At 36.3% G+C, this 72,089-nt stretch overlaps 3 protein-coding genes and 2 pseudogenes across 3 annotated transcripts; 4 read left to right on the top strand and 1 right to left on the bottom strand.

Annotated features, from left to right (window-relative positions):
- Positions 1-6,340: 6,340 nt before the first annotated feature.
- On the top strand, positions 6,341-8,665 carry LOC144845875 (uncharacterized). Its single transcript, XM_078703355.1, has 3 exons — positions 6,341-7,379; positions 7,590-7,732; positions 7,946-8,665. The coding sequence occupies exons 1-3, from the start codon at positions 6,399-6,401 to the stop codon at positions 8,241-8,243; spliced, it is 1,422 nt and encodes a 473-aa protein (XP_078559481.1). The 5' UTR covers positions 6,341-6,398; the 3' UTR covers positions 8,244-8,665.
- A 7,124-nt stretch (positions 8,666-15,789) lies between these two features.
- Positions 15,790-17,503, bottom strand: LOC144845648 (uncharacterized). The gene is made up of 3 exons (XM_078703083.1): positions 16,465-17,503; positions 16,112-16,254; positions 15,790-15,898 (listed from the first exon to the last, which is right to left on the bottom strand). Exons 1-3 carry the CDS (start codon positions 17,443-17,445, stop codon positions 15,790-15,792), a joined length of 1,233 nt encoding a protein of 410 aa, XP_078559209.1. The 5' UTR covers positions 17,446-17,503.
- A 35,367-nt stretch (positions 17,504-52,870) lies between these two features.
- LOC144845649 (protein wntless homolog pseudogene) lies at positions 52,871-54,616 on the top strand (annotated as a pseudogene).
- Positions 54,617-62,302: 7,686 nt separating this feature from the next.
- On the top strand, positions 62,303-64,000 carry LOC144845650 (protein wntless homolog). The gene has a single exon (XM_078703085.1). It carries the CDS (start codon positions 62,378-62,380, stop codon positions 63,998-64,000), a length of 1,623 nt encoding a protein of 540 aa, XP_078559211.1. The 5' UTR covers positions 62,303-62,377.
- A 586-nt stretch (positions 64,001-64,586) lies between these two features.
- LOC144845651 (protein wntless homolog pseudogene) lies at positions 64,587-66,332 on the top strand (annotated as a pseudogene).
- Positions 66,333-72,089: the final 5,757 nt, after the last annotated feature.

A 72,089-nucleotide genomic window follows, 5' to 3' on the forward strand; every position in this document is an offset into this window, starting at 1 on the left:
CGGTGTACGAGTGAGTAGCCAATCGCATGCAGCTGAAACTAGTCAACCGGATAATCGTATGCACCAAGAATTCTTGGTGTCAAACCACGTGACTTGTGCGTGTTTCCCCAGACGGAATATTCAAAATCAAGTAGTATACGTATGAAACGCCATATGTGCCAAAATATTTATCTTTTTAGTCGCGTGGAAGCGACTCTATAGTTCACTATGTCGGTCGGTCTGTCTGTCGGTCTGTTTGTCTGTCTGTCGGTCCGGTATCACTATGCGTTTTATCGCTTTCTGACCTTATCTTGATATCAGTTTAATCTAGCTAGGTCAATTTTTCACAGTATATTCCTTATGGCCAGGAATCAATGTGGTTATGTTTTCACGGTGCGCAATAAAAAATTACGCGGTCTACGCACGATTTAACGAAATCACGTTTGTAATCATATCTTCACAACCATGAATCACAATTAAATAAAATTTGGTACTCATAAATTTCAGGGCATAAATCATCATATGGCAATACAATTACGTGCGTAGCGCATGTAACGCATGCGTACGCGCGCTTAAAATTTTCAAAATTTATTTTCGATGAAATAAGAGTACATTTCAGGCAATTTTAAGCGTTTACAAAATTGCCATGAGTGCGCATATTTTTGCGCGCGCACTGCGCGTTAAATGTTATTGCGCACTCTTTTTGCCTGATTTCTGTTTTCTTGACTTCTTACTTTTCAACTCGAAATTACGTTATACGAGCACGTCAAAAGTGACAGGCTACGCACGTGTAAATTAAAAAAATATAAATGTTTTTAAACATTTCAACATTTTTAAACATGTTCAGTAATTTCGGTCAGTATAGTTCACTATGTCGGTCGGTCTGTCTGTCTGTCGGTCTGTCTGTCGGTCCGGTATCACTATGCATTGTAGCACGCGACTTAATGGCTGTTGGCCTTGTTACTAATATTAAGACAAAACTCCGTCTGGAACCCAGACTATGTCAGGAGTTTCAATACGCCATACTGCGCTCACCCCAGTCCGTCGGTTTATAACTGAACTACAGTGAGTAATATGAGCACCCGGGTATGAGCATCATGGTTCTACCAATTCTTATAAATGGCCAGGCTTATACAGTTAGAGGTGCGACCAATGCACACTGCGCCCCACGATAAATAAGCTCTAAACAATCACTCCTATACCCCTTTTACACTATCACCGTAACAGCGGTGTAACCCCGCAGTTGTTAGTACACCGGGCCGTTAAACGCCGGTGTTGTGGTTTTTATTGACTGGTGTAAATGGGAAAATCCAACCACCCCGGTGTGCTCTCCCCGGGGTGAAACGAAGCTGAATGTCGTGTGGCGCAGTGTGCTGGACGTTGGACTACCGATCGTCAGACCTAGGTTCGAATCCAACTCTCGCCGCATTGCTTGTATCCGTAGGCAAGATACTTTACTTACGTTGCCTCTCTCCACCCAGGTGTATAAATGGGTACCCAGTTAGATCTACACACAACTTTGCGCTGGTTACCGGCTGCATTATGGGAGTATGTTTCCATACGTGTTTGATCCCAAAAAAAAAATACTGGGGTAATAATGCTTGTAAAGCGCCTTTGAGCATGATTACTCATGAAAAGGGCGCTATATAAATGTGGTATTATTATTATTATATTTTCCGGTGTACCTTCTCCGGTGTAGTCGAATCTACACCGGAGACACGAAGTGTAAACGGTTTTTGTGGTTCAACACCGAGCTGTTAAAGGTCAATGACGTGAAAATGTAACATGTTGTCACAGAAATACAATATATTATGCAAACAAAATAGGTTTTTTGCTTAAAATACACCTTTTTTGCTTAAAATAATAATTGTACGATATTGTCCTGTTCTTTATTTTCTTTTAAAGGCACAAACAAATTTGTGATTTTTTTTTTCTGCTGAAAATATTGAAATTGTTCGTGTGCATTCTACCTTAACAGAAAGCCTAAAATAATGTAGGCCTAATATTGGTGTAACTCTACCCTGCGATTCTATGTAGGCATAATTATTGAAAAGGGGAAAAATATATATGATACTGATGTCTCAATGCATGAAAATTAAATTTTTTTTAGGAACTGAAAGAATACCATATAATAATTTTCCTTCATTGATACATTTTTATGCTAATTAACAAATACATTTTTTATTTTAAATACATATCGTACCTACCCTATTTTTACGTCAACCTAACCATGTAAGGCCTATTTAATGTACGTACAGTCTACAAGGCGGAAATGCAGTCATTTTAAAAAGAAAAATAATTGTTAGGCCCTAATTTTTAAAATAATAAATGATAATCTCAATAGCCACAAAGAAAATATTACACTGGACTACATTCAAAATTAAATAAATTGTGTGTAAATTCGGATTATTATGTTTTTATATGAGATTTGTCGATATGTTCAAGTGTTTAAACGTTTAAACCAGAGTCAGTTACGTTCCACGTGTGCGCTTGCAATAGTGATTTGATTGACAGCACCGGGGTGATTGATGTAGTGTTTTAGGGAATAGGTAATTCGGTCTTTACTTACCCTATTTAGAATACGGTAATGGAGTATTGTAGCAGTCAAACGATGTCCAAAGCTGGAAGTATCCTAGGCTCGAAGTAAATAAACTATACGGAGTGTAGAAACCACATATCCACACGAAGCGCGTACGTACGTGCGCAGTGTAAGGCTAGGCTAGTTCAGGACAATAATATATACAACGGTACAATAATTGAAACACGATAACATACAGTAACACGTAGTAAAATATGTAAAGTTAAAACGCTAAATATCAAAATGTAATAGTGCTAATAATTAGGACAACTAATTATTATCGTAAAACTTGTACTAAAACTCGCAATGGTTTGCTCATAAAAATGTCGATGTCTTCTCGTTGAAAACTTGACGCAGAGAGAGAGAGATCGCTCGTTGCGCGTTCGCTATATTTACAACAGCAATTTGCATAACTTTACGCGTTGAGCGCACACACGCAAATATGTGTGTGAAGTTCCTACATAGCTCCCCCCTAGCTCTTTGCCGCTAGGTGAGAGCGATAGAAAAAATAAGTTCATAAAGTTAGTAAAAAGTATTCAGGTACAGTCATGCTCATTGAATTTTTGTGGCCAATGTACGTGTCGTCCAGAGCGAGTTTGGCGGGGTGGCGACGGTGCGATTGCAATGTGCGTCTCTGTCGTATGATGTTGCTGCCTGACTAGGTCCGTAGAATTAGTTTGATCCGAATCTAAGTAAGCCGGTTTCAGTCTATCGAGACTTACTGTGTCCTGTTTTCCTGCAAGTTGTACAATGAAAAATTTGTCGGTCCTGCTAACAACTTTAAACGGGCCATTGTAAGGGCACTGTAGAGGCTTGCGGATGAAATATCACAGCGAATGAAAACGTGTGTACACTTAGCTAAATCTGTATGTACGTGTACCTTACGAGAATTGTGTCGCGTCGGTGTTGGACGTATGTTTTGCATAATGCGCTGCAGTCGATGAATATAGTTACTAGGGTCCAAGTCAGCATTAGTGGAAGAAGGCGTAACAAACTGCCCTGGCAAACGTAACGTGGTGCCGAAAACTAATTCTGCTGACGATAGCCCCAAGTCTTCCTTGACCACCGTGCGAAGACCAAGAAGTACTAGCGGTAAAGCATCTGACCATAGCTGAGGGTCGTCGAGGGCCTCAAGCGAACCTTTGAGTTGGCGATGGAACCTTTCTACTAATCCATTGGCTATTGGGTGGTATGATGTAGTGTGTATGCGTTTCGTACCCAGTAAGTTCACTAGCGCATTATACAGCGATGATTCAAACTGGCTGCCACGATCGGTAGTAATGGTCGATGGTGCCCCAAACATGGACACCCATTTACAAACTAAAGCTTTAGCGACGGTTGCTGCCGAAATATCGGGAATAGGTATGGCCTCTGCCCATCTCGTAAAACGGTCAATGCATGTCAATAGGTAGCTGTTGCCATCAGACGGTGGAAGCGGACCAACAAGGTCGATGTGGACGTGATCGAAACGCGCGTCTGGTGTGGCAAAAGTTCCCAACGGTGTAATAGTGTGGCGATGTACTTTTGCCTTTTGACACTGAACACAACACTTCGCCCAGTTACGTACGTCTCGATTCATGCTAGGCCAAACGTATCGAGTACTCACTAACTTCAATGTAGCCCTAATTCCAGGATGCGATAGTGAATGTAACGAATCGAAAACGGCCCTGCGCAACTCCTTAGGGACGAAAGGTCGAGGAGTGCCCGTACTTATGTCACATACGATAGTTCCATCACTGGTGGCTATTGGTGCGTCATGTAAATCAAAAGTTGATTCCTGCAAATGACGAAGTAACTCCTCATCATTCTTCTGCTGCTCGGCCATGACTGTGAAGTCGATGACATCTGACGACTTCGCAGTAAGGACAGGTGTGTTAAAGGTGTTAAGATTGATGCGAGATAATGCGTCTGCAACTTCGTTTTGCGAACCCTTAACGTGTCGGACATCGGTGGTAAATTGTGAGATGTAATCTAGGTGACGAATCTCTCGAGGTGAGTAGCGGTCCGAGCTTGCTTTCAGTGCAAATGTGAGCGGTTTGTGGTCTGTGAGGATGAAAAATTCCCTTGCTTCAAGCAAATGACGAAAATGTCGGATAGCAAGGTAAGCGGCTAACAGTTCTCGTCCGAATGTGCTGTACCTTGTTTCAGCTGGATTCATTCTGCGCGAGAAGAATGCGATAGGATGCCAGACGTCTTTTACCATCTGTTGTAGCACACCACCAACCGCAAAGTTAGATGCATCAACCATTAAACATAATGTGGCGGATGAATCGGGATGTTCCAGATAAGTTGCCTCTGCAAGTGCTACCTTAACAGCCTCAAAAGCCGTAATCGCCGTCGGTGGTAATATAATTGATTTTCGAGGTTTACCTGCCAGTAAATCAGTCAACGGATGAACTATATCTGAACATTGAGGAATAAAACGCCTGTAGAAGTTGATTAATCCTAAGAATTCACGCAGTTTACGGACTGTGTCGGGTACAGGAAATGTTTCGATAGCTTCTATCTTGGAACGTAGTGGTCAGTAGAAGTAGTGATACTTCAGACCCGACCTTGGTGTATTTCCTGATTACGTAATATCCGCCAGGTGTTTCTAATGAAGGTCGTTTCCGCCAGGTGTTTCTAATGAAGGTCGTTTCCGCCAGGTGTTTCTAATGAAGGTCGTTTCCGGCAGGTGTTTCTAATGAAGGTCGTTTCCGCCAGGTGTTTCTAATGAAGGTCGTATCCGCCAGGTGTTTCTAATGAAGGTCGTTCATTTCCTGTTATTGTAATAGTTATGTAACTTCCGGCAGGTGTTTCTAATGAAGGTCGTTCATTTCCTGGTTTCGTACTAGTTATGTAATTTCCGCCAGGTGTTTCTAATGAAGGTCGTTCTTTTCCTGTTATTGTAATAGTTATGTAATTTCCGCCAGGTGTTTCTTTGTCTCTTATTTATTAATTTTTCGGCGCGAGGTTCTGGTACGTGGTGAGTGACGTCATTAATTTATTTATGATTTAAGACGGTGAAACAAAGTGAAGCGGTTATTGTTGTACTATTTTCCAGTTGTTTTGTCTATTTTTGCGTAGAGTATCTCTTTACAGTATTTCATTATGTCTGGAAGTATATATTTTTCGCAAGGGAGTTGTGTAGATACTGTTATAATAATTAGCGATGATGAGGATACTGTTGTTGTTCCAGGCAGTGATATAGATGATCGTTACACGGAGGCCGAATAGGTTATCCTGCAGGTCTAGTCAGTCGTGGTTATAACAATGGTTAACAATGGGGATAGTATAAGACAATAGAGTATATCATTTCACTAGAATTGTTATATAGATTTGTTATATATTAATATACATTATAATATAAAATTAATAAATATTAAATAAAAATGATATGGTGATTTAGTTGCTTGTGATGAGAACAAATGGTTTACAATGGTTGAAGTCAATAGGTGTTATGTTTCGGATTATAATACAATGGATAACATAGGGTAAGGAAGTGAGACAATATAGTTTTTGTAAGATTTGAATTAGTCATAGAGTCAATAAAGATGCACCTGGTTAATTGAAACTAGTTAATTGAGGTTTTTGCTTGATCTAAGCCGACATAATCCAAAGACATAAGTTTTTCGATCCGGATATTATAACAATGACTAAAACAAAAAGATAAGAATGAATGAAGTTAAATAATAAGTATGTCTTGATTGAACTACACCGAAAGGTAATTAACCATCTTCCGGATTTGTTAACAAAGAGGATAAATCGAAAGCAGTGACACGGGGGTGTTTGACATACTATATTTCCTGATTCAAGCGTAATCGTTCGTTTCACTCTCTGTAACTCTCTACAGTCTATAAACATGAGTTTCAACTGTTTACCTACTCCGAAATTAGCAATTGGTGAGAAAGCCCGTAGGACAATGAAAAGAGTTATGGGGAGTTCTAATGGTCAAGCTGACGAGTGTAGCAGTTTAAAAATACCAACGATGGCTTCTACATCAGCGAATATATTGGATCCTAGAAATTCTTTTAACGGTCAAACAGATGAGTGTAACGGTTTTAGTAAAGCCTCAGGAATGAGCTCCCGGGATTTTGCCGTAATGACCGATGATGTACCAAAGATTTCCATAACTTCAAAGAATCGGATTTTCTTGTCTGAAAAACGCCATGTAGTGGCCCAACGATGGGGTGACGATGTTTATGTTTGTCTCAGAGAGTATTACCAAACGGAAGAATATGGTGCCTTCAAACCTGGACCTCTTGGTATTAATTTTCCCGTTCTGATGTGGCAAAAAGTTTTCAATAATATCGATTTAATTATTAAGGGACTGGAAGACTTACAAAGAGACATTAACATGGTGGAGGCAGTAAGAATCCCACTTTCGGACATAATTCATGTGGTAGTTAGTAACTGGAAAGAAGAACAATTTGTGTGTATTCGCCGCTATTACCAGTCTGAAGAAGGAGGCAAGTTTAAACCCGGTAAAAAAGGTGTAAACCTTCCAAAGAGTCAGTGGTTCAAGTTAATTGAAAAACACGGTGAAATACAAAAGATGATTGAGGAGGTTGGTAATGATAATGCAGCTACTGTTGAAGGGGGTGTTGACAAAAACGTTAATGGAGGACGTTTATTCAATTCAGAACATCAATTGCTACCTCCTGATAAGTTATCGGTGCAAAAGATAATAGGGGAAAATTTAGACTGTGATTACCTTCAACTTCTTGATAAAGGAGCAGCCGATACATTGTTTAAAAAATGTGAGGAAGAGATTGACTATTTTACCGGTGATCTTGCAAAGGTGAAAGTGTATGGAAAGTCGTTTAATATTCCTAGAAAACAGGTTAGTTCCATTATGTTTTTTTCCGTGGTTTTGTATTAATGACTTGTTAATTACTTGTATATCGTTTCCTTTGTTTTTCTTTATTTACCGCTGTGTAGCTATACTGTAGGTGTAATTTACTCTTTTACTGTAAATTGTTTTATTTAGGCGTGTTCATTTACATCTCGCCAAATAATAAATGACTTTCTTTGTATGGTTTCCTATCTGCAGGTTTCGTTTGGCGATTCGGGCTTAACTTACAAATATTCAGGCAATACAGTACCAGCTTTACCGTGGCCACCATTCCTGAAAGATCTCCGCGACCTTTTAAAATCGGTTACAGGACATTACTTCAATTTTGTTTTGGTCAACCGGTAAATATTCTTGTTTATTATTTTATTTATTTATTTTTTTCTTTTGATTAAAAGGGTCCATAGTTTACCTCTAAAACGATTGAACACTATCAGTATTCATACTGGATGATTTCTGCAATTTGTTAGATAAGATTGTTTTAATGGATAATTGGGGTTTTTTAGTCTCATCTTAAAATATCTTATTTTCTATTGTATTTTGTCGTTACTCTATAGATATGCTACTGGAAGTGATTACATTGGCGAACACAAAGATGATGAGAAAGACATGGATCACTTTAGTCCAATCGCCTCTGTATCATTGGGGCAAACACGTATGTTTAGATTTCGACATGGTGATGCGCGAGGTAAGAGTCCCAAAAGAATCATTGAGCCAGTAACTGTTGATCTTAAACACGGTACATTATTAATGATGAATTATCCCACTAATGAGTACTGGTACCATTCACTGCCTAAAAATCAATCCATCAAGCTACCAAGAATAAATCTCACGTTTAGAGATATTAAAAGATGAGAGAAATGTTACGCAAACATTACAGTCTTTAATAGTGATTGCAGATCTCAAGAATATCTACTGTTCATGATCTGTTCTCATTTAGTATAGTAGTACCAGTTGAATTATTTCTGTGATGATATTCCTACAAATGGTTGTATTATTGTATTGAAGTTAATTCACTTAGATCTAGGCCTAATTCCATTGATCGTTAATAATCATGTGATTGTTTGTCATTGTGTGGATAATGATTAACTTTACGAATAATTTCTTAAACGTAACTTGTAATGTATTTCTAATTGTTAAATACAATTTTTTATGTTTTTAATAAGTGTGTAAGTTTTTCTTTAAAGCGTTTTAATCGTAATTTCAAGAGTAATAGATACTTGTAACGTTTGAAACGGACTGGTAGATTAAAAAAAAAAAAAAAAAAAAAAAAAAAACACGTTATAATAACACTAATAATAGCACATATTTTCGTACATGTATCAATGATTTATCTACATATGGGTGATTAATATTATTACAATAAAGACCATGTACATCTACGATATTTTTACTGTAAGTGGTATTGTAAATAAAAATTATGAATTCAATCGTGAGAAATGACCGATAGCTGTGTATTATTTTATATTACTTTTATTATAATTGCAACAACAACAACAACAACTCAGAGAAATCATAATTATCGAATACAGAAAGACGTTTTGGTTACCAATTGTATTTCTTGACACTTAATACATGTTAACAGAAAACAAGACCTTCAACCGGAGCCAAAAATGGAAATTTGTTTACGCGCAGGTTATTGCCATTAGCTATTCTTAGAACTACTTTGGTTTTTATAAATATTGTCACTTTTTTTCTACACGTTTATCTACCGAGATTTTGTTTTCCTTTTTATGAATCTTCCGCTGTTCATAAGCATTATTAATTTTTTACAGGCCTTGTTCTTCGCTTTGCAGGCTAAATCTTATAACGGCATAGGCCTACATTTTAACGGTTCTTTGTAAATATCCTCTTATTGATTGTTACCTATAGTTCTCTGAATGTTTTAATTTACCGTAGATGATGAAAAAATCCCTTAATCTAGCACCATTTAAAAAAAAAAGGTTCCGCAGTAAATGGTTTATTTTTGGTGGTATTGATGGAATCATCGAGGCACAATATTAGGCTTAAAAACATGACGTCACTATTTTAAACGGTTTATCATACAAGAACAATTAACCAATCACAAAACTGAGCTACTGATTTGCGTAGAAGTTTCTGGAAATGACAAATTAAGGAAACACGTACACATTAATAAATATATATTAATTTTTATATAAATAATAGACAAAACAAAAGGAAATACACCAAACAAATCATTTTCGTTATGAATTTATAATAACTTTAAATTTTGTCCATCACAGGAGACGCGTTTAGCGTTTTCCAATTGTAAAACAGTTTCGCATTGCGTCGCAACACATGCACATACTGCAAGTACCGTACTGTAACAAGTCTACTGATATGTATTTTGTTGGTCACTCATCATTTTAGCCAACACATTATTTAACTCATCAGGTGTAATATCTTTTCACAAATCCTTTATATCTTTACTTTTTCTTGACAACTCATAACAAACAAGAATAGTACTCTGAATGAGTGTGGGAGAGGTGTGTGGGAGTACCATTCAACTAAACCTTGTCAATTTGTACTCGACCTACGATAAAACCATTTTTTAAAAGTTAACATAGCGACACGAGAAAACAATTGATAATAGGGATAAAAAGTTTTTCTTGCATTGTTATACAGTAACCTATGTTTTTCGGTGTTTTCACCATCTCATTGTTTATAATTACGTTTGTGAATATCGATAGTGTTTCTCTAGCAGAGTTATATTACTTGTTTATACTCGTATAGTTTGCAGTCCTCCATGTTGTTCGTATATTTTGTAAAAAGTGTACTTATGATTACTTTTAAAAACCAACTCATTTTATTTGCATTTTATCTACACCTCATGGTTAAAATGTGTTGTTTTTCATAGAGTGTGATGCTGCTTAAAACGTTATACTAGTATAACCACCAAAACGGTTTATTATCTGTAGGAAATCATCAATTGTAACATGCGGTAAACAATACAAATTAGTTTCACAAATTATTTTAAAAAATAGCACAATTGTTACAAATGAATTTAAGAAAATAAAGGTGTACAGATTTTATTTCGAAAAAGTGTAGGCCTAGACCTACAAAGATAATTTTACATAAAGTGTACAGAATAAATTAACAAAAAAAGGTCACACATTAAACTAATTCTTATGAAAGTGTACAGTGTACTTTGGTTATCAGGTATATCAACTTTAGTATTTTAAGTATAGGGCATATTTGTGGCAAACACACGGTCCCTTTTAATTGTTGGTAGAGGCCTTTTGCCGTTCGTAATTCAAACTGTTCGTAAAATTGAAGTTAATATTCTGAGATTAGGCCTATAGCCTATGATTGCAGCTTATACTAGTCAACGGTCTAAAAGAGCTGTATTGCAGGATGCGAAACATAAAAGTTCATTAATAAACAGTATATTATAACGATAAAGAAACGAATGTACGATACACCAATATAGCAATACAATAACTGATTAACTGAAAACTTGAAGTCTACTGTATTCCTACAATCATTCAAGTAGACATTGTTTGCTGAGTGTATGATACTTTCTCCAAAGAGAATTCGAACGGTGTGCTTTCGGACGTGTTTCTACGGTTATCAGAACGGGTCGATAATGAAAAAAAAAAAAACCAAAACAAACAAACAGCCTACTAACTCCCAAAAAATCAATACCTATAAATAAGCTGAACCTAACCCAAAAAATAATCTCTTCCATGCATCAAAATCGACCGAAAATGATCTGAACATTGAAAAGTGGACACGGACGTCTGTTCTTCTTTTATGTTTCCACGGCTTGGGATATCCCTGTTAGTGATGTAGCCATGCGGTCTACACACTTATGATGACCGCATCGCATAACATGTTCAGGGAACTTATTTTTCAACTCTCTGATACAATGTTTAAATACAAGTAGACTGGAAACCATTTAGGAACAGGGGTTTCTAATAATAAAAGTTGTTTAAAACTTTAGTTATGGTCAAGGGAAATTGTTCAAGACTTGGAGTAAATGGTCAAGACCGGGGGAGAAATGGTCAAGACCGGAAGAAAATAAAATTTCACCATTTTATAAGTTTATAGTCACTTATTGTGTTAAAATTCATTTATTATTAGACCTGTATACGTACTCAATAACTAAAAAAATTACTTTGTTACATTAATAACATATCTTTAGTGGTTAAGGTAATATATTTCTCTGTATACTGACGTCACAAATATAGATAAAGAGAGACTGTAACTAAATGTTTATTACTTATTAGGGTTACAGGGAGAGTTCCATGCAACATTAAAAGGTCAATTAATGAGCCACCCAACTTAATTAAGTACCGGTACTTAACAAATGTGCTCAAACTCAATAAGGGTTACAAATCTACAAAAGAGGATATTTTATTTTTAAACTAGGTTTAATAATTAAAAGGTCAATTACTTGAACTCTGAACATGGGAAAAAAGACTTGTGTCAATTGACACTTGAACTTGACCTCTATACAAGGACGAATAGACTGTGACAATTAACCATGACCTCTGTTCGGCCGTTTTATTGGGGGGCTCCCAATTTTCGACGAAGTCGAAAACTGAAACCCCCATGCTTTTGGGACCAGAGGTCATGGTTAATTGTCACAGTCTATTCGTCCTTGTATAGAGGCCAAGTTCAAGTGTCAATTGACACAAGTCTTTTTTCCCATGTTCAGAGTTCAAGTAATTGACCTTTTAATTATTAAACCTAGTTTAAAAATAAAATATCCTCTTTTGTAGATTTGTAACCCTTATTGAGTTTGAGCACATTTGTTAAGTACCGGTACTTAATTAAGTTGGGTGGCTCATTAATTGACCTTTTAATGTTGCATGGAACTCTCCCTGTAACCCTAATAAGTAATAAACATTTAGTTACAGTCTCTCTTTATCTATATTTGTGACGTCAGTATACAGAGAAATATATTACCTTAACCACTAAAGATATGTTATTAATGTAACAAAGTAATTTTTTTAGTTATTGAGTACGTATACAGGTCTAATAATAAATGAATTTTAACACAATAAGTGACTATAAACTTATAAAATGGTGAAATTTTATTTTCTTCCGGTCTTGACCATTTCTCCCCCGGTCTTGACCATTTACTCCAAGTCTTGAACAATTTCCCTTGACCATAACTAAAGTTTTAAACAACTTTTATTATTAGAAACCCCTGTTCCTAAATGGTTTCCAGTCTACTTGTATTTAAACATTGTATCAGAGAGTTGAAAAATAAGTTCCCTGAACATGTTATGCGATGCGGTCATCATAAGTGTGTAGACCGCATGGCTACATCACTAACAGGGATATCCCAAGCCGTGGAAACATAAAAGAAGAACAGACGTCCGTGTCCACTTTTCAATGTTCAGATCATTTTCGGTCGATTTTGATGCATGGAAGAGATTATTTTTTGGGTTAGGTTCAGCTTATTTATAGGTATTGATTTTTTGGGAGTTAGTAGGCTGTTTGTTTGTTTTGGTTTTTTTTTTTTTTCATTATCGACCCGTTCTGATAACCGTAGAAACACGTCCGAAAGCACATCGTTCGAATTCTCTTTGGAGAAAGTATCATACACTCAGCAAACAATGTCTACTTGAATGATTGTAGGAATACAGTAGACTTCAAGTTTTCAGTTAATCAGTTATTGTATTGCTATATTGGTGTATCGTACATTCGTTTCTTTATCGTTATAATATACTGTTTATTAATGAACTTTTATGTTTCGCATCCTGCAATACAGCTCTTTTAGACCGTTGACTAGTATAAGCTGCAATCATAGGCTATAGGCCTAATCTCAGAATATTAACCTCAATTTTACGAACAGTTTGAATTACGAACGGCAAAGGCCTCTACCAACAATTAAAAGGACCGTGTGTTTGCCACAAATATGCCCTATACTTAAAATACTAAAGTTGATATACCTGATAACCAAAGTACACTGTACACTTTCATAAGAATTAGTTTAATGTGTGACCTTTTTTTGTTAATTTATTATGTACACTTTATGTAAAATTATCTTTGTAGGTCTAGGCCTACACTTTTTCGAAATAAAATCTGTACACCTTTATTTTCTTAAATTCATTTGTAACAATTGTGCTATTTTTTAAAATAATTTGTGAAACTAATTTGTATTGTTTACCGCATGTTACAATTGATGATTTCCTACAGATAATAAACCGTTTTGGTGGTTATACTAGTATAACGTTTTAAGCAGCATCACACTCTATGAAAAACAACACATTTTAACCATGAGGTGTAGATAAAATGCAAATAAAATGAGTTGGTTTTTAAAAGTAATCATAAGTACACTTTTTACAAAATATACGAACAACATGGAGGACTGCAAACTATACGAGTATAAACAAGTAATATAACTCTGCTAGAGAAACACTATCGATATTCACAAACGTAATTATAAACAATGAGATGGTGAAAACACCGAAAAACATAGGTTACTGTATAACAATGCAAGAAAAACTTTTTATCCCTATTATCAATTGTTTTCTCGTGTCGCTATGTTAACTTTTAAAAAATGGTTTTATCGTAGGTCGAGTACAAATTGACAAGGTTTAGTTGAATGGTACTCCCACACACCTCTCCCACACTCATTCAGAGTACTATTCTTGTTTGTTATGAGTTGTCAAGAAAAAGTAAAGATATAAAGGATTTGTGAAAAGATATTACACCTGATGAGTTAAATAATGTGTTGGCTAAAATGATGAGTGACCAACAAAATACATATCAGTAGACTTGTTACAGTACGGTACTTGCAGTATGTGCATGTGTTGCGACGCAATGCGAAACTGTTTTACAATTGGAAAACGCTAAACGCGTCTCCTGTGATGGACAAAATTTAAAGTTATTATAAATTCATAACGAAAATGATTTGTTTGGTGTATTTCCTTTTGTTTTGTCTATTATTTATATAAAAATTAATATATATTTATTAATGTGTACGTGTTTCCTTAATTTGTCATTTCCAGAAACTTCTACGCAAATCAGTAGCTCAGTTTTGTGATTGGTTAATTGTTCTTGTATGATAAACCGTTTAAAATAGTGACGTCATGTTTTTAAGCCTAATATTGTGCCTCGATGATTCCATCAATACCACCAAAAATAAACCATTTACTGCGGAACCTTTTTTTTTTAAATGGTGCTAGATTAAGGGATTTTTTCATCATCTACGGTAAATTAAAACATTCAGAGAACTATAGGTAACAATCAATAAGAGGATATTTACAAAGAACCGTTAAAATGTAGGCCTATGCCGTTATAAGATTTAGCCTGCAAAGCGAAGAACAAGGCCTGTAAAAAATTAATAATGCTTATGAACAGCGGAAGATTCATAAAAAGGAAAACAAAATCTCGGTAGATAAACGTGTAGAAAAAAAGTGACAATATTTATAAAAACCAAAGTAGTTCTAAGAATAGCTAATGGCAATAACCTGCGCGTAAACAAATTTCCATTTTTGGCTCCGGTTGAAGGTCTTGTTTTCTGTTAACATGTATTAAGTGTCAAGAAATACAATTGGTAACCAAAACGTCTTTCTGTATTCGATAATTATGATTTCTCTGAGTTTTTTTTGTTGTTGTTGCAATTATAATAAAAGTAATATAAAATAATACACAGCTATCGGTCATTTCTCACGATTGAATTCATAATTTTTATTTACAATACCACTTACAGTAAAAATATCGTAGATGTACATGGTCTTTATTGTAATAATATTAATCACCCATATGTAGATAAATCATTGATACATGTACGAAAATATGTGCTATTATTAGTGTTATTATAACGTGTTTTTTTTTTGTTTTTTTTTTTTTTTTTGTTTAATCTACCAGTCCGTTTCAAACGTTACAAGTATCTATTACTCTTGAAATTACGATTAAAACGCTTTAAAGAAAAACTTACACACTTATTAAAAACATAAAAAATTGTATTTAACAATTAGAAATACATTACAAGTTACGTTTAAGAAATTATTCGTAAAGTTAATCATTATCCACACAATGACAAACAATCACATGATTATTAACGATCAATGGAATTAGGCCTAGATCTAAGTGAATTAACTTCAATACAATAATACAACCATTTGTAGGAATATCATCACAAAAATAATTCAACTGGTACTACTATACTAAATGAGAACAGATCATGAACAGTAGATATTCTTGAGATCTGCAATCACTATTAAAGACTGTAATGTTTGCGTAACATTTCTCTCATCTTTTAATATCTCTAAACGTGAGATTTATTCTTGGTAGCTTGATGGATTGATTTTTAGGCAGTGAATGGTACCAGTACTCATTAGTGGGATAATTCATCATTAATAATGTACCGTGTTTAAGATCAACAGTTACTGGCTCAATGATTCTTTTGGGACTCTTACCTCGCGCATCACCATGTCGAAATCTAAACATACGTGTTTGCCCCAATGATACAGAGGCGATTGGATTTAAAGTGATCCATGTCTTTCTCATCATCTTTGTGTTCGCCAATGTAATCACTTCCAGTAGCATATCTATAGAGTAACGACAAAATACAATAGAAAATAAGATATTTTAAGATGAGACTAAAAAACCCCAATTATCCATTAAAACAATCTTATCTAACAAATTGCAGAAATCATCCAGTATGAATACTGATAGTGTTCAATCGTTTTAGAGGTAAACTATGGACCCTTTTAATCAAAAGAAAAAAATAAATAAATAAAATAATAAACAAGAATATTTACCGGTTGACCAAAACAAAATTGAAGTAATGTCCTGTAACCGATTTTAAAAGGTCGCGGAGATCTTTCAGGAATGGTGGCCACGGTAAAGCTGGTACTGTATTGCCTGAATATTTGTAAGTTAAGCCCGAATCGCCAAACGAAACCTGCAGATAGGAAACCATACAAAGAAAGTCATTTATTATTTGGCGAGATGTAAATGAACACGCCTAAATAAAACAATTTACAGTAAAAGAGTAAATTACACCTACAGTATAGCTACACAGCGGTAAATAAAGAAAAACAAAGGAAACGATATACAAGTAATTAACAAGTCATTAATACAAAACCACGGAAAAAAACATAATGGAACTAACCTGTTTTCTAGGAATATTAAACCACTTTCCATACACTTTCACCTTTGCAAGATCACCGGTAAAATAGTCAATCTCTTCCTCACATTTTTTAAACAATGTATCGGCTGCTCCTTTATCAAGAAGTTGAAGGTAATCACAGTCTAAATTTTCCCCTATTATCTTTTGCACCGATAACTTATCAGGAGGTAGCAATTGATGTTCTGAATTGAATAAACGTCCTCCATTAACGTTTTTGTCAACACCCCCTTCAACAGTAGCTGCATTATCATTACCAACCTCCTCAATCATCTTTTGTATTTCACCGTGTTTTTCAATTAACTTGAACCACTGACTCTTTGGAAGGTTTACACCTTTTTTACCGGGTTTAAACTTGCCTCCTTCTTCAGACTGGTAATAGCGGCGAATACACACAAATTGTTCTTCTTTCCAGTTACTAACTACCACATGAATTATGTCCGAAAGTGGGATTCTTACTGCCTCCACCATGTTAATGTCTCTTTGTAAGTCTTCCAGTCCCTTAATAATTAAATCGATATTATTGAAAACTTTTTGCCACATCAGAACGGGAAAATTAATACCAAGAGGTCCAGGTTTGAAGGCACCATATTCTTCCGTTTGGTAATACTCTCTGAGACAAACATAAACATCGTCACCCCATCGTTGGGCCACTACATGGCGTTTTTCAGACAAGAAAATCCGATTCTTTGAAGTTATGGAAATCTTTGGTACATCATCGGTCATTACGGCAAAATCCCGGGAGCTCATTCCTGAGGCTTTACTAAAACCGTTACACTCATCTGTTTGACCGTTAAAAGAATTTCTAGGATCCAATATATTCGCTGATGTAGAAGCCATCGTTGGTATTTTTAAACTGCTACACTCGTCAGCTTGACCATTAGAACTCCCCATAACTCTTTTCATTGTCCTACGGGCTTTCTCACCAATTGCTAATTTCGGAGTAGGTAAACAGTTGAAACTCATGTTTATAGACTGTAGAGAGTTACAGAGAGTGAAACGAACGATTACGCTTGAATCAGGAAATATAGTATGTCAAACACCCCCGTGTCACTGCTTTCGATTTATCCTCTTTGTTAACAAATCCGGAAGATGGTTAATTACCTTTCGGTGTAGTTCAATCAAGACATACTTATTATTTAACTTCATTCATTCTTATCTTTTTGTTTTAGTCATTGTTATAATATCCGGATCGAAAAACTTATGTCTTTGGATTATGTCGGCTTAGATCAAGCAAAAACCTCAATTAACTAGTTTCAATTAACCAGGTGCATCTTTATTGACTCTATGACTAATTCAAATCTTACAAAAACTATATTGTCTCACTTCCTTACCCTATGTTAACCATTGTATTATAATCCGAAACATAACACCTATTGACTTCAACCATTGTAAACCATTTGTTCTCATCACAAGCAACTAAATCACCATATCATTTTTATTTAATATTTATTAATTTTATATTATAATGTATATTAATATATAACAAATCTATATAACAATTCTAGTGAAATGATATACTCTATTGTCTTATACTATCCCCATTGTTAACCATTGTTATAACCACGACTGACTAGACCTGCAGGATAACCTCTTCGGCCTCCGTGTAACGATCATCTATATCACTGCCTGGAACAACAACAGTATCCTCATCATCGCTAATTATTATAACAGTATCTACACAACTCCCTTGCGAAAAATATATACTTCCAGACATAATGAAATACTGTAAAGAGATACTCTACGCAAAAATAGACAAAACAACTGGAGAATAGTACAACAATAACCGCTTCACTTTGTTTCACCGTCTTAAATCATAAATAAATTAATGACGTCACTCACCACGTACCAGAACCTCGCGCCGAAAAATTAATAAATAAGAGACAAAGAAACACCTGGCGGAAATTACATAACTATTACAATAACAGAAAAAGAACGACCTTCATTAGAAACACCTGGCGGAAATTACATAACTAGTACGAAACCAGGAAATGAACGACCTTCATTAGAAACACCTGCCGGAAGTTACATAACTATTACAATAACAGGAAATGAACGACCTTCATTAGAAACACCTGGCGGATACGACCTTCATTAGAAACACCTGGCGGAAACGACCTTCATTAGAAACACCTGCCGGAAACGACCTTTATTAGAAACACCTGGCGGAAACGACCTTCATTAGAAACACCTGGCGGAAACGACCTTCATTAGAAACACCTGGCGGATATTACGTAATCAGGAAATACACCAAGGTCGGGTCTGAAGTATCACTACTTCTACTGACCACTACGTTCCAAGATAGAAGCTATCGAAACATTTCCTGTACCCGACACAGTCCGTAAACTGCGTGAATTCTTAGGCTTAATCAACTTCTACAGGCGTTTTATTCCTCAATGTTCAGATATAGTTCATCCGTTGACTGATTTACTGGCAGGTAAACCTCGAAAATCAATTACATTACCACCGACGGCGATTACGGCTTTTGAGGCTGTTAAGGTAGCACTTGCAGAGGCAACTTATCTGGAACATCCCGATTCATCCGCCACATTATGTTTAATGGTTGATGCATCTAACTTTGCGGTTGGTGGTGTGCTACAACAGATGGTAAAAGACGTCTGGCATCCTATCGCATTCTTCTCGCGCAGAATGAATCCAGCTGAAACAAGGTACAGCACATTCGGACGAGAACTGTTAGCCGCTTACCTTGCTATCCGACATTTTCGTCATTTGCTTGAAGCAAGGGAATTTTTCATCCTCACAGACCACAAACCGCTCACATTTGCACTGAAAGCAAGCTCGGACCGCTACTCACCTCGAGAGATTCGTCACCTAGATTACATCTCACAATTTACCACCGATGTCCGACACGTTAAGGGTTCGCAAAACGAAGTTGCAGACGCATTATCTCGCATCAATCTTAACACCTTTAACACACCTGTCCTTACTGCGAAGTCGTCAGATGTCATCGACTTCACAGTCATGGCCGAGCAGCAGAAGAATGATGAGGAGTTACTTCGCCATTTGCAGGAATCAACTTTTGATTTACATGACGCACCAATAGCCACCAGTGATGGAACTATCGTATGTGACATAAGTACGGGCACTCCTCGACCTTTCGTCCCTAAGGAGTTGCGCAGGGCCGTTTTCGATTCGTTACATTCACTATCGCATCCTGGAATTAGGGCTACATTGAAGTTAGTGAGTACTCGATACGTTTGGCCTAGCATGAATCGAGACGTACGTAACTGGGCGAAGTGTTGTGTTCAGTGTCAAAAGGCAAAAGTACATCGCCACACTATTACACCGTTGGGAACTTTTGCCACACCAGACGCGCGTTTCGATCACGTCCACATCGACCTTGTTGGTCCGCTTCCACCGTCTGATGGCAACAGCTACCTATTGACATGCATTGACCGTTTTACGAGATGGGCAGAGGCCATACCTATTCCCGATATTTCGGCAGCAACCGTCGCTAAAGCTTTAGTTTGTAAATGGGTGTCCATGTTTGGGGCACCATCGACCATTACTACCGATCGTGGCAGCCAGTTTGAATCATCGCTGTATAATGCGCTAGTGAACTTACTGGGTACGAAACGCATACACACTACATCATACCACCCAATAGCCAATGGATTAGTAGAAAGGTTCCATCGCCAACTCAAAGGTTCGCTTAAGGCCCTCGACGACCCTCAGCTATGGTCAGATGCTTTACCGCTAGTACTTCTTGGTCTTCGCACGGTGGTCAAGGAAGACTTGGGGCTATCGTCAGCAGAATTAGTTTTCGGCACCACGTTACGTTTGCCAGGGCAGTTTGTTACGCCTTCTTCCACTAATGCTGACTTGGACCCTAGTAACTATATTCATCGACTGCAGCGCATTATGCAAAACATACGTCCAACACCGACGCGACACAATTCTCGTAAGGTACACGTACATACAGATTTAGCTAAGTGTACACACGTTTTCATTCGCTGTGATAAAGTCCGCAAGCCTCTACAGTGCCCTTACAATGGCCCGTTTAAAGTTGTTAGCAGGAGCGACAAATTTTTCATTGTACAACTTGCAGGAAAACAGGACACAGTAAGTCTCGATAGACTGAAACCGGCTTACTTAGATACGGATCAAACTAATTCTACGGACCTAGTCAGGCAGCAACATCATACGACAGAGACGCACATTGCAATCGCACCGTCGCCACCCCGCCAAACTCGCTCTGGACGACACGTACATTGGCCACAAAAATTCAATGAGCATGACTGTACCTGAATACTTTTTACTAACTTTATGAACTTATTTTTTCTATCGCTCTCACCTAGCGGCAAAGAGCTAGGGGGGAGCTATGTAGGAACTTCACACACATATTTGCGTGTGTGCGCTCAACGCGTAAAGTTATGCAAATTGCTGTTGTAAATATAGCGAACGCGCAACGAGCGATCTCTCTCTCTCTGCGTCAAGTTTTCAACGAGAAGACATCGACATTTTTATGAGCAAACCATTGCGAGTTTTAGTACAAGTTTTACGATAATAATTAGTTGTCCTAATTATTAGCACTATTACATTTTGATATTTAGCGTTTTAACTTTACATATTTTACTACGTGTTACTGTATGTTATCGTGTTTCAATTATTGTACCGTTGTATATATTATTGTCCTGAACTAGCCTAGCCTTACACTGCGCACGTACGTACGCGCTTCGTGTGGATATGTGGTTTCTACACTCCGTATAGTTTATTTACTTCGAGCCTAGGATACTTCCAGCTTTGGACATCGTTTGACTGCTACAATACTCCATTACCGTATTCTAAATAGGGTAAGTAAAGACCGAATTACCTATTCCCTAAAACACTACATCAATCACCCCGGTGCTGTCAATCAAATCACTATTGCAAGCGCACACGTGGAACGTAACTGACTCTGGTTTAAACGTTTAAACACTGGAACATATCGACAAATCTCATATAAAAACATAATAATCCGAATTTACACACAATTTATTTAATTTTGAATGTAGTCCAGTGTAATATTTTCTTTGTGGCTATTGAGATTATCATTTATTATTTTAAAAATTAGGGCCTAACAATTATTTTTCTTTTTAAAATGACTGCATTTCCGCCTTGTAGACTGTACGTACATTAAATAGGCCTTACATGGTTAGGTTGACGTAAAAATAGGGTAGGTACGATATGTATTTAAAATAAAAAATGTATTTGTTAATTAGCATAAAAATGTATCAATGAAGGAAAATTATTATATGGTATTCTTTCAGTTCCTAAAAAAAATTTAATTTTCATGCATTGAGACATCAGTATTATATATAATTTTCCCCTTTTCAATAATTATGCCTACATAGAATCGCAGGGTAGAGTTACACCAATATTAGGCCTACATTATTTTAGGCTTTCTGTTAAGGTAGAATGCACACGAACAATTTCAATATTTTCAGCAGAAAAAAAAAATCACAAATTTGTTTGTGCCTTTAAAAGAAAATAAAGAACAGGACAATATCGTACAATTATTATTTTAAGCAAAAAAGGTGTATTTTAAGCAAAAAACCTATTTTGTTTGCATAATATATTGTATTTCTGTGACAACATGTTACATTTTCACGTCATTGACCTTTAACAGCTCGGTGTTGAACCACAAAAACCGTTTACACTTCGTGTCTCCGGTGTAGATTCGACTACACCGGAGAAGGTACACCGGAAAACATTCAGCTTCGTTTCACCCCGGGGAGAGCACACCGGGGTGGTTGGATTTTCCCATTTACACCAGTCAATAAAAACCACAACACCGGCGTTTAACGGCCCGGTGTACTAACAACTGCGGGGTTACACCGCTGTTACGGTGATAGTGTAAAAGGGGTATAGGAGTGATTGTTTAGAGCTTATTTATCGTGGGGCGCAGTGTGCATTGGTCGCACCTCTAACTGTATAAGCCTGGCCTTTTATAAGAATTGGTAGAACCATGATGCTCATACCCGGGTGCTCATATTACTCACTGTAGTTCAGTTATAAACCGACGGACTGGGGTGAGCGCAGTATGGCGTATTGAAACTCCTGACATAGTCTGGGTTCCAGACGGAGTTTTGTCTTAATATTAGTAACAAGGCCAACAGCCATTAAGTCGCGTGCTACAATGCATAGTGATACCGGACCGACAGACAGACCGATAGACCGACAGACAGACCGACAGACAGACAGACAGACCGACATAGTGAACTATACTGACCGAAATTACTGAACATTTAAAAATGTTGAAATGTTTAAAAACATTTATATTTTTTTAATTTACACGTGCGTAGCCTGTCACTTTTGACGTGCTCGTATAACGTAATTTCGAGTTGAAAAGTAAGTCAAGAAAACAGAAATCGGGCAAAAAGAGTGCGCAATAACATTTAACGCGCAGTGCGCGCGCAAAAATATGCGCACTCATGGCAATTTTGTAAACGCTTAAAATTTCCTGAAATGTACTCTTATTTCATCGAAAATAATTTTTTGAAAATTTTAAGCGCGCGTACGCATGCGTTACATGCGCTACGCACGTAATGGTATTGCCATATGATGATTTATGCCCTGAAATTTATGAGTACCAAATTTTATTTAATTGTGATTCATGGTTGTGAAGATATGATTACAAACGTGATTTCGTTAAATCGTGCGTAGACCGCGTAATTTTTTATTGCGCACCGTGAAAACATAACCACATTGATTCCTGGCCATAAGGAATATACTGTGAAAAATTGACCTAGCTAGATTAAACTGATATCAAGATAAGGTCAGAAAGCGATAAAACGCATAGTGATACCGGACCGACAGACAGACAGACAGACCGACAGACAGACCGACCGACATAGTGAACTATAGAGTCGCTTCCACGCGACTAAAAAGATAAATATTTTGGCACATATGGCGTTTCATACGTATACTACTTGATTTTGAATATTCCGTCTGGGGAAACACGCACAAGTCACGTGGTTTGACACCAAGAATTCTTGGTGCATACGATTATCCGGTTGACTAGTTTCAGCTGCATGCGATTGGCTACTCACTCGTACACCGTTTTAAATATTCATATTTCAGAATTTCAAAGACTCAACAACTAAGATGATGCGCATGACAATGTGTACTTGGGTACATTTATGAAAGTTTCTGAAGGCTAGAAATTATTTTAATATGCCTAGTAGTCTGGTAAACATTTGATGGGATTTTTCCCAAGAACATGAAAACTCGTCTTGATATGATAGGCTAGCTTCTCCGCAAATCAAACATTGAATGGATCATTTATTACGCGGAGATAATTTTGATTTAATTCCCACCCAGACCCTTTCCTGTTCTGTGTGGTGGTGTAGCCCTGTTGTGTGCCGGTGGTATGTAGGCCTACTTTATTGGCGTTTTATTTGGCAGGTCATACGTGCGAGTTGAGTAGGACCTACGAAAGAGGCCTAGGCCAAGGACTAAACAATTAATAAACAAAACAACTTGGCATTACGATTTTATATTTCAACAGTCTCGATCGTACATTCAGCACTGTCCGTACTCGATCTTTTTCATTTTGAAACAAAGTGATCATTGGTTGATTCGAAATCCATATTTACATACTGCCCGCCCCATATAGCCAAATACGGTATGATAACCTACGTCATTCTTATCGGATGTTTGCGGTCTGCAAATCGATTTCTATACGTGTTTCACAAGTCTGTATTTTCAGACAAAAATCGCGGTCGAAATAAAAACAAATAAATTTAAAAAAAAGATAATACAGACTTGGGGCAAGTCTACTCCTGACAAGGCTCACAGCTGAACGTGCATGGAATTCGTCGTCTCCTATGATACTAGTCCAAGCAGCCTTTGGCAGTGGACATTGTGAGTATATAAGTTATATCTAATAGTCGCTTGATAAAAATGTATGTTTCTTATGATAATTGAAGTTCACTATAGAATTTGTTAGAGTCTGGTAGTTGAACCAAAAATATAGGCCCTACCTGGAAAAAATGGTACAAAGCAAATTTTTACATCATTAGAAGCGCAATTTTATGGAGAACAACATATCCAAAATCGACAAAAATCCAGCTTGGGGAAAACATTTTAGATACGTTTTTCTACTAGTACTGCCTCCTCTACGGGCCTAGAAATTAACACAGGGACCTGAAATGCATTGCCAGGCCTATCTAGCACAGTCAGTGACTAGGCCTAGAGTATCAAGTAGCTTAGTTTTACTCAAATTATTTACTATATTGTACATTGCCTAAAATATCTACAAATATTAATAAAATGATTATTTGTTTACCAATCTTCAAACCTTTTTGTGTTCAGGTTTGTAGTTATAGCCTACTTACAAAGTTAAATAAGAAACTGATGACAATCATCACACACAGTGTGAATCTGTGACCTTTATTTAACCTAAGGGCATTGCCTAGCTAGGGTTCTAGGACACCTACCCCCTAGACAGTTACCCCCGGATGTTTACCACCCGGACAACTACCCCCTCAGGACAACTACCCCCTCAGGACAACTACCCCCCGAACAACTATTCCCCGGACAACTACCCCCTTAGGACAACTACCCCCTTAGGATAACTACCCACTTAGGATAACTACCCACTTAGGATAACTACCCACTTAGGATAACTACCCCCTTAGGATAACTACCCCCCCCCCCCGTCAACTAACCCCCGGGACAACAACTAACCCCCGGGACAACAACTACCCCCTCCCTTAGGACTATATTTATGTTCAATCTTTTACTTTTGTTTACAATAATGAATAGTAATTCGTCAAAGTAACGAATTAAAATATACCGTAGTTATTAATTCCTATTATACACTGTTGCAGAGTCAGGTTGTTGAATGGTCTGGGTGGTAGTTGTCCGTCCGGGGGGTAGTTGTTCTAAAGGGATAGTTGTCTGGGTGGTAGTTGTCCAGGGGTTAGTTGTCCAACGGAGGTAGTTGTCCTAAAAGATTATTTGCCATCGTAGTATTGTCCAGGTCCAGGAGGTAGTTGTCCTACGGGGAGTATTGTGTCAGAGGTAGTTGTCCGCGGGGTAATTACCCGGGGGGTGGGGGGGGGGGGTAATTGTCCAGAGGTAATTGTCAGGGGGTAATTGTTCCTAGGGGGTAATTGTTCCTAGGGGGTAATTGTCCTACGGAGGTAGTTGTCCAGGGGTTAGTTGTCCTACGGAGGTAGTTGTCGTAAAAGATTATTTGCCCAGGTCCAGGAGGTAGTTGTCCTACGGGGAGTATTGTGTCAGATGTAGTTGTCCGCGGGGTAATTACCCGGGGAGGGGGGGGGTATTTGTCAGGGGGTAATTGTCAGGGGGTAATTTCCTAGGGGGTAATTTCCTAGGGGGTAATTTCCTAGGGGGTAATTTCCTAGGGGGTAATTTCCTAGGTGGTAATTGTCCAGGGGGTAGTTGTCCAGGTGGTAGTTGTCCTAAGGGGGTAGTTGTCCTAAGGGGGTAGTTGTCCTAAGGGGGTAGTTGTCCTAAGGGGGCAGTTGTCCTAAGGGGCAGTTGTCCTAAGGGGGTAGTTGTCCTAAGGGGGTAGTTGTCCTAAGGGGGTAGTTGTCCTAAGGGGGTAGTTGTCCTAAGGGGTAGTTGTCCTAAGGGGGTAGTTGTCCTAAGGGGGTAGTTGTCCTTAGGGGGTAGTTGTCCTAAGGGGGTAGTTGTCCTTAGGGGGTAGTTGTCCTAAGGGGGTAGTTGTCCGGGGAGTATTTGTCCGGGGAGTATTTGTCCGGGGGGTAGTTGTCCGGGGAGTATTTGTCCGGGGGTAGTTGTCCTAAAGGGGTAGTTGTCCTAAAGGGATAGTTGTCCTAAGGGGGTAGTTGTCCAGGTGGTGGTTGTCCAGGGGTAGTTTTCCGGCGGTAAATGTCCGGGGGTAAATGTCCAGGGGGTAAAAATCCGGATACGCTTCGCTAGCTAGCAATGTAAGCTTAATTCTGATTGGTGTATTTAGTATTTTGTATGCAAACTTCATCTATTAGGCCAATCAGAAAAGTTAATATACATTTAGGTTTTTTAAAGTATTCATTTTCTGAGCATGGTTTTTTTATGAAAGTTAGGATGTTTTCGGTATTAAACAAAATATTATGAATAATATTATGTATTAATATCTAATTAGCAGTTTAAGTTATATACTTTATATATATAATTTGTGTAAAATGTCTAGTTAAGCTACATTTAAATATTGGTAGAGCCTAAATAATTTTTGATATCAATACAAAAGTCAAAGATGGAAAATATTAATGTCTATAACAACTTTAATGAAGACCGTTGTGTGATATGTACACTTGGCTTTGAGTATGATGTTGTGCCAGTCAATGTAACAAGAAAGGGAATTCTCACCATGATTGAGTTCAGTAAAAAACGTGGACATTTAGATTTGTTAAATTATTTAACTGAATGTGCCAAGTCCACACCTGTAGAGTTCGTAATTTCTTAAAACTATAGAGCGCCACCAACGGAATCAATCGCAAGTATGATACAAACAAACAGGACAAACTTGGTTGAGAGAAACAAAATATAACTTTAATCCTGATTATCTTGCTCTTAAAATGCATACAATATCGCTGTCACTTCGTATCGAGAGGGAGGGATTCACTAAATATGAGAAAACAATAATTAAACATCAATCAATGAAAATTTGTGCAGCACCCGTGCTTTAGCAACATCAACAAATTAATAATTCTAAGTCCTTTATCAATACAATATACACTAAGTATAGCAATTTCCTTATACAGTATTATTATTCAAACAACATACAATAATCAAATGGACCCGTCACAACTAGGCCCAAATCTCTGCACTAGCAAAACACAGTACTGTAAACAACAGTAACACGCCGTCGTAGGATGTAATTTAGGGCTATTAGCTAGGCTTACAAAATTCAACTAATAACATTAACATTCAATAACAAGATAACAGTTCGTATCATGCGTTCCCAGACGCCACCAAAATGAGACGCTCCTGGAGGGTTGAATTCCCATTCAATATCTCTTTGCTGCAAGTACATATGTATGACTTGAGTGTTCCATTCTGAAATCTCCTTCTTTAACTCTTTGTCGGCTCCCACAAAATTTGTACCATTATCCGATCTAAGTTTCTTGATTTGGCCTCTTCTGGCAATAAATCTTCTCAAAGTATTGATGAACGAGCTTGTAGTTAATGAATATGCCATTTCTAGGTGAATGGCACGGGTAGATAAACATGTGAAGATAACACCATATCTCTTCACAAGACTACGACCTAATTTGATTTCAAATGGACCAAATAGATCAATACCCGTATTGTGGAACGGTGGATGATCGCTCACAATTCTATCTGGTGGCAGTGATGCCATCTTCTGTTCACTAGCTCTAGCTCGGTGCTTCTGACAAACTACACATCTGCTTATAACACTTCTGATCAAGGAACTTGCTCCAATGATCCAATACCTTTGCCAAAGTTGGGATAAAATAGCACTTCTACCAAGGTGTCCAACCTCTTTGTGTATTTCCACTATGATTAATCTTGCAATAAGAGAATTCTTGTGTACTACTACTGGATGCTTTATGTTGTCGGGAAGAGACGCCTTGTTCAGTCTTCCTCCCACTGTAATCATTCCATTTAACAACAACGGATCAAGTTTCTTAAGAGGGCAATTTCTCATCACCCGTCCAATAGATTCGTCATTACCATTCTTAAGTACCTCTAACTCCTGTTTAAAATGAACTCTCTGTTCGTGTGCAAGAATTATACATTCCGCTGATCTCATGTGTTGCAACCTAACATTGCCTAGTTGTTTACTGGTGACCCTTTTGCATAGTTTCTCAACAGCAACCAGTAACCATGCCACAATTCTTTTAATTTTTCCATAAGATGAATGCTTAGTAATTAGATCATCTAAGAAACAACATGAAGTACAAGCTGGAACTAATACATTTGACACCCCTTTGATTTCTGGGTCATCCTCGGCGATAAGAGGTAAGGACTTGGCTTGTAAGTCTATCCACTGCTCACATTTATCTCTGAGGAATTCTGGTCCGTTACGCCATCTTGTGTTACTTAGAAATTCTTCAATCCGTTGACCTCTTGATGCTTCATCAGCTGGGTTATTACAAGTTCTAACATACCTCCATTCTGTTGCCTTAGATATGTTCAAAATGATAGAAACTCGATTTGCTACAAAGGCTTTGAATCTTCGAGAGGTGTTATGTATATATTTCAAAACGGTTTGGCTATCTGTCCAATAGAAAACGTTATCTATACCACTTAACTCTGAAATAATTGTGTTTGCTAACCGTGAAGCCATAACTGCTGCTGTTAATTCTAATCTTGGAATTGAAGTGTATTTCAAGGGTGCAACTCTGCTTCTACCCATGACCAGGGACATTTGTACATGACCATCACTTGACTCCTGTCTGATATAAGCTGCCATACCATACCCATAGTTGCTTGCATCAGCAAACACATGCAATTGGCGACTAATGGCATCTGTTGGTAATTCAGATTTGTAGCACCTCGGTACACTCCACTCATCCAGTCTCGCCAGGTCTTGCAACCACCGTTTCCATCGTTGCAATGACACATCGTCAATGGGCTCGTCCCATTCAAGACCCTTCCGACAGATATCTTGTAGTAGAATCTTTGCCGGTAAAACAAAAGGAGCCACTAACCCAAGTGGGTCAAATACAGAGCTAACAATTGACAGCACCCCTCGTCTAGTATGACTTTTATCTGCTGGTAATATAGTAAATCTAAGAGTGTCAAGTTCTGGAGACCATTGTATACCAAGTGCTCTTCCCGATGGCAGTTTATCTTTCCGTAGGTCTAGACTTTTAACCTCCGGTGCGTGATCTTCCTTGGGAATTACATTCAAGACTCTCTTGTCATTGCTCATCCACTTAGTTAAGCGGAATCCACCTTCTTCACAAAGTAATGTTAGGTCTTTGACTAATGTCAGGGCCTTCTTATGATCTTTCACCGACACTAAACAATCATCAACATAAAAATTGTTTTTCATGGTTTCCGCTGCTTCTGGGCAATACTTTGATCCCTTGTCTGCTGCAGTGTTAAGTAATGCTTTATTTGCACAAGCTGGTGAAGATGTTGCTCCAAACAAATGTCTTGTCATGCGGTAAGTTTTAACATCCTCTTCTTCGCTGGGTCGCCAGTAAAATCTTAAAGAATCTCGATCCTCCTCTGGAACCACTACCTGTAAAAACATGCCTTCAATGTCTGCCATTACTGCTACATGGTCTTCCCGAAACCTCATTAACACACCAATTACACTATTGGTCAGGTCCGGCCCCTGTAGAAGGACATCGTTCAGAGATACACCGTTACATTTTGCCGCACAGTCGAAGACCACTCTGATCTTTCCTGGCTTTCGTTCGTTAGATATAGGATGATGGGGTATGTACCATATCCTTTTCCCTTCAGTGTGTTTGACTTAATAACTTCTTCCATGTATCCTTTCTCTACCATTTGATTTACAGCTTTGTTATACATCTTTCTTAATTCAAGATCACGTTCAAATCTCCTTTCCTCCAATGAATTAAAACGTTTCATAGCCAAACATCTATTATCTGGCAAGACTGTACCCTGGCTTCGCCATGGTAGAGGTAACACATAATGTCCGTCCACAAAACTGCTCGCACCATCCATCATTTCCATGAACGATCTGTCTTCCACGGACAATCCTACGAACTCTGTTGCTCTATCTGGGAAATCAATATTAACAGAATCTTTTACCATGTTGTTAAACTGTTCATATTCTTGAATGGCTTGCAACTGAACTCTGCTTACAGGTTTTATATTAGCTGTCACCCCCTGTCTTACTATGCTCCATGGGATCCAGCCCAATGCTGTTTTCGATGCATAAGGTGACCCCGGTGGACCTGTCACCACTTCCAGGGGAGTATATGCCTCGGCGACAGCATTGCCCAGCATCAAACCAATTTCCCCGTCCACTTCTGGAACAACCACTCGTCCCCGTAGATGATCCCATCTGTTCACATCATCTTGTGTTGGAATATGCTCCTTAGTGACAGGCAACGTATTCTTTGAATAAATATTTGGTAGTCTAAACTCGTTGTCGCCGTTCAAATTACTAATAACAATATTTGAGATTATATGAGTCTTTAAAACCTGAGTCGTTCCCATGGTGTCGAGTGTAATCTGCACCTTTCGTCCTCCAAGTCCCAGTTCATTTCGCAAACGGTCAGTGCAGAATGATACACTGGACCCTGGATCAAGGAACACACACACATGTAAGTCGTTACAGCCCGGCCGTTCTTGGGCGACTTTACAATGACAGGAATAATTGCCATAGTGCAGACTCCATCATTGTCACTACATCCAGCAGAGGGAACCGTAGCGGGCTTCTTTTCTTGTGTTTGCTCTGGCGGAGCTTTATCTTGCTCCTTCTCAACTTTGTTTTGTTCTTTCACCGGAGCAGGTCTTTCTTGATGGAGGATGGTTGGGTGTTTTCCCTTGCAGGTTCCACATTGCATGCGTTGCCTACATTCTTTGGATCTGTGACCCTGACGTAAACAGCCAAAACCACAACCTTTCGTTTTTAATTATTTCTAACTTCCTTTCGTAGTTAGACTCTATGAACTTCTTACACTTTGCTATCTCATGAGGATTCTTGCATAGGTTACAGACCTTTGTAGGCAAAGTGGCACATGCTCTCTTTGATGAACTTGTGAACTGCTCCTTGTGAGCGTTGGCTGTCTGGAACATAGGGATATTTGCTTCCTTCGCTTTGGCCTTCAGAAACTCCGAAAACCTTTCCAAACTTGGGAAGGTTGAAGTATCCATTGATGCACTAACTATACTGCGCCACTTGTTTTCCAGATAGTATGGTAGCTTACTAACTAACTTCATGTTTTCTTGCGGGTAATCAAGAACTCCGAAGTCCGAAATAGTCATTTTTGCGGCAGCCACTTCGCAAATAAAATCAGAAAATTTCCTCAGAGCCGTATTATCCTTTGCTGATATCTTCGGCCATTCATTTAGTTTGGTTATCAGCGCGGTAGCTACCACTGATGGGTGTCCGTATCTTCTTTTAAGTTCATTCTTGGCTTGAACATATGCTTCTTCTGTTTGTAGAAGCAGATAATTTGCAACAAGAGCTTTTGGTTCCCCAGCTAGGTGTTGTGCCAGTAAGCTGAGTCTTTCGTAATTGGAACATGTCTTTGCTTCTACCAATGAATTAAATGCTGCCAGCCACGTTGGAAACTTGAGTGGGTCACCATTGAACAGATCTACTCTGATTGGAGGTAATCGTATTGAATCAACCAGTTGACGGAACGTTGCACTGAGGTCACATTCATTTGCAACTGTCACTGGTGCTTCTTGCTTAATTACGTCACTCTGGTGTTCAACTATTGGTATATAATGTTTTATTTTCTCTTTTGGTTTCTGATGAAGTGGCTCTGTACGTTTATCAGAAACCTTACCATTATTCTTCTTTTGAGGCCATACTGGTGTTGGCTCTTGTGATTTCTCTGTACTTATACCTTCCAATTGGGAAAAGGAAGTAAACAATTCTGTAATTGGTGCTCTTGAATCTTGTGGAGTACTTTGACTTATATCAGGAAGTAATGCTTCTGTGGCATCATCATTAATCGGCTTATCGAGGATGCTTGTTTGATGCCACCATACATCAGATGCAGGTAAATCACCTACTCCATTTAAATCATTACCTGTATCAAATGCCTCATAAACTTCAGCTTCTGCTTCAGCTAGTAATGTCTCCTGCTCAATTCTATTCTTCTTTTGTTTAACTCTTAACTCTTCAGCTTCAGTCTTCTCCATCTCCTGCAGCCTAGCTAATCTTACTTTAATAGCTGCCTTCTTGGCTGATGCCCTAACTCTGGCAGACGAAGAAGACGACGAAGATGCCCCACTTATCATAGATGCAGCATCCATCTTAAAGTGTCAGGAAAACTTCGTGAATGATGTAGAGTTCGTAATTTCTTAAAACTATAGAGCGCCACCAACGGAATCAATCGCAAGTATGATACAAACAAACAGGACAAACTTGGTTGAGAGAAACAAAATATAACTTTAATCCTGATTATCTTGCTCTTAAAATGCATACAATATCGCTGTCACTTCGTATCGAGAGGGAGGGATTCACTAAATATGAGAAAACAATAATTAAACATCAATCAATGAAAATTTGTGCAGCACCCGTGCTTTAGCAACATCAACAAATTAATAATTCTAAGTCCTTTATCAATACAATATACACTAAGTATAGCAATTTCCTTATACAGTATTGTTATTCAAACAACATACAATAATCAAATGGACCCGTCACAACTAGGCCCAAATCTCTGCACTAGCAAAACACAGTACTGTAAACAACAGTAACACACCGTCGTAGGCTGTAATTTAGGGCTATTAGCTAGGCTTACAAAATTCAACTAATAACATTAACATTCAATAACAAGATAATATAATTATAACTCCAAAGCTCACCGAAGTTTTGTGGCTCAATAGAAAACCTTTAAGAATCTACAATTTCTAAATAATATCGTTACAAACTTGAAACTAAAGGGCAAGGCACAACCACGCTGCATACATGAAGGCCGCCATGATACTTCTCCAAGACAACCAGCCTAGCGCCCTCACTAGCTCAGTTCAATGGGAACGCTATAACACCAATTGGTAAAGTATTAGTTCATAAGAAATGTCGTGGAAAATTTACCAATGAAAAGAGTTCCAGTTTGGCGTGATGAAGAACGTGAGGATGATGTTTCGAGTGTGAAAAGGCTACGATCTAATGATTTACCATTCAACTGGAAGAGAGATTGTTTTTTGTGCGGGAAATCCACCACAGTTGATACTAGGCATCCAAATAGAACACCACGTGTACATATTGTTACATCATTACCGATTCGTGGTAGACTTTTGGAGAAATGTGCAGCACAAGCAGACTCTTGGGCTTCTGAAATTGCAAAACGTCTGCATGGATGTATAGATCTAGTTGCAGCAGAAGCTGTTTATCATCATGATTGTTTTTCACGTTTTATGCTAAATAAAGAGCTCATCAAAGACGATGTAAAAAAGCAGCAAGGAAGTCATGAACACCAAGAAATGCTGCAATGATTTGAAAAACTGTGCCAGTGGCTGGAATTAGACGCTGATGCAGAACTCTACAGTCTTACAGAATTACACACAAAGATGAGAGAGTTAGCTGAAGAGTCTATAATATACTAAGTTAAAAGACTAAAACAAAAGCTAGAAGAACGTTACAAACAATTTATTTTCTTTGCGGAGGTTGAAGGACGTGGGAATATTGTTAGTTTCAAAAACATGGCAAAGTACATACTTAATAAGAAATGGTACTCGGAGAGAAAACAAAACATTGAAGATGAATCAGAGCGAATTGTATGTGCTGCAGCAAATATCTTACGAGCAGAAATAAGAGAAAGTAAGTACAACACTGAATCATATCCCATGAATGAAGACATCCGCAATATTGAACGAGGCAAAATGTGGATACCCCGTCATTTACAAACTTTTTTGAAAAATTTGATTCCATCAGAACTGAAGCAGAACACCATCGGTCATACTATTGTGCAGGCAGCCCGTCCAAGAACTGTTATAACCCCAACTTTATTTGGATTAGGTGTGGAGATGGATCATGTATTTGGATCGAAATGGCTAATAAATGAACTTTCAAGATTAGGATTCTCAATTAGTTATGATGAGGTAACCAGATATAAGCAATCTGTAATTCAAAGTGAATCAATGGAAAACCTACAGTACTTTCAGAATACTTTCCTGGAACATTCACGCAATAGGTTGGTGATAATGTTGACCATAACGTAGCGACACTAGATGGACAAGGGACATTTCATGGTAAGGGCATCATAGCTGTGTCAACCCCAAGCAGTGGAAGATCACTTACATCAAAGTCACGAACAATATGTAGACAAAATCGGATGAAAGTAAATGACTTGACCAATAACAAGGGTGTGCCAATATACCAGTTCAACGGTGTACAGAAACAAGGACTGGCTTCAATCACATTTAAACCTCTTCTTCATTTACAAACTCCATATACATTGCCACCAGAACTTTATTCTAACTTACTCTGGCATTCTGGATGGATGTTCACCAACGCAACAAAGCCGAGACCGAATTGGTCGGGATTTATGCAAACTTTGTTTTCTACAAATTCCACACCAATTATTGACTTAAATCCCACAGATGAGACGTGCATATATTCAACTTTGTTATACATAGAAAAGCAAGCACTGGCATTACACATACAGACCCCATGTATAACGTTCGACCAACCACTGTGGCTTAAAGCTGTTGACATCATTCAGTCTAAATCTATGAAAATAGTTTGTAGGATAGAGGTTTTCACCTAATGATGAGCTTTTTAGGATCAATTTGATCGATGATGAAGGGCTCTGGATTAGAATAAGCTATGGAAAAAGTATATGACTCTAATGCTGTTCTCCACATTATGTCTGGGAAAGCAGTTTCCAGGGCATTACGCGGACATTTCCTGGTTGAGGCAGCATTAGTGAATAATACTAATGCAGACCGTTTTGAAATCTGGATACCCACTGCAGGAAGTTGAGGAGATACAAACTGATGAGATACATGATGACAGTAATGTTGAATATAATGTTAATGTTGACATTCAAGATGACACAAGATGATGATGAATTAGGAAATGAAGAATCAATTCAATCAACTATTGATATTGATGAAGTAATGCCAACTGACGGAAAAGTAACCATTGATGATGTTGAAAAGCTACGTGTATTGTATACTGGCATAATGGATAAGGTAATACCCATTGGCGAATCTGCTGATTCATATGAATTGATGAAGTTAGACGAAGCTCTGGGGAAATTTAAAGATGAACTTGCTGATAAATCAAGGACAGCAAAGCTATGGTTGCAATATATAGAGTATGTTGAAATACTCAAGCTATTTATCCGATCAGAAAGAACTGGAAACTGGATCTTACATCTTGTAGCAGTGGGCAAGATGATGAATTTATTTGCTGCAACTGGTCATATTAACTATGCAAAAAGTTCCCGACTGTACCTACAATTAATGTTAGAATTACCCAATGAATATCCTTGGCTTCATCAATGCTTTGCTGAACATGGATTTCATACTGTTCGCAGATCTGATAGATTTTGGGCAGGTATATGGACTGACCTGACTATAGAACAAGTAATTATGAGATCCATAAAGATCAGAGGAGGACTGGCAAGAGGTAGAGGCATGACTGAAATTGCCCACTTGCAATGGATATATAGCATGCATAAATGTGCTGGGGTGCATGATGCCATGACAACAATGACCAAATTGAAGCATAGGACAAGTGAGCAACATATTGAAATGAGTACCTCACGACGAAATCGGGATTATAAAGACCTTCTGAGTATCCAGGAGTGGTTCATTCACCATCAGCCCTTTAATTCAAATGTACACACATTAAGATCATTGTCATCTGGATTAACTTCATCTGATGGTGATGGTATAAATTGTGACAGAACTGAGGAAATAGGACAGAGAATTCTTAAAAAATTAGATAATGTGGTTGTAGTAGAGGCATCGATTAAACGTAGCGAGCAAGTACATTCTTTAGATCACCTGCAACAACCAGGAATCAAATTGGATAAGCAGACAGTTCACATCAATCCAACACGCTGTCTTCAACTATAGGCGATACAGACAAAAAGTACTGTACTATAGAGGGCGCATTCTCATAACCTTTATTCAGCTTGCGTGATCAGTAGAGCGTGACCAGCGAGTTTTGCGATTACGCCGTCGATTTGTTTATATTATTAGACGTACTAGATTGTATATTTTAGAAAACTGATATTATATATAACGCATTTCTTTGAATAAATTTGTACTTTTATGTATTATAAACAGCATATTAAAACTAAAAATAAAGAAAACGTTCGTTTTGGTGCAATTTGTATTGTATATCGCCTTTTGTTTTGAATAAACAAATTATATGAACAGCGCCACCTAGAATAATGGGGCGCTAAATACGATCGTCTGTTTTACGTGGCAGCCACCAGTTCATGTTCCGAATTTTTGCAGACCGACTCATTTCATCTTTATCAACAACATATGTTAAAACAACAATTTTGTTATGGTTAAAATCGTAGAAATTGACTGCTAAACTTGCTCAATATTTTCAAGCTAGCCTAGGCTAATGCTGCATGCTGAGATGGTATTTGTATGTTAATGTATTGTAAATATTTTGTAAAAAGGTATGGATGTTCATATTTCTTATATGACAGGTCTCTGTCGTTTATGTGGTTGTAGATTTAAAAAAAATGATACAAAAACAAATATTCTGAACTTAAGATCTGACATTCTTCCATATTACAATCTGATTGAATCTGTACAAAATGTTCACCCCAACTTTATTTGTGCTACTTGTACATCAAAATGTTACAAATTCAAGCCGATAACAACATACAAATGGACAAGTCATAAACAATCATCATGTTTGACATGCTTTTTATTTACAAATCAGTACATTCACGGATCTATGAAGAAACATAATCAGCGATCACGAAATCTTAATGGTACATTTTGTAAGCCTGACAATTCATCACCTTCATTAAACAGTCAATTTGAAGTAAAAAACAGTGCTATTGATGATATTTATGTCTGTAAAGTATGTAATGATGTTATGTCTCTGTCTATGTTAGAGACTAAATGTTGCCATACTTTTTGTGCAATTTGTTTGTCCCAACTGTTTTGTACACTAAAAGCAGATGTAATTCCTTGTCTTCAATGTTTGTCTCCTGTTTGCATTGTTGATGTGAAATCGCCATCGAAACTAAGCCAGCAATCATTGCTAACGGTTGAGCTGAGATGCCAAAAGTGCTCGGACACACTTTTGTATCCAGAATGTCAAGTTATAACATCTCACCTAAACTGCACATGTTGGAGGTGCATGTTGTACCAACCCTTCGAAGATGTCATGTTGGACTAGGCTTGCTCAGTGAGCAAGGTGGCGAGCAAATTCATGCAGCATTCAATCGACAGAGCCGCAACGTCCATGGCGTCAATTCAGAAGGCAAGAAAATGGAATCCATAATGAAAAATCACATGGTGTACACAGTCCCCGAAATCCATCACAGAATAGTTCCACCTAAAAAAAGAAAACACAGTAAGTATAATGAAGAATGAAACTGTAATTAGACATCTAAATATGTTTTTGAATTGTTTTTATTCTCATTTTCTATTTCTATTATTCTGGTATATGATTAATTACAGAAGTATTTGCAACAATTATTTAGTCAACAATGTTATTAATAATTTATTTATTGTAGGTACTGAAGAATGAAGATTCAATTGACATGGACTTGCAGACAGTAACACAATTTTTGTGTTGCAAGTATAAACAGAGAGTTTTTTGTAAATAAAGAAGCAGGGAAAATTTTCATTTCAACACTTTTTTTGCAATATTATTGATAATCAAACTGATTTTTTAGTCGAGAAACATAGTTTTGTAGTTGCATTTTTTACTACATAATTTAGCAATAAAGTTGTTTTGTGAAGCTTTTTGCTATGCTACACTGGTGAAATTATTCCCTGAGAACTGCGTCAAAATTTGTCATTGTGATTAAAGAATGAGAATTTATTGTATGTAAAAAATTTACAAATAAAATATCCTATACAAGGTTTATTGATGATTTAAAAAAAATGTATGTTGCAAAAAACAAATGCAGGTTTTTAATTTATGATATTGATAATGAAATTAAAAACCATTTTAAAAATTTAAATAACACCAAACACTCATTTATTTAATGACTGGTTATAAATTAAAGAATTATCAAGGTTTATAGATGATTTTTGAAGAATTTATAAATGATGCAATAAGAAATGCATATTTTTATTATGATTTGAATTGTATTTAATTAAATTTAATAAGTAGCCATGTTAAAATGTAAATAACACCAATTATTTATTGACTGGTTGAATAAAATTATTGATTTTCGAAGAATTTATTGTTATATATAAATTATATAATATATATATATATATTATAATGGAGTAAAGAAAACTCCATGGTTTAAGTCTAACCCTACCATTAACAATGCCTAAAGCTGAACTTATTTTATATATTATTAATTAGCCTAGGCCTACATATTATACTATGTATTGCCTACCTTTACTATTTAAATGTTTTACATACTAATAATATTAATATTATTAGGCTTAGGCCTACAAGACAACCTAGGCTAGTACTACTAGTAGTTGTAGTAGGGCCTACTAGTACTACTCTAGGCCTAGTACTAGCTTGGTCTATTTAGGCCTAGCTAGGCCTATATTATTATTCTATTTTATTATTATTATGCTGTTCAATAATGTTAATTTTTCTTCTACTATAATAAGCCGAATTAACAAATAAAAAAGAATTAGGCCTACAGTAATAATATAGTGCTTTCCTTAGTTATTTACATACACACGTGTAGCTAGGCCTAGACATAGTGCAAGATCTGAAAGCGAAACGTCGTGAAATGATCAATTCTCAGGCGCGCATACGCGCTAGGCCCACTACACGGTATACACTCTTCCCAGGGGCGAAGGGTGTACAAACGGCATCGTAGAAAAAAAACTAACCATAACAAAAAATTTTTACTTTTCATACACGTTATTTAATAATTTCTCATTATATTAATCTAAATTATGTTTTAATCACTGGTGGAAAACAATGTATCCTTCATTACCCAAAAATCATGCACATTTTCATGTAAAAACATAAAAATTAAAGGGCATACCTTGATATCGACCTTCTCCAACAATGTGACAGCGTGCAACCTTGAATACGGGTTCTACAAGTTTTTTTACGTCACCAACTGTTTTATTCTCATGAATATTCAGCGATATCGTGAATTAACACAAATCTATTGGTCGACAAAGTTCATTAAATATTCACATGTGTTGTCTTGTTTACTCAGAGGTTTGCATGAGAGCGCGCCCTCTATAGTTTTTTTGTTTAGCGATATAGGACTTTTTGTCAATAGTGAAGACACCGTGCCAACAGTACTCTTCACCCGATTGATAGCAATAGTGCAAAGAGAGGAGGACATGACCTCATATTTTAAATATGAACTTACAACTGTTCCAAACTTCTCTCTTTAAGGACAACTTTATGAAGAAACCAAACAAGGCACAACTAGGAAATGTACTTATAAAAGGTACACAATCACTTACACGAAACCAACATACAATGTATGTTTTAGAGTTAAATAGGCAAAAGGGGCAACATATAAAGATATAGCCATGCAGTATGTGAGTTATGTTCGTAAAAACTTTGGAGATTCATGCATTGTGTTTGATGGGTATGAAAAGGGACCATCAATAAAAGACCATGAGCATCAAAGGCGTGTTGGAAGAACATCCGCCGATATTCAACTGAATGAATTAATGCAAGCACATCGTAATCAACACATATTTCTATCGAATGAGAAAAATAAATGTCAATTCATTGAATTGTTAAGCTGCTACCTAAAAAAAGATGGGCATGTAGTTCATACAAGTACCGGAGATGCTGATACAATGATTGTTTCTTTTGCTCTAGAGTACTGTTGATGTGTGGTAGCCGATGACACAGACGTGCTTGTGTTGCTGATGTACCAACTATGGCAGATATATACTTCCATTCTGAAGCGAAACAGTCATATAATAAAGAACTAAAGTTGTGGAAAATTCGTGATCTTGTCAAGAATACTGGCAATGATGTAACATCACATTTGTTATTCGCTCATGCTTGGAGTGGCTGCGATACGACATCTGCCATATTTGGCCAAGGAAAAACTAAAAACTGAAGAAAATCCGTAGTTCAAAGGAATTACAACAGTTATCCAAGTCAATTAGTGATGAGAGTGCAACAGCAGAAGATATTGGAAAAGCTGGACTTGAAGTATTTAAAATAATCTACGGTGGCAAAAACTGATGAATCTTTAAACAACTTACGGTATGTGAAATTTATGGAAATGGTAGCATCAAAATCATCTATTGAGCCTAAAAAACTTCCACCTACAGAGAGAGAGAGAGAGAGAGCAGCATATTTCCGTAGTCTGCGGGTACATTTACAGATACTTGTGTGGTCAAAACTAAATACTGACTTGGACCCTTTACAATGGGGTTGGAAATGTGAAGGAACCCATCTAACTCCAATCATGACAGATTCTGCTGCAGCACCAGACACTTTACTAAAGTTTGTTCGTTGCACGTGCAAATTATCATCCAACAACCCATGTGGTACAAATTTATGTTCATGTCTTAAAAATGGACTGAAATGCGTAACATCATGTGGAGATTGCAGAGGGGACAGTTGCAAAAATTCAGAGGAATTGGTTGTTGACGAATCAGATGAAGACTAGTGAAAAAGAATGGTATGGCCTAATTTTATAATTAAGTCGATTTTATTACAAAATGTTCCATCTTTTCTATATTGTTATTATACAAGTTTATGGTTTCAAAATGACCTTTTTAATGTCGTTTATTTTAAAAACTTGTCATTAGCCTGAATAGAAATTTTCACTTTACGAAAAATTTAAGACCAATTTTAAATGTGTGCACCCAGTATTTATTGAGATATCGAAATATGAGGTCAAATGTCAAGATGTCAAGAAATAAACTTTCCCGCCATTTTTTGACAAAGAATTTCATAAGAGCAAATAGAAATATGTACATAACAAACAATTAGAGACCAAATTAAAGACTCTACAGTTAGCGGTTTCCAAGATATACAATCATAATGACTGTAAGAGTGGTTTTTTAAGTAAATTTACAAAAAAAAAGTAAAACGCGTCTAAAAAATTTCCCCAAGTTGGATTTTTGTCGATTTTGGATATGTCTCCATAAAATTGCGCTTCCAACGATGTTAAAATTTGCTTTGTACCATTTTTTTTCCCGGTTCAACCCTTCAACTACCAGACTTTATATGTCTGATTCAAATAAGTGTCGCCTACGTTCAAACAAGTACATGAAGTTACACTTAACAATTTGTAAATGGTACAACCGGAGGAAGTCTGAAAGCAACATCCATTTTAACCACGTTAACCACTGAAAGAAGAGACAGCTAGAGTGTGGAACTGTAGCTGAAACTTGGACACTCGAAAAGATAACTGGGTGTTGTAAATCCACAGTATCAGAATAATAAGCAGTAGGCCTAGTATATTTCTATATTATTTGAATTGCATTGTGTAATAACAGTTGATTGTTGACATTTAAGTCACATAAGTGTTGGGAAGGTACCACACTGAAGCTAGTATTTACTCTGTAAGCCTTGAGTGGCAATTACTGTAAAGTTGTTGAGAAGGGTAATATTATTGCAGACACCCTGGTAATTGGAGACGTCGTAATATATTAGTTCAGATTTATAACAAATTTAATGTTATTGATAAGAATTATCTTACTTTGAGAGTCCTGGTAATTAGGTCATACTTTACTTTAATTTATTATCCATAGCGTTAAACTATTGCCCTGAATTGTGGTCACTCACTTGTTTGAGGTCCATGGTTTTTGTGTTTGTTTGTGTTTTATAAGAAATTGATCAGAAAAGAATAAACTTGATTTTGCATTCGGTACATGTTGTATGAGACTCCCTTTTGTTGCATACCTAAGACAGAAGCTAGACCTTCGGTCCAAATTGTTCATTCGTGATTTTCATGGTGACAATTATTATTATTATGAAACCAGCCATCTAATGTGATATATAAACGCTTGGCTTGTTGTGCCAAATCTTTCTGTTTGCGTTTTCTTCTTTTCTCCCCCACTTGGAGAAGCGACGTCGAAAAATCGTATATGCGCCCTCTGTAGTATGTGAAACGATCTAAGTTTAACTATCGTTATGTATGTCACCCAGTGATTTGTAATAGCCGATTCTCTTTGGGGCCAGCAATGACACTAATTGCCTACTCTATGGTGCGCCAAGCTGTCATTTATTCAAGCAATAGAGATATCTTAGTTTTTAATAGAGATATGTTAGTTTTAAATAGAGATATCTTAGTTTTAAATAGAGATATCTCTATTAATAGAGATATCTCTATTGACAGAGATATCTCTATAAACGTGTTTATGTGCTCATTATAATATGTGCTAATTTGAAGTATCATCATTTTTTTCACAAACATCCTGTTTCTGTCTCTGTTCCCTTTTGTTTCATTATAGCCTCTTATATTACAACTGGGACTGTGATAAGATATTGTTACAATATGGGAATATGACCATACCTCAGTCACAGATGGAAAATCGTATTACCCATAAAACACTGAACCCATAAAACACTGAACCGGAAACAAAACTAAGATATCTCTATTAATAGAGATATCTTTAATAATAGAGATATCTTAGTTTCAATAGAGATATCTTAGTTTTAAATAGAGATATCTATATTTAAAACTAAGATATATCTATTTAAAACTAATATATCTCTATTTAAAACTAAGATATCTTAGTTTTTAATAGAGATATCTTAGTTTTAAATAGAAATATCTCTATTAATAGAGATATCTTTGTTTTAAACTAAGATATCTTAGTTTAAAACTAAGATATCTTAGTTTTTAATAACTTACATAAAAATATCTGTTAATAAAAGATTTACAAATAAAAACTGTTTTATATTTAAATGATTCAAATTGTAGTTTACTATATTTAATACTAAATTTGATAATATCAAAGGTTTTTAATTAGGTTATTAATCATTTTTTTGCTGTTTTCTAAGAATTAATAAAAAGTGGATATAAGCCCTTTTGCATATCAGCTCTTCATTTGTTGACAACAGGCGAAAAAATCATGTATTATCATGTATTAATGTACATAAAAATATCTGTTAATAAAAAGATTTACAAATAAAAACTGTTTTATATTTAAATGATTCAAATTGTAGTTTACTACTTTGACACTGTGTTTTTTTCGCAAAATGTTTTGTAAAGGGGCTTACATCCGTTTATTTAAAAAATAAAAAAGACCATATTTTAATAAAAATTATGATAAAATATTTATTTGAATTCTTATGTTATTTTTAATAACAGACCATAAATCTACCATTTAATACTAAATTTGATAATATTAAAGGTTTTTAATTAGGTTATTAATCAGTTTTTTGCTGTTTTCTCAGAATTAATAAAAAGTGGATATAAGCCCTTTTGCATATCAGCTCTTCATTTGTTGACAACAGGCGATATATGTTGGGAACGAGGAGATGGATGTGAACAAAATTCCAAACATATTTGAGGACAGTGTGCAGTGGTAACACCGACTTGTGAAAATTCTGGCCCTTTTGGGCAAATGTCTACATCTGTCTATTGCCAAAACTCCAAATCTGTACGGCACGTCAAATGTGAATTGCTTACACAGTCAGATATTCGACTTGCGATGCATTTTGTTCAAACAGCGTAAAAGGAATACATCTGGTGCTTTGGACGAATCAAGAAACCTACGATATATGGTGCATAGACATCTAATTGAAAAGTCTTCTCTACAGCAAAGACAGAAAAGGTCTTTGAAGAGAAATGTAAATAGACTTTTAAAAAAAGGTAAGAGACATGTTTGCGAGGGAAGCAAGTTTTCTGAACGCTACACAGTCTGTTGCAATGAAGAAAGCCTTTAAAGAGGCTGAACCCTTTATAAAGGATGCAATACCAAAGGGGACAGCATCAGAATTGTTGTTCAACCAGCAAAAGGAAGCCTTGTCAAAAAACAAACAAATGCGATGGCACCCTATAGTTATCAAATGGTGTGTTGCACTACATGCAAAGAGTGATGAGATTCTCAAATCAACAAAAGTTACCAGCAGTTTCAACAATACACAGGATATGCTCCACCTGGTGCTGGAATTTCCTGAAATTTCCAAACCGGTGCAGGTCAACTCGGCCCTAAACCGTCTCGGCCAAAGTCAAGTCGGCCCAAGTCAAGTCGGCCTCAAGTCAAGTCGGCCCATGTCAAGTCGGCCTCAAGTCAAGTCGGCGTCAAGTCAAGTCGGCGTCAAGTCAAGTCGGCCTCAAGTCAAGTCGGCCTCAAGTCAAGTCGGCCTCAAGTCAAGTCGGCCTCAAGTCAAGTCGGCCTCAAGTCAACTCGGCCTCAAGTCAACTCGGCCTCAAGTCAACTCGGCCTCAAGTCAACTCGGCCAAAAACTAATCAGTCAACTCGGCCTCTAAAAAGTATGGAACGCAAAAAAATGCTAATATAGTAGTTCATTTATTACAATGGCAGGCCTACATAATAGACGAAATAATGGAAATTTCAATGTAAATTATAAGACACTGGGTCGTTTAATTGATAGGTAGACCTAGGCCTAGTATTTATTTATATTGTTGGTTGGTTGGTTAGTCTTGGTAAGAACCCTCAGTAATGTGTTTGTTAGATCTATATTTTGATACAAGGATGTTCCCAGAAAGAATCGAAATATTCTTAGTAGGCCTAGGCATATACATTATATAGATATTTAGATTAATACAGTAAAATATATTTTCTCTCAAATTATTAGCAAAATGTTACGGTCAAAGTGAATAAATATTATGTGACATTAAAATGGTATATTACAGTAACAATCGTTACACACATTCATTCCTTCGGGGGTACAATGACGATGTCAATGTTATGGAAACATCAAAAAGCAAAAACTAAAACATTTTTTGAGTCCTAAACAACGGAATTCCTAAACATTATTGTATATATATTATATATTTTGTGTGATACAAATAAGCAAACATTGATGCATAAATTTGTAAAAAAAGTGAGAAAAAAAAGAAAGTTAACTTGATATTGCATTATAGATTATTGTCAGATTCATTCATTTATTTTAAGCAGTTTCAATAACATATATTGTAAAGTAAAAACAAGAACAAGATTACTAGCAGACTCTAGACATTTATAAAACTAAAATAAATTAAAATTAAAAATAGAAAGAGATGAGACAAAACAAGTATCAGTAAACAATTAGCGTGATGTTGACCACCTGATTTCCAGAGAAAAGAATTTAAGCTGCATCACACATTATTTTTAAAATAGCGTGCTTACCTACTTCCATTCCATGTTTCGTTTACGTCAATGGTGTTTATTAATTTCTGTCATTATCAATCATTACATGATTCGAGTTCTTCTAAAATAGATAACGAACATCGGATCATTAGGCGTAATTCTACAATCTTGCTATGTTATGGTACTTCATTACCATAACATAGCAAGATTACTTTATTAATTACTATTTAATGAATGTAATAATAAAAGAAATACATTAATCTTTATTATGTTTGTTGTATGTTAGACCAAAGTATATTGTTTAAATATTATCATTAAAATGTCTTCGTCGACAGTTATTCCTGTATACAAAATGTGAAGAAATATTTATTTATTTTAAACAATAAATAAACACTACCTATTATATTAAACGAAACACAACCAGTTCCAGTGTGTTATTAAATTTATATTGAATTTTCCGTTTTATTTCGTCTATTATGTTAGGCGGGCCCTAGACCTAACCGTAGGCCTACTGTGATGATATCCTGCCATTATAATATTAACTACTATATTAGCACTTTTTGCGTTCCATACTTTTTAGGGGCTGAGTTGACGGATTAGTTTTTGGCCGAGTTGACGTGAGGCCGAGTTGACTTGAGGCCGAGTTGACTTGAGGCCGAGTTGGCTTGAGGCCGAGTTGACTTGGGGCCGAGTTGACCTGGGCCGACTTTACGTGGGGCCGACTTGACTTTGGCCGAGACGGTTTAGAGCTGAGTTGGATCGAATTCTATCAAACGTATAAAGGAGGATTGTTTGACGAGATGAAAGTGAAGTCTGGTCTTTGTTTTTCAATGAAAACTGGAACCTTTTACAGGATTTGTTGGATCGATTGATAATGAAATCAGGAAATTTGAAAGCAGATGTGCAAAGGAGAAAGATCCTGAAATTGCTACGCACGTAGTATTAGAGCAGTACATTGACAGAGTTATAGCAACTGCTCCATACTAAGATGGTAAAATATTGGAGAGATGGCTTTCCTAAACACCATCATTACACCAAAAGAACATTACCAACTAGAGGGAGGCATGTCTCTCAGTGTCTAAGAACGCTTTAGAGTTGAAAAAACCCATCACTTGAACCTTACGCCATTAAAGAACATAGTTTCCTCGCTTGTTGTACCATAATCTGTAAAGAATGACGTCATGAAAAATTCTGGATTTAAAGAACAAGCCATCACAGATATATAATGCCGATGAAACCAAACTTAGTTTGGTGCACAATCTATCAAAGATTCAAGATAGATCAAGATAGAGAACTATCCAGTGTAAAATAAGTGGAAACAGAGTGAGAATGTAATAGTGCTAGCCTGTGCAAATGCTGCAGGGTTATTTACCACCCTTGATTATTAAAGGCCAGCGACTGAGCGATTTTTGAAAAACCATTCTACTGTAACATGCTTGCACAGAGTTGTTGATGATTGGTTAGAAAGTTTTAATGACTCAGAGGTCGTCGGCGCTTGTTTCTTAGATATATCCAAGTGCTTTGACACGATAGATCACTCAATTTTGTTATTTAAGCTTTACAAATATGGTTTCCATGAAAATGTTGTTTACTGGTTTAGTAATTACTTAAAAAACAGAAAACAGTTTGTATACTGTAACAATAACAAATCTACACTTAAAGAAATCAATATTGGTGTTCCACAAGGAAGTGTCCTGGGACCCATCTTGTTTCTCATTTTCATAAATGATATTTCGCAGTCTATAGTAAATGGAACTTGCAGCGTTTTTGCTGATGATGTTGTGGTTTACACCTCAGGTGATACTGCTAAGATAGTAAATGATTCATTACAAATAATTATTGATAACATTGGTAAATGGTATGATGGCAACCACCTCTCTATAAATACTGAAAAAACAAAGGTTATGTTACTAAGAAACAATCATACAGCTGACAGTAATGATTTAAATATACAAATTGGAACCAGTAAATTAGAACAAGTTGATAGTATAAGGTATCTGGGAGTCGTAATCGATGAAATGTTGGCTTGGAAACAAAATACTCAATGTATTAGTAAAAATATTGGATATAAAATAACAATGCTAGGTAAAATGGCTAGTAGTTTAAGTAAACCGTTACTGGAAACTCTATATATAAGTACAATTCAGCCTTGTAGTGATTATGCTATAACAGTCTGGGGAAATACGACAGAGTTAAACAAAAATATTTTAAAGCGACATCAAAAAAGAGCTGCTCGAATTGTAACTAACAACTTCGATTATATTAATGTAAGGGGTGACAACATCATCCAGAACCTATCGTGGCAAACTCTTGAAGAGAAACGAGATTTCTCCCTAGCATGTATAATGTATAAATGTGTTTACGGCCTTGCACCAATTAGATTAGTAAATGAAATTGAATTGATTCGCGATATTCACACCCACTTAACACGTGGAGTAGAAAATTTGAATGTAACAATACCTAAATACACCCTTAGTAAAATGAATTCGTCCTTTAAAGTTGCAGGCGCAAAAATATGGAACAATTTACCAATTAATATTAAATCGGCACCAACAATTACGTCCTTTAAGGCTAGATACAAATCTCATTTCTTTTCATAAAAAACTGACATGTATTATATTTAATTAAGTTTCTCTTTTGTATATTTTGATTAAGACAGGACCACAATGTAAAACAGATACACTGTTATCTGATTGTTTTATCCTGTATAAATATATTATTTATTATTATTTATTATTATTATTATTATTATTATTATTATTATTATTATTATTATTATTATTCTGTAATGCAGAATGCTCCTGCCGATTCTTTCTTTGGTGTCAGCAAATCACTGTTCATTGATACGGAGTTGTTTGACATGTGGTTTAGAAAGTTTTTTGTTGGTGCTCCTTTCCACCGAACACAAAAAATCATCTGTAACCTTTGGGTAAATTTGTTTTCCAATCATTGAAATCTGAATACAAGAAAGCATGTGAAAAGTTCCTTAAGAAAAATCCAGGAAAAAACACGGTTAAACTTTTACGGAATATTGAAAGATGCGTATTGCTGCTACATATAAGCGGGTTTTCTGCAACGGGTATATATCCTTTTAATCCAGATGCTGCTGCTGAGTTTCTACAAGCTTCAACTGTAGAGAACATTTTCGCGGATAAGCCTGTTAATTCAAATTAAGTCAATCCACAGGATCAACCCTTTCATGATTCGGCTGAACAAATTGTCAACTGCAATTCCACAGACAACCCTGGGCCAAGTATGTTTATCTACTCCTCTCTACCACTCGGATGGTACTTGGTTACATTTCAACAAGAATATTTATGTTAGTGTGGTATACATTACTTTTAGCTTTTTGATTCTTTTACTTTTAATTGATTTACAGCATTTTGGAATGCTATTAAGTATTGTGTTGATTTTTTTTCGACTTAAAATGTGAATAGACACCACAATTACTCTCGATAGGGTAATCGGGAAATGCCTGTGGTCCTCTATTTGTTTATAGGATTAACCATTTTTATATACTCGGATGCCAATAGAGACACAATTTAATACCATAGTGTGGTATTTAGGGGGAGGGGCAAGAAAACTGTAAAAAAAAATTAAATCTTCCGCAAACGGAACAGACCTCACAGAACGCCTTTGAGGAACTGAAAGCGCAATTTGGTGAGGTGTTTTTTGCCGGAGATCCGCTTGCTGAATTCTATGAAAGAGTCCAATATCCAGCAGAGACTCCTTCAATATATGCCGTAGAGCTAGAAGGACTTCTGAGAGAGGTGGAAGAAAGAGTGCAACATCAACAATGGTTGATGGCGACCATTATGCTGACGCAACAGTTTATGAGGGGAGTAGGAGATGCGCATGTAACACAGAGACTTCCTCCCATGAGACCAAGATCTATGATATTCAAAGAGGTAAAAGCAGAACTCCGTCTTATGGAACGGGAGAACAAGACTACAAAAACTGTACAACAACAGTCAAATCAAGTTGACCGTCCACAAAAAACGAAACTAGACAATTTAACAAAAGCAGTGAACGATTTAAAAGAACAGTTTACACAACTGCTGTCTATACAACAAGCCCAAGCAAGACCTGATTTCATAAGTGCCCAACAAGATGAAAATCAAGAACTTATAAGGTGCGGACAAGAAGGTCTTATTGCCGTTGGATGCAGAATTCCGTTAAACTACAATGTTCCACGGTGGAGACAAACACCACGAGTAAGCCTTAACAAGGTAAATACTTCTAATAATGTTTCCTCTTTTCGTAGTTCTCTTATAGGAGAGCCTAATGAGGATATCGTAGAAATTAATGGCGTCACCTATAGGTCGTTAATAGACTCCGGGTCCCAGATAACATCAATTACTGAAACTCTGTGGAAAGCTCATCCACAATTATGCAAACTAAATTTAAATCATCTTATTATTATATCGCATGAGGGCGGGCATTTGTGTAGGATGTGCTATGTGATTGCATTCTGTGTAGCGTGGGTAATTTATAGCGTGCTTACTACATGTGCGTTCTTTCTCTCATTGGACTCATTTGAAGTAACACGTCTAACGATTGTTGTCTTCAGATTTTAACATAGCTATTTTGTCTTGGGTGTCTTTTGTCCTTTTGGACACATTTAAGAGTCACATTTAGAGATTCTTTCAAATACTGTACTCGAGTCGAAGTTGCAGATTGTGTTTTTATCGACGTATTAACTGGTTTTTTTCCATAACGAGGACATTGGTTTAATATTCAAGATAAAGCTTTCAACATCCTGACGTAAGTGAGTACGTTCTCTTGATCTTTGGCTTAGTATAATAGAATGGTAACGACGACGTGTGAGGTAAGCCTGTGCGGACATTCGTTTGTCGTTTATTGTGAGGAATCGGAATTTTCTGGCATGCGCCTAGATCCAAAACACTATCAATAAAGTGTACAATTTTCCTCGATTTGTCTACGTCACCAGACATTGTTTACATTCACATCGGCGAAAATGATATTGGTGAACGTTCAAACGATTCAATTGTCCAAAACATTGTTAATCTCCTTGGGCTTGGTGTAGAATGTCAACGTGTGCTAGTTAGCCAAATGCTGAAACGGCATCCCCGTTGTGTGGGTCACACCTTTAACGATCGGGTCTCTGTCATTAATCAAAAACTTCAGTCAATTTATGCCGACGGTTGCGCGGCGGTTTTCCGTAATCAGTGAAACCAATAAAACCAAAATACGATTTATAGATTATTGTCAAGAAGGACTCCGGTGTAAAAATAGATAAAAACGTGTAAAGAACTTCGGGGAATGGTGTACATTAGGAGAAGAGATGTGGTTACGTTACTAAAGAAATTATAGGGCGTTGATTCATGACTCATTGGCTAGATAATGGACAAAGCTTTCCATTTACGTCTCCATTGTTGTTATAATATGGCTTTCATTGTTTTTATTGGGACTGGCCAAGTCTCTATAGCATCGTGTTACATAGGCCTAATATAACATAGTTAAAATTAAATGTAAATAAAATAATATATGGATTACGTACATGAAATAACGTATTATTGCTTCTTATATTTTTTCCAAGTCGCACTAGCTAGGCATAGTCTCAAGCACGCATTGCATAGCCCTAATATAACAGTTAAAATTAAATGTAAACAAAATAATATATGGATGTTACTGTACTTGAAATAACGTATTATTTATTGCTTCTTATATTTTTTTCCAAGTTGCACTAGCTAGACATAGTCTCAAGCACGCATTACATAGGCCTAATATAACAGTTAAAATTAAATGTAAACAAAATAATATATGGATGTTGATACTTGAAATAACGTATTTATATTGCTTCTTATATTCTTTCTATAGTTTGATTCTACAATAGCCTCAAGTTACAACTCTGCAATGAAATATTACATACATTATAAATGTATACATAAAATGACTTTACAAAAACACAATATAAATAAAATGTTCAAATATATATTTGCACATAAAAAGTGTAGGCCTACAAAAATCCAATGTATAATAATGAATCCCCGTAGCTAAAGTGGAACATTCGAAACGTCACCAGTCTGTTCTGGATCAACTGTTGGTCAAATACAATCCACGATTTAATGCAAAATGCACCCCTATTTTTTTCGAATGGAATAACCCTTAAAAAAAAACCCGGTAACTAAAATGCCCGTGGTCCGTTTTTTATTAGAGGGAATCATTTGTTCGGCGATTTGAATATTGCTGTTCCTGAATTATTTCCAATAGTTATCGCCATGGAAGTTTGGGGCTCGGCATTAGCTAACCGCTATATCTTGTTTTTCTGTGATAATTCAGCAGTTGTTGCTGTTATCAATAAGAAATCCGCTAAAGATTTGCTGTTTTTACGACTTATACGCCGTTTGGTTCTGGTTTGCCTCCGTTACATTATACAGTACATTTCCGTGCCTCACACATTCATGGAGTCTAGAATATTTTGGCAGATTTTCTATCAAGAGGGGAGTTTTTACGTGCTCTAAAGTCTTTTCTTGACCTTAGCCTCACCCCGTTAATTGTTCCTTCTTGTCAGATTTACATTTGGAAATTTTTTTGTTTAGGTATTGTGTGCACAGGTTCTCTGGATGCTGCTCCTCTCAATAAAGAAGCTGTATCACTGATACAATCATCGTTGGCACCAACGACCGTTGCGGCGTACCAACGTAGTACAGTATTAGGAAACTCGCGGCCTACAGCGACAAGGTAAAGGAAACGTGTTTATGATGTTTTTAAAATTAAAGGTTATATAACACAAATGGTTACAATAATGTTATTTTAACGTTTTTAAAACCCCATAAAAAGCGAAATATGTTTTAAAAACTGATATTTTAGGTTTTTAAAACTCTACAAATTAACGTTTTAAATATGAAAAATAGCGTTTTTAAAACCAAAACAATACGTCAAAAAAAATTTATTTTGACGTTAATTTAAATATCATTATTACCTTATCTTTATGTAATTTTAACGTTTTTAAAACCTCTCAAAACACAAAATATGTTTTTAAAACTGACATTTTAGGTTATATTTACCTGTAAAAACCGTATTTAAAACGTTTCAAACTGGACAAATTAACGTTTTTAATACAAAAAATTTGCATTTTTAAAACCATACAATACGTCAAAAAACGTTGCTTTAACGTTATTTAAATATCATTATTTCGTTATATATATACGTTTAAAATTTGTGTTTTAAACGTTGAAATAAAACGTTATTTCAACGTTTGCAAAATTCCACAAATTCACGTATTAAAAACGAAATATTATAACGTTTTTAAAACCAAAAAATACGTTAAAAAAAGTATTTTAACGTTATTATATCTAGGAATATTACGTTATAAATACGTTCCTTCCTTCTACAATCTGTAACTTTGTTTGCCCATTAAAGTAATTAAATCTAACCGCTAAACAAAGCAGAAAACGACCACCTACGGATATCCATACATTTTCAGTAAATTATTTGTTTTTTCTCATTTAGAATCATGGCTGGTGTTATTTTAGAGAATCTCAGTACCAAGAAGTTGTTCGGTTTTTGTGTAATCCTGCTAATAGTTCAGATAATTTGTTTCTTGGTCGGGGGACTTATCGCACCAAAACCTACAGATGCCAATAGTCACCTGACCACCAAATGTGTAGACCCTGCCGACAACGTTCATAAATGGTTTATACCCAACGGACCTGGAGAGTGTTCCAAAGTAGCTAACTTTGAAGAGGCAGCAAGGAAGTACATTGATGCGAATCAGATCGTTTTTTCGTTACGAATGCCACATAGATCGTATAATATGAGTCGTAGCTTCCAATTCATACTGACCATGATCAGATTGGAAACACAGTACAAGTTAACTGTTCCCGATGCACCAGAAGAAATTACAATGATTGTGCGTGTTGGTTACAGAGATAGTGATTATGAAGATTGGAAAGAACTTACTAGAGTAACAGAAACAAGAAAACTTGAATGTCTGCTGCACTCGAATGAAGACGAAGGACCAGTTGACGGTGACCCGTATAATTGTGAGCCTCTACCGTTCTTTGAATTAAGCACCTGCCATCATAAGCAGTACCTAATCAATATTCGATTACCGGTAGAATTTAACAAAGAAACCAATGAACAGAAGTACAACACTAAGTTAGGCAGCATCACTGATATTTGGATCATTGAGATTCATCAAACTGGTGGTTTTACTTTAGTATGGCTGACAATGAAGTCTGTCATGACACCTATTCCACTTGTTTTCCTCATCTGGTTCTGGCTAAGAATCTCCAAGTTAAATCGATCGCCAGTTCTTATGGAAAAGTTTGTTATGGTTCTGGGAATTTCTATTACCTTCCTAAATATACCAATTGAATGGTTCACGTTCTGGTTCAACATCCCATACATGTTGCTGATTAGTGACATACGTCAAGGAATCTTTTATGCCACGTTACTCTCGTCTTGGATTATATTTGTTGGTGAACATCTCATGGACACAGTTGAGCGAGCAAGATTGAGTGCGTACTGGAAGCAAGTCGGGACAATTGCTTTTTGTTGTTTTTGTATGTTTGTCTTTGACATGTGCGAAAGAGGAGTGCAGATTTCAAATCCATTCTTTACTTTATGGACAACAGAGACAGGCAAAAACCTGGCTATGCTATTTCTTGTTATGGCTGGGATCTGTTTAAGTGCTTACTTCCTGTTTCTATGTTTCATGGTGTGGCAAATATTCAGAAACATCAGTATTAAACGTCTGGCGCTTCCACACATGGCCAAAGCTAGACGCCTTCATTATGAAGGTTTGATTTTCAGATTCAAATTCTTCATGTTGTTCACTTTGTTATGTGCTGCCCTCACTGTAATCTTCTTCATTTTGAGTCAAGTTTATGAAGATCACTATAAAATGGGACATGAGAAGACACTTCAGATTAGCAGCGCCTTCTTCACCGGTGTTTATGGCATGTGGAACATCTATGTGGTCGCTGTCATCTTTTTGTATGCCCCTTCACACAAGCAAGTCTCCTCTGACAATGATGACAGCAGCGAAGGAAGTCATGTGGAGTTCCAGTTGGAATCTACATCCACGACGCCAGGGTCTGATGACCCACCGTCAGCATCAGCAGCAGCAACAACCGACCAATCAGAGCTTAAGAACCTCCTTACAAAAACCGCTATTGACTAATTTGATAATAAATCAGGAAAGAGTGTTCATTGCATAACGGTACACTGTATGTTCTTATACAAAGACCATATAAAATGTATAATGTGTCTCATACAAGTGGTCCAACTTATTATGTACACATGTATGCAAATCACAGACTAAAACTAACTTGATAATTACATTTCTCCTTGAAAACTTGAGTATTAAATATCATAATAAAAAGTGCCAAATATATTTATTTTTCTTTATTTATAAACTTGTAAGTTTGTAAACTTGATGTAAGTTTGTAAACTTGATGTAAGTTTGTAAACTTGATGTAAGTTTGATTGAGTGAAAGCTGTTCAATAATTGTAGTTAGTAACTTTAAAGGCCCCCACCAATATTTGTATATAACGTTTATTTAAGATAACATTGAGTGTAGTTAACCTAACTTGATATTTATAGTACATGATATCGTGTTACCAGAGTAGTATACATATACCATGAACCTAGGTCCATGCATATACCAAGCAATAAAATACATGCCTTGTTTAGGATTTATCCTTTCTGTGTCATGAAGGCTGGCCAAATAGATTCTTTATTAATTACTAAGGCAATTGTGTCCTAAGCCTACTAGACACCCGGTCTTATAAGAACAATTTGATACAACTTTGTATGCCAGACAAGTGAAATATTGAGCCCTCATAAAATATTATTCATGATGATAATTTATTGTTGAAATGTTTAATCGAAATATAACATGTATTATATATTTTCATTGTGTCAAGAATGTAATAAAATTGTATGCATACATAAAAAAATTAATTAGATTGGAATAAAGGTCAGAGTATGGTATTCTATGAATTAGTGCATTCTTCATGTTTCACGTATTATATTCTGGGAAATTTATATATTATTAGGGATGTTACTGGGTTACCTGTGTTTTATTATTATGCCATGTTTTCTATTAAACCAGATCGTGTATAGGCTTAGGTACATTAGGCATGTTACTTGCTGGCTTCTCCGTCGGAAGCTAATCGTGTATAGGCTTATGTAGATTAGGCATGTTGCTGTTTTTGACTGTGACAAATATCCGTGTTCTCTCAGAGATAAAATGCAAGTATGTCAATCACATGCTATCAAATCAGAAAAATTAATAAAGCTCTATCTAACACTATCAAACTAATTTTGATAAAAAAAGTGTGATGTTCCCAAATATGGTAGTGATAATATGATGCCATCATGTCCATATGGGCACACCATTTTTTGTTCGCATAAAGTTTTATATTTTAGAAAAAATAATAATAATTACATGTTTGTATGTAAGTTTGTTTGTCATCCTTGAGTATGCCAATCGATATATTGATCAAATTGAGCTGAAAATAACATGCACTCTGCATTTTCTCAAGTATTTTTCTCATTTGTATACGTGCTTTAATTCGTTTGAATATCAGTTTATGAATTATTCCTTGTTAGACCAGTGAAGCTTCATAATTTAATATTGAATATTGTGTCTAATGTAATATGGATGTGTACTGTACTTGAGTAGTGATGTGTAAGGTAATCAATATTAATCAATATACGATACTAATTGATTACTTTAAGATAATGTATGTTTAAATTATTGTTTGTGAATTACTGTTAGTGAGAATGCTTAATGAGTTGGCTTGAGGCCGACTTGACTTGGGGCCGACTTGACTTTGGCCGAGACGGTTTAGGGCCGAGTTGGATCGAATTCTATTAAACGTATAAAGGAGGATTGTTTGACGAGATGAAAGTGAAGTCTGGTCTTTGTTTTTCAATGAAAACTGGAACCTTTTACAGGATTTGTTGGATCGATTGATAATGAAATCAGGAAATTTGAAAGCAGATGTGCAAAGGAGAAAGATCCTGAAATTGCTACGCACGTAGTATTAGAGCAGTACATTGACAGTTATAGCAACTGCTCCATACAAAGATGGTAAAATATTGGAGAGATGGCTTTCCTAAACACCATCATTACACCAAAAGAACATTACCAACTAGAGGGAGGCATGTCTCTCAGTGTCTAAGAACGCTTTAGAGTTGAAAAAAAACCCATCACTTGAACCTTACGCCATTAAAGAACATAGTTTCCTCACTTGTTGTACCATAATCTGTAAAAAAAATCATCGATGAAGATTTATATAAACATTTGTCAAAACCGACTTTCTATTGACATCAGTATAGTATTTGAGACCGAATGAAAGCTAAATTCAAAAGCTTTGGTACATGGATGCATAAAACAAAGATTTCAGTTGGAGATTAGGCCATTAAACTTAGTGAAGAAAGACAACTATCAAGATTTCTTGTCATACAGCATTCTCGACCAGAGTTCTTGCCAAAACTTGAAACAACGATAGGAAACTATGGATTGGCCATCATACCAAGATCTTTATTTGCTAACGATGGATCACTACTTATACCAAGTGATAAATCAAGTCTAATACCTTTGAAAGTGATGAGCAATTCAAAAAGAAGGTCTACTCACACCGATGAACATTCCCCTTCTAGTACTATATGATCATGCATCACATATTAGTCTTCAACTCATCAATTATGCAAGAGAAAATGACATACATTTGTATTGCCTCCCACCGCACACAACAAATTATCTGTAACCTAAATTTAATTGTAATTGGCTAAATCTGTTTTCCGATCATTGAAATCTGAATACAACAAAGCATGCGAAAAGTTCTTCAAGAAACAATCCAGGCAAAGTAATAACACGGTTAAACTTTTGCAGAATATTGAAAGACGTGTATGTTGTTTCATGCATTATGGCGAATGCTGCTATAAGCGGGTTTTCTGCAACGGGTATATATACATTTAATCCCGATGCAGTTCGCAAGATTTAAATTTTGGATTTAAAGAACAAGCCATCACAGATATATAATGCCGATGAAACCAAACTTAGTTTGGTGCACAATCTATCAAAGATTCAAGATAGATCAAGATAGAGAACTATCCAGTGTAAAATAAGTGGAAACAGAGTGAGAATGTAATAGTGCTAGCCTGTGCAAATGCTGCAGGGTTATTTACCACCCTTGATTATTAAAGGCCAGCGACTGAGCGATTCTGTAATGCAGAATGCTCCTGTCGATTCTTTCTTTGGTGTCAGCAAATCACTGTTCATTGATACGGAGTTGTTTGACATGTGGTTTAGAAAGTATTTTGTTGGTGCTCCTTTCCACCGAACACAAAAAATCATCTGTAACCTTTGGGTAAATTTGTTTTCCAATCATTGAAATCTGAATACAAGAAAGCATGTGAAAAGTTCCTTAAGAAAAATCCAGGAAAAAACACGGTTAAACTTTTACGGAATATTGAAAGATGCGTATTGCTGCTACATATAAGCGGGTTTTCTGCAACGGGTATATATCCTTTTAATCCAGATGCTGCTGCTGAGTTTCTACAAGCTTCAACTGTAGAGAACATTTTCGCGGATAAGCCTGTTAATTCAAATTAAGTCAATCCACAGGATCAACCCTTTCATGATTCGGCTGAACAAATTGTCAACTGCAATTCCACAGACAACCCTGGGCCAAGTATGTTTATCTACTCCTCTCTACCACTCGGATGGTACTTGGTTACATTTCAACAAGAATATTTATGTTAGTGTGGTATACATTACTTTTAGCTTTTTGATTCTTTTACTTTTAATTGATTTACAGCATTTTGGAATGCTATTAAGTATTGTGTTGATTTTTTTTCGACTTAAAATGTGAATAGACACCACAATTACTCTCGATAGGGTAATCGGGAAATGCCTGTGGTCCTCTATTTGTTTATAGGATTAACCATTTTTATATACTCGGATGCCAATAGAGACACAATTTAATACCATAGTGTGGTATTTAGGGGGAGGGGCAAGAAAACTGTAAAAAAAATTAAATCTTCCGCAAACGGAACAGACCTCACAGAACGCCTTTGAGGAACTGAAAGCGCAATTTGGTGAGGTGTTTTTTGCCGGAGATCCGCTTGCTGAATTCTATGAAAGAGTCCAATATCCAGCAGAGACTCCTTCAATATATGCCGTAGAGCTAGAAGGACTTCTGAGAGAGGTGGAAGAAAGAGTGCAACATCAACAATGGTTGATGGCGACCATTATGCTGACGCAACAGTTTATGAGGGGAGTAGGAGATGCGCATGTAACACAGAGACTTCCTCCCATGAGACCAAGATCTATGATATTCAAAGAGGTAAAAGCAGAACTCCGTCTTATGGAACGGGAGAACAAGACTACAAAAACTGTACAACAACAGTCAAATCAAGTTGACCGTCCACAAAAAACGAAACTAGACAATTTAACAAAAGCAGTGAACGATTTAAAAGAACAGTTTACACAACTGCTGTCTATACAACAAGCCCAAGCAAGACCTGATTTCATAAGTGCCCAACAAGATGAAAATCAAGAACTTATAAGGTGCGGACAAGAAGGTCTTATTGCCGTTGGATGCAGAATTCCGTTAAACTACAATGTTCCACGGTGGAGACAAACACCACGAGTAAGCCTTAACAAGGTAAATACTTCTAATAATGTTTCCTCTTTTCGTAGTTCTCTTATAGGAGAGCCTAATGAGGATATCGTAGAAATTAATGGCGTCACCTATAGGTCGTTAATAGACTCCGGGTCCCAGATAACATCAATTACTGAAACTCTGTGGAAAGCTCATCCACAATTATGCAAACTAAATTTAAATCATCTTATTATTATATCGCATGAGGGCGGGCATTTGTGTAGGATGTGCTATGTGATTGCATTCTGTGTAGCGTGGGTAATTTATAGCGTGCTTACTACATGTGCGTTCTTTCTCTCATTGGACTCATTTGAAGTAACACGTCTAACGATTGTTGTCTTCAGATTTTAACATAGCTATTTTGTCTTGGGTGTCTTTTGTCCTTTTGGACACATTTAAGAGTCACATTTAGAGATTCTTTCAAATACTGTACTCGAGTCGAAGTTGCAGATTGTGTTTTTATCGACGTATTAACTGGTTTTTTTCCATAACGAGGACATTGGTTTAATATTCAAGATAAAGCTTTCAACATCCTGACGTAAGTGAGTACGTTCTCTTGATCTTTGGCTTAGTATAATAGAATGGTAACGACGACGTGTGAGGTAAGCCTGTGCGGACATTCGTTTGTCGTTTATTGTGAGGAATCGGAATTTTCTGGCATGCGCCTAGATCCAAAACACTATCAATAAAGTGTACAATTTTCCTCGATTTGTCTACGTCACCAGACATTTTTACATTTTAGTTTACATTCACATCGGCGAAAATGATATTGGTGAACGTTCAAACGATTCAATTGTCCAAAACATTGTTAATCTCCTTGGGCTTGGTGTAGAATGTCAACGTGTGCTAGTTAGCCAAATGCTGAAACGGCATCCCCGTTGTGTGGGTCACACCTTTAACGATCGGGTCTCTGTCATTAATCAAAAACTTCAGTCAATTTATGCCGACGGTTGCGCGGCGGTTTTCCGTAATCAGTGAAACCAATAAAACCAAAATACGATTTATAGATTATTGTCAAGAAGGACTCCGGTGTAAAAATAGATAAAAACGTGTAAAGAACTTCGGGGAATGGTGTACATTAGGAGAAGAGATGTGGTTACGTTACTAAAGAAATTATAGGGCGTTGATTCATGACTCATTGGCTAGATAATGGACAAAGCTTTCCATTTACGTCTCCATTGTTGTTATAATATGGCTTTCATTGTTTTTATTGGGACTGGCCAAGTCTCTATAGCATCGTGTTACATAGGCCTAATATAACATAGTTAAAATTAAATGTAAATAAAATAATATATGGATTACGTACATGAAATAACGTATTATTGCTTCTTATATTTTTTCCAAGTCGCACTAGCTAGGCATAGTCTCAAGCACGCATTGCATAGCCCTAATATAACAGTTAAAATTAAATGTAAACAAAATAATATATGGATGTTACTGTACTTGAAATAACGTATTATTTATTGCTTCTTATATTTTTTTCCAAGTTGCACTAGCTAGACATAGTCTCAAGCACGCATTACATAGGCCTAATAAAACAGTTAAAATTAAATGTAAACAAAATAATATATGGATGTTGATACTTGAAATAACGTATTTATATTGCTTCTTATATTCTTTCTATAGTTTGATTCTACAATAGCCTCAAGTTACAACTCTGCAATGAAATATTACATACATTATAAATGTATACATAAAATGACTTTACAAAAACACAATATAAATAAAATGTTCAAATATATATTTGCACATAAAAAGTGTAGGCCTACAAAAATCCAATGTATAATAATGAATCCCCGTAGCTAAAGTGGAACATTCGAAACGTCACCAGTCTGTTCTGGATCAACTGTTGGTCAAATACAATCCACGATTTAATGCAAAATGCACCCCTATTTTTTTCGAATGGAATAACCCTTAAAAAAAAACCCGGTAACTAAAATGCCCGTGGTCCGTTTTTTATTAGAGGGAATCATTTGTTCGGCGATTTGAATATTGCTGTTCCTGAATTATTTCCAATAGTTATCGCCATGGAAGTTTGGGGCTCGGCATTAGCTAACCGCTATATCTTGTTTTTCTGTGATAATTCAGCAGTTGTTGCTGTTATCAATAAGAAATCCGCTAAAGATTTGCTGTTTTTACGACTTATACGCCGTTTGGTTCTGGTTTGCCTCCGTTACATTATACAGTACATTTCCGTGCCTCACACATTCATGGAGTCTAGAATATTTTGGCAGATTTTCTATCAAGAGGGGAGTTTTTACGTGCTCTAAAGTCTTTTCTTGACCTTAGCCTCACCCCGTTAATTGTTCCTTCTTGTCAGATTTACATTTGGAAATTTTTTTGTTTAGGTATTGTGTGCACAGGTTCTCTGGATGCTGCTCCTCTCAATAAAGAAGCTGTATCACTGATACAATCATCGTTGGCACCAACGACCGTTGCGGCGTACCAACGTAGTACAGTATTAGGAAACTCGCGGCCTACAGCGACAAGGTAAAGGAAACGTGTTTATGATGTTTTTAAAATTAAAGGTTATATAACACAAATGGTTACAATAATGTTATTTTAACGTTTTTAAAACCCCATAAAAAGCGAAATATGTTTTAAAAACTGATATTTTAGGTTTTTAAAACTCTACAAATTAACGTTTTAAATATGAAAAATAGCGTTTTTAAAACCAAAACAATACGTCAAAAAAAATTTATTTTGACGTTAATTTAAATATCATTATTACCTTATCTTTATGTAATTTTAACGTTTTTAAAACCTCTCAAAACACAAAATATGTTTTTAAAACTGACATTTTAGGTTATATTTACCTGTAAAAACCGTATTTAAAACGTTTCAAACTGGACAAATTAACGTTTTTAATACAAAAAATTTGCATTTTTAAAACCATACAATACGTCAAAAAACGTTGCTTTAACGTTATTTAAATATCATTATTTCGTTATATATATACGTTTAAAATTTGTGTTTTAAACGTTGAAATAAAACGTTATTTCAACGTTTGCAAAATTCCACAAATTCACGTATTAAAAACGAAATATTATAACGTTTTTAAAACCAAAAAATACGTTAAAAAAAGTATTTTAACGTTATTATATCTAGGAATATTACGTTATAAATACGTTCCTTCCTTCTACAATCTGTAACTTTGTTTGCCCATTAAAGTAATTAAATCTAACCGCTAAACAAAGCAGAAAACGACCACCTACGGATATCCATACATTTTCAGTAAATTATTTGTTTTTTCTCATTTAGAATCATGGCTGGTGTTATTTTAGAGAATCTCAGTACCAAGAAGTTGTTCGGTTTTTGTGTAATCCTGCTAATAGTTCAGATAATTTGTTTCTTGGTCGGGGGACTTATCGCACCAAAACCTACAGATGCCAATAGTCACCTGACCACCAAATGTGTAGACCCTGCCGACAACGTTCATAAATGGTTTATACCCAACGGACCTGGAGAGTGTTCCAAAGTAGCTAACTTTGAAGAGGCAGCAAGGAAGTACATTGATGCGAATCAGATCGTTTTTTCGTTACGAATGCCACATAGATCGTATAATATGAGTCGTAGCTTCCAATTCATACTGACCATGATCAGATTGGAAACACAGTACAAGTTAACTGTTCCCGATGCACCAGAAGAAATTACAATGATTGTGCGTGTTGGTTACAGAGATAGTGATTATGAAGATTGGAAAGAACTTACTAGAGTAACAGAAACAAGAAAACTTGAATGTCTGCTGCACTCGAATGAAGACGAAGGACCAGTTGACGGTGACCCGTATAATTGTGAGCCTCTACCGTTCTTTGAATTAAGCACCTGCCATCATAAGCAGTACCTAATCAATATTCGATTACCGGTAGAATTTAACAAAGAAACCAATGAACAGAAGTACAACACTAAGTTAGGCAGCATCACTGATATTTGGATCATTGAGATTCATCAAACTGGTGGTTTTACTTTAGTATGGCTGACAATGAAGTCTGTCATGACACCTATTCCACTTGTTTTCCTCATCTGGTTCTGGCTAAGAATCTCCAAGTTAAATCGATCGCCAGTTCTTATGGAAAAGTTTGTTATGGTTCTGGGAATTTCTATTACCTTCCTAAATATACCAATTGAATGGTTCACGTTCTGGTTCAACATCCCATACATGTTGCTGATTAGTGACATACGTCAAGGAATCTTTTATGCCACGTTACTCTCGTCTTGGATTATATTTGTTGGTGAACATCTCATGGACACAGTTGAGCGAGCAAGATTGAGTGCGTACTGGAAGCAAGTCGGGACAATTGCTTTTTGTTGTTTTTGTATGTTTGTCTTTGACATGTGCGAAAGAGGAGTGCAGATTTCAAATCCATTCTTTACTTTATGGACAACAGAGACAGGCAAAAACCTGGCTATGCTATTTCTTGTTATGGCTGGGATCTGTTTAAGTGCTTACTTCCTGTTTCTATGTTTCATGGTGTGGCAAATATTCAGAAACATCAGTATTAAACGTCTGGCGCTTCCACACATGGCCAAAGCTAGACGCCTTCATTATGAAGGTTTGATTTTCAGATTCAAATTCTTCATGTTGTTCACTTTGTTATGTGCTGCCCTCACTGTAATCTTCTTCATTTTGAGTCAAGTTTATGAAGATCACTATAAAATGGGACATGAGAAGACACTTCAGATTAGCAGCGCCTTCTTCACCGGTGTTTATGGCATGTGGAACATCTATGTGGTCGCTGTCATCTTTTTGTATGCCCCTTCACACAAGCAAGTCTCCTCTGACAATGATGACAGCAGCGAAGGAAGTCATGTGGAGTTCCAGTTGGAATCTACATCCACGACGCCAGGGTCTGATGACCCACCCCATAAAAAGCGAAATATGTTTTAAAAACTGATATTTTAGGTTTTTAAAACTCTACAAATTAACGTTTTAAATATGAAAAATAGCGTTTTTAAAACCAAAACAATACGTCAAAAAAAATTTATTTTGACGTTAATTTAAATATCATTATTACCTTATCTTTATGTAATTTTAACGTTTTTAAAACCTCTCAAAACACAAAATATGTTTTTAAAACTGACATTTTAGGTTATATTTACCTGTAAAAACCGTATTTAAAACGTTTCAAACTGGACAAATTAACGTTTTTAATACAAAAAATTAGCATTTTTAAAACCATACAATACGTCAAAAAACGTTGCTTTAACGTTATTTAAATATCATTATTTCGTTATATATATACGTTTAAAATTTGTGTTTTAAACGTTGAAATAAAACGTTATTTCAACGTTTGCAAAACTCCACAAATTCACGTATTAAAAACGAAATATTATAACGTTTTTAAAACCAAAAAATACGTTAAAAAAAGTATTTTAACGTTATTATATCTAGGAATATTACGTTATAAATACGTTCCTTCCTTCTACAATCTGTAACTTTGTTTGCCCATTAAAGTAATTAAATCTAACCGCTAAACAAAGCAGAAAACGACCACCTACGGATATCCATACATTTTCAGTAAATTATTTGTTTTTTCTCATTTAGAATCATGGCTGGTGTTATTTTAGAGAATCTCAGTACCAAGAAGTTGTTCGGTTTTTGTGTAATCCTGCTAATAGTTCAGATAATTTGTTTCTTGGTCGGGGGACTTATCGCACCAAAACCTACAGATGCCAATAGTCACCTGACCACCAAATGTGTAGACCCTGCCGACAACGTTCATAAATGGTTTATACCCAACGGACCTGGAGAGTGTTCCAAAGTAGCTAACTTTGAAGAGGCAGCAAGGAAGTACATTGATGCGAATCAGATCGTTTTTTCGTTACGAATGCCACATAGATCGTATAATATGAGTCGTAGCTTCCAATTCATACTGACCATGATCAGATTGGAAACACAGTACAAGTTAACTGTTCCCGATGCACCAGAAGAAATTACAATGATTGTGCGTGTTGGTTACAGAGATAGTGATTATGAAGATTGGAAAGAACTTACTAGAGTAACAGAAACAAGAAAACTTGAATGTCTGCTGCACTCGAATGAAGACGAAGGACCAGTTGACGGTGACCCGTATAATTGTGAGCCTCTACCGTTCTTTGAATTAAGCACCTGCCATCATAAGCAGTACCTAATCAATATTCGATTACCGGTAGAATTTAACAAAGAAACCAATGAACAGAAGTACAACACTAAGTTAGGCAGCATCACTGATATTTGGATCATTGAGATTCATCAAACTGGTGGTTTTACTTTAGTATGGCTGACAATGAAGTCTGTCATGACACCTATTCCACTTGTTTTCCTCATCTGGTTCTGGCTAAGAATCTCCAAGTTAAATCGATCGCCAGTTCTTATGGAAAAGTTTGTTATGGTTCTGGGAATTTCTATTACCTTCCTAAATATACCAATTGAATGGTTCACGTTCTGGTTCAACATCCCATACATGTTGCTGATTAGTGACATACGTCAAGGAATCTTTTATGCCACGTTACTCTCGTCTTGGATTATATTTGTTGGTGAACATCTCATGGACACAGTTGAGCGAGCAAGATTGAGTGCGTACTGGAAGCAAGTCGGGACAATTGCTTTTTGTTGTTTTTGTATGTTTGTCTTTGACATGTGCGAAAGAGGAGTGCAGATTTCAAATCCATTCTTTACTTTATGGACAACAGAGACAGGCAAAAACCTGGCTATGCTATTTCTTGTTATGGCTGGGATCTGTTTAAGTGCTTACTTCCTGTTTCTATGTTTCATGGTGTGGCAAATATTCAGAAACATCAGTATTAAACGTCTGGCGCTTCCACACATGGCCAAAGCTAGACGCCTTCATTATGAAGGTTTGATTTTCAGATTCAAATTCTTCATGTTGTTCACTTTGTTATGTGCTGCCCTCACTGTAATCTTCTTCATTTTGAGTCAAGTTTATGAAGATCACTATAAAATGGGACATGAGAAGACACTTCAGATTAGCAGCGCCTTCTTCACCGGTGTTTATGGCATGTGGAACATCTATGTGGTCGCTGTCATCTTTTTGTATGCCCCTTCACACAAGCAAGTCTCCTCTGACAATGATGACAGCAGCGAAGGAAGTCATGTGGAGTTCCAGTTGGAATCTACATCCACGACGCCAGGGTCTGATGACCCACCGTCAGCATCAGCAGCAGCAACAACCGACCAATCAGAGCTTAAGAACCTCCTTACAAAAACCGCTATTGACTAATTTGATAATAAATCAGGAAAGAGTGTTCATTGCATAACGGTACACTGTATGTTCTTATACAAAGACCATATAAAATGTATAATGTGTCTCATACAAGTGGTCCAACTTATTATGTACACATGTATGCAAATCACAGACTAAAACTAACTTGATAATTACATTTCTCCTTGAAAACTTGAGTATTAAATATCATAATAAAAAGTGCCAAATATATTTATTTTTCTTTATTTATAAACTTGTAAGTTTGTAAACTTGATGTAAGTTTGTAAACTTGATGTAAGTTTGTAAACTTGATGTAAGTTTGATTGAGTGAAAGCTGTTCAATAATTGTAGTTAGTAACTTTAAAGGCCCCCACCAATATTTGTATATAACGTTTATTTAAGATAACATTGAGTGTAGTTAACCTAACTTGATATTTATAGTACATGATATCGTGTTACCAGAGTAGTATACATATACCATGAACCTAGGTCCATGCATATACCAAGCAATAAAATACATGCCTTGTTTAGGATTTATCCTTTCTGTGTCATGAAGGCTGGCCAAATAGATTCTTTATTAATTACTAAGGCAATTGTGTCCTAAGCCTACTAGACACCCGGTCTTATAAGAACAATTTGATACAACTTTGTATGCCAGACAAGTGAAATATTGAGCCCTCATAAAATATTATTCATGATGATAATTTATTGTTGAAATGTTTAATCGAAATATAACATGTATTATATATTTTCATTGTGTCAAGAATGTAATAAAATTGTATGCATACATAAAAAAATTAATTAGATTGGAATAAAGGTCAGAGTATGGTATTCTATGAATTAGTGCATTCTTCATGTTTCACGTATTATATTCTGGGAAATTTATATATTATTAGGGATGTTACTGGGTTACCTGTGTTTTATTATTATGCCATGTTTTCTATTAAACCAGATCGTGTATAGGCTTAGGTACATTAGGCATGTTACTTGCTGGCTTCTCCGTCGGAAGCTAATCGTGTATAGGCTTATGTAGATTAGGCATGTTGCTGTTTTTGACTGTGACAAATATCCGTGTTCTCTCAGAGATAAAATGCAAGTATGTCAATCACATGCTATCAAATCAGAAAAATTAATAAAGCTCTATCTAACACTATCAAACTAATTTTGATAAAAAAAGTGTGATGTTCCCAAATATGGTAGTGATAATATGATGCCATCATGTCCATATGGGCACACCATTTTTTGTTCGCATAAAGTTTTATATTTTAGAAAAAATAATAATAATTACATGTTTGTATGTAAGTTTGTTTGTCATCCTTGAGTATGCCAATCGATATATTGATCAAATTGAGCTGAAAATAACATGCACTCTGCATTTTCTCAAGTATTTTTCTCATTTGTATACGTGCTTTAATTCGTTTGAATATCAGTTTATGAATTATTCCTTGTTAGACCAGTGAAGCTTCATAATTTAATATTGAATATTGTGTCTAATGTAATATGGATGTGTACTGTACTTGAGTAGTGATGTGTAAGGTAATCAATATTAATCAATATACGATACTAATTGATTACTTTAAGATAATGTATGTTTAAATTATTGTTTGTGAATTACTGTTAGTGAGAATGCTTAATGAGTTGGCTTGAGGCCGACTTGACTTGGGGCCGACTTGACTTTGGCCGAGACGGTTTAGGGCCGAGTTGGATCGAATTCTATTAAACGTATAAAGGAGGATTGTTTGACGAGATGAAAGTGAAGTCTGGTCTTTGTTTTTCAATGAAAACTGGAACCTTTTACAGGATTTGTTGGATCGATTGATAATGAAATCAGGAAATTTGAAAGCAGATGTGCAAAGGAGAAAGATCCTGAAATTGCTACGCACGTAGTATTAGAGCAGTACATTGACAGTTATAGCAACTGCTCCATACAAAGATGGTAAAATATTGGAGAGATGGCTTTCCTAAACACCATCATTACACCAAAAGAACATTACCAACTAGAGGGAGGCATGTCTCTCAGTGTCTAAGAACGCTTTAGAGTTGAAAAAAAACCCATCACTTGAACCTTACGCCATTAAAGAACATAGTTTCCTCACTTGTTGTACCATAATCTGTAAAAAATGACATCATGAAAAATTCATCGATGAAGATTTATATAAACATTTGTCAAAACCGACTTTCTATTGACATCAGTATAGTATTTGAGACCGAATGAAAGCTAAATTCAAAAGCTTTGGTACATGGATGCATAAAACAAAGATTTCAGTTGGAGATTAGGCCATTAAACTTAGTGAAGAAAGACAACTATCAAGATTTCTTGTCATACAGCATTCTCGACCAGAGTTCTTGCCAAAACTTGAAACAACGATAGGAAACTATGGATTGGCCATCATACCAAGATCTTTATTTGCTAACGATGGATCACTACTTATACCAAGTGATAAATCAAGTCTAATACCTTTGAAAGTGATGAGCAATTCAAAAAGAAGGTCTACTCACACCGATGAACATTCCCCTTCTAGTACTATATGATCATGCATCACATATTAGTCTTCAACTCATCAATTATGCAAGAGAAAATGACATACATTTGTATTGCCTCCCACCGCACACAACAAATTATCTGTAACCTAAATTTAATTGTAATTGGCTAAATCTGTTTTCCGATCATTGAAATCTGAATACAACAAAGCATGCGAAAAGTTCTTCAAGAAACAATCCAGGCAAAGTAATAACACGGTTAAACTTTTGCAGAATATTGAAAGACGTGTATGTTGTTTCATGCATTATGGCGAATGCTGCTATAAGCGGGTTTTCTGCAACGGGTATATATACATTTAATCCCGATGCAGTTCGCAAGATTTAAATTTTGGATTTAAAGAACAAGCCATCACAGATATATAATGCCGATGAAACCAAACTTAGTTTGGTGCACAATCTATCAAAGATTCAAGATAGATCAAGATAGAGAACTATCCAGTGTAAAATAAGTGGAAACAGAGTGAGAATGTAATAGTGCTAGCCTGTGCAAATGCTGCAGGGTTATTTACCACCCTTGATTATTAAAGGCCAGCGACTGAGCGATTCTGTAATGCAGAATGCTCCTGTCGATTCTTTCTTTGGTGTCAGCAAATCACTGTTCATTGATACGGAGTTGTTTGACATGTGGTTTAGAAAGTATTTTGTTGGTGCTCCTTTCCACCGAACACAAAAAATCATCTGTAACCTTTGGGTAAATTTGTTTTCCAATCATTGAAATCTGAATACAAGAAAGCATGTGAAAAGTTCCTTAAGAAAAATCCAGGAAAAAACACGGTTAAACTTTTACGGAATATTGAAAGATGCGTATTGCTGCTACATATAAGCGGGTTTTCTGCAACGGGTATATATCCTTTTAATCCAGATGCTGCTGCTGAGTTTCTACAAGCTTCAACTGTAGAGAACATTTTCGCGGATAAGCCTGTTAATTCAAATTAAGTCAATCCACAGGATCAACCCTTTCATGATTCGGCTGAACAAATTGTCAACTGCAATTCCACAGACAACCCTGGGCCAAGTATGTTTATCTACTCCTCTCTACCACTCGGATGGTACTTGGTTACATTTCAACAAGAATATTTATGTTAGTGTGGTATACATTACTTTTAGCTTTTTGATTCTTTTACTTTTAATTGATTTACAGCATTTTGGAATGCTATTAAGTATTGTGTTGATTTTTTTTCGACTTAAAATGTGAATAGACACCACAATTACTCTCGATAGGGTAATCGGGAAATGCCTGTGGTCCTCTATTTGTTTATAGGATTAACCATTTTTATATACTCGGATGCCAATAGAGACACAATTTAATACCATAGTGTGGTATTTAGGGGGAGGGGCAAGAAAACTGTAAAAAAAATTAAATCTTCCGCAAACGGAACAGACCTCACAGAACGCCTTTGAGGAACTGAAAGCGCAATTTGGTGAGGTGTTTTTTGCCGGAGATCCGCTTGCTGAATTCTATGAAAGAGTCCAATATCCAGCAGAGACTCCTTCAATATATGCCGTAGAGCTAGAAGGACTTCTGAGAGAGGTGGAAGAAAGAGTGCAACATCAACAATGGTTGATGGCGACCATTATGCTGACGCAACAGTTTATGAGGGGAGTAGGAGATGCGCATGTAACACAGAGACTTCCTCCCATGAGACCAAGATCTATGATATTCAAAGAGGTAAAAGCAGAACTCCGTCTTATGGAACGGGAGAACAAGACTACAAAAACTGTACAACAACAGTCAAATCAAGTTGACCGTCCACAAAAAACGAAACTAGACAATTTAACAAAAGCAGTGAACGATTTAAAAGAACAGTTTACACAACTGCTGTCTATACAACAAGCCCAAGCAAGACCTGATTTCATAAGTGCCCAACAAGATGAAAATCAAGAACTTATAAGGTGCGGACAAGAAGGTCTTATTGCCGTTGGATGCAGAATTCCGTTAAACTACAATGTTCCACGGTGGAGACAAACACCACGAGTAAGCCTTAACAAGGTAAATACTTCTAATAATGTTTCCTCTTTTCGTAGTTCTCTTATAGGAGAGCCTAATGAGGATATCGTAGAAATTAATGGCGTCACCTATAGGTCGTTAATAGACTCCGGGTCCCAGATAACATCAATTACTGAAACTCTGTGGAAAGCTCATCCACAATTATGCAAACTAAATTTAAATCATCTTATTATTATATCGCATGAGGGCGGGCATTTGTGTAGGATGTGCTATGTGATTGCATTCTGTGTAGCGTGGGTAATTTATAGCGTGCTTACTACATGTGCGTTCTTTCTCTCATTGGACTCATTTGAAGTAACACGTCTAACGATTGTTGTCTTCAGATTTTAACATAGCTATTTTGTCTTGGGTGTCTTTTGTCCTTTTGGACACATTTAAGAGTCACATTTAGAGATTCTTTCAAATACTGTACTCGAGTCGAAGTTGCAGATTGTGTTTTTATCGACGTATTAACTGTTTTTTTTCCATAACGAGGACATTGGTTTAATATTCAAGATAAAGCTTTCAACATCCTGACGTAAGTGAGTACGTTCTCTTGATCTTTGGCTTAGTATAATAGAATGGTAACGACGACGTGTGAGGTAAGCCTGTGCGGACATTCGTTTGTCGTTTATTGTGAGGAATCGGAATTTTCTGGCATGCGCCTAGATCCAAAACACTATCAATAAAGTGTACAATTTTCCTCGATTTGTCTACGTCACCAGACATTTTTACATTTTAGTTTACATTCACATCGGCGAAAATGATATTGGTGAACGTTCAAACGATTCAATTGTCCAAAACATTGTTAATCTCCTTGGGCTTGGTGTAGAATGTCAACGTGTGCTAGTTAGCCAAATGCTGAAACGGCATCCCCGTTGTGTGGGTCACACCTTTAACGATCGGGTCTCTGTCATTAATCAAAAACTTCAGTCAATTTATGCCGACGGTTGCGCGGCGGTTTTCCGTAATCAGTGAAACCAATAAAACCAAAATACGATTTATAGATTATTGTCAAGAAGGACTCCGGTGTAAAAATAGATAAAAACGTGTAAAGAACTTCGGGGAATGGTGTACATTAGGAGAAGAGATGTGGTTACGTTACTAAAGAAATTATAGGGCGTTGATTCATGACTCATTGGCTAGATAATGGACAAAGCTTTCCATTTACGTCTCCATTGTTGTTATAATATGGCTTTCATTGTTTTTATTGGGACTGGCCAAGTCTCTATAGCATCGTGTTACAT

The sequence above is a fragment of the Antedon bifida genome, chromosome 6 (assembly GCF_963402885.1).
Source record: "Antedon bifida chromosome 6, ecAntBifi1.1, whole genome shotgun sequence".
Taxonomy (NCBI): Eukaryota; Metazoa; Echinodermata; class Crinoidea; order Comatulida; family Antedonidae; genus Antedon; species Antedon bifida.

Coding starts and splice junctions, on each gene's coding strand:
- LOC144845875 (XM_078703355.1), top strand. CDS start 6,399: ATGAGTTTCAACTGTTTACCTACTCCGAAATTAGCAATTGGTGAGAAA. Junction 7,380..7,589: donor TTAATATTCCTAGAAAACAG/GTTAGTTCCATT, acceptor TCCTATCTGCAG/GTTTCGTTTGGCGATTCGGG. Junction 7,733..7,945: donor AATTTTGTTTTGGTCAACCG/GTAAATATTCTT, acceptor GTTACTCTATAG/ATATGCTACTGGAAGTGATT.
- LOC144845648 (XM_078703083.1), bottom strand. CDS start 17,445: ATGAGTTTCAACTGTTTACCTACTCCGAAATTAGCAATTGGTGAGAAA. Junction 16,255..16,464: donor TTAATATTCCTAGAAAACAG/GTTAGTTCCATT, acceptor TCCTATCTGCAG/GTTTCGTTTGGCGATTCGGG. Junction 15,899..16,111: donor AATTTTGTTTTGGTCAACCG/GTAAATATTCTT, acceptor GTTACTCTATAG/ATATGCTACTGGAAGTGATT.
- LOC144845650 (XM_078703085.1), top strand. CDS start 62,378: ATGGCTGGTGTTATTTTAGAGAATCTCAGTACCAAGAAGTTGTTCGGT.